We start from the raw sequence: 72,089 nt of genomic DNA, 5'->3' as shown, positions 1-72,089 counted from the left end.
GGGGGGTGAACCTATTACTAAGTAAGATCCCTGCCCCCAGACTGCCAATGTAATGTTCTTGGGTGGGTGGAGCTACTACGGGATTTGGTCTCACCCGCAGTAGAGCCTGTTGGGTTTGGTAGGTTATATGTGGGGGAGCCCTTATCCGTCCTGCTTTTCCTATCAGGTGTGGGATAGGTGGGTGGGATAATCTTGGCTGGGGGTGTGTTGGAGGGGGATAAAAATACCCTAGTGTGAGTGGTCTGATACCATCACCAACTAGATCAGAACCATCCCAGAGAAGAGTATCTGCTATGTTACATCTGTTAAAGTTCACAATTACACAATCTCCGGGAATGCATTTGACCCTCCTTCCCACCCAATCCACCCTTCGAGCAGCTATAATGTGTCCGCCCACATCCACACTCCCACTACTGAACTGTGAACACCAATTTCTAGTTCTGTTTAGCAGCTCGGACTCAGATTCACTCTGGTGTGGTTTAAGGCACGGGATCCTGGTCAAAATAACGACTAAACGGGCATCATCCGGTGGGAGATTCACTTCCCGGGTCTGTCTTTTTCGAGAGTCATTAAGTTGGTGCCCCTGGGCTGTTGGAGTCGCTGCCACACTTGGTGCCCCAACCCCCGCACCGTCAGCCTTTTGAGCCCCCCGCAGAGATGCAAACCTATCATCATGTGCTATGACCATGGGTGCACAGTTAGTGCTATGCGATTGCATATGCGAGCTAACTGGCTCATTAGTAGTCTCATTAGCTGTCGTAGAGACCCTCCCTTGTTGCTCAGGTGTTAAGTTGCTTTTAAGGTGTGACTCGCTGTGTGCATTGCGCTCATATAAATATTTATCAATCTTGTCGCATTTACTCATAATGTTATTCACACATGATTTCAGGGTGTCCACAATGTCTTTCGCTATGTTTACCAACAATGGTTCCAACCGCGATTCAAATAAGCCCTCGATCATTTCAACCAGGTTGGCGTGAACATCCTCGGAAATCAGTTTGTCCGCACTACCTGAGTCGCCCTTACGGATTGTCTTGCCTCGTTTGTGTTTGGCTTTAGGTGGTATGTTATTAGCCAGTTCAGGATATACAGTTTCACTACTTGATTGAGGAGGTGAGGTGGTAATCCTGGGTGCGGGAGGAATGGTAGGAGCCCTAACAACAACATTGGGTTCTAGTGGAATATGAGATGCGGACTCAGGGACAACTAGATGGATTAGGTCCCCGGGCTCTAGAGTGGGCTGGTCAAGTCCCAGTTTTTTTTCCGCATTTGCAATTTCGTCATTATGAGCCCCCACAGCGGATGTCAGGTAAGATATGATAGTCTCTGATTTCCTAGGAACCTTGGCCTTCTTACCTTCACCAACGTTCACAGTCAGCTTGCGTTTCCCCATTGCCAGGAGCAGGGTCTCTGGCCCTGCCCTGCCTCCTCCTGCCAATGACTGCCAAAGACTGTCCCGCCCTTGTCCCGGGCTTCTCCCGGTCGCTCTCGCGCGCGACTCACGGGGCGAGAGGGAGGTCAGCGTTTTTCTAGCGCCTCCGGGCGCTCCAGGCGCGTCACGGGCGCGCCGCCCCTGAGGCTGCTGGGGGCTGTAGTTCGGGGAGTCTCCCGGCGCTCCCCCTCTGCCAGACAAAGTTCCGCCGTTCACCTCACGGCACCGCCCGTTGGCGTCCCAGGCAAGTTTTTCCGCTCCTGGTGTTCCCCCCTGGGCTCACGGGAGGTCAGCGTTTTTCTAGCGCCTCCGGGCGCTCCAGGCGCGTCACGGGCGCGCTGCCCCTGAGGCTGCTGGGGGCTGTAGTTCGGGGAGTCTCCCTGCACTCCCCCTCTGCCAGACAAAGTTCCGCCGTTCACCTCACGGCACCGCCCGTTGGCGTCCCAGGCAAGTTTTTCCGCTCCTGGTGTTCCCCCCTGGGCTCACGGGAGGTCAGCGTTTTTCTAGCGCCTCCGGGCGCTCCAGGCGCGTCACGGGCATGCCACCCCTGAGGCTGCTGGGGGCTGTAGTTCGGGGAGTCTCCCGGCGCTCCCCCTCTGCCAGACAAAGTTCCGCCATTCACCTCACGGCACCGCCCGTTGGCATCCCAGGCGAGGTTTTCTGCTCCTGGGTCAATAGAAGTGTCTTGGATCGTGATGACATTGTCCTGGAAAAGCCTATACGGAGGATGATTCTCATGTGGAAGGTGAGCTTCGGGCGAGCATAAGCGAGGACTCTCAGAAAGTGAGCTTTTAATATGAACAGGGCTGGGAGAAGAGAGCTTACGTGGTCCTGGGTTTCCGCATCACACTGTGGTGATGAAGTAGGAGCAGAGCCAGTTTGAAGAGCAGGTTTAATGAAGAACTCACTGATCCGTGCTTGTGACAGTTGGCCACCTGGGTATTGGCCATTTATATCAAAAATATATCACATCATTTAAAAAATAAAATATGTAAAAATATATAGTTAAAAATATGTAGAAAATCAGTATCAAAAAAGTAAATATAACAACAATTACATTTAAAAGTTGTCATGTAAAAAACCTTGGAAATTCACTGAAAAAACCATAGGTTTCAGACATGTTATAGTTAGCTGGACATTTCTCTCATACAAAACCATTGAATACCTCCGTTATAGTTAGTTCTACATTGTAGTTAGTTCTACTAACTATACCTCGCGCGCCCTTCTTAAGAAAAGTAATTTAGACCCTGATGACTGGTCTAATTATCGCCACATATCTTTGTTGCCTGGATTGAGTATACTGGCAGAAAAACATGTCAATTCTGTACTGTCAGTTCATCTTGAGGAGAATAATTACCTCCACCGTACTCAGACCGGCTTCAGGCATCATCAGGGTAGGGAGACCGCTCTTCTTGCTGTGTTAGAAAAGTCAAGGAAGATCTTGGACAACGGAGGCTGCCCTGCAATTATTCTATTAGATATCAGCGCAGCCTTTGACACTGTGAATCACCACATTATGATCCAAAGACTTAGGGAGGTGGGTGTTGAAGGCATTGTCCTAGAATTGTTGCAGTCCTTTCTTTCAGATAGGTCCTTTGTGGTCTTTGAGGGTGGTGCTCTCTCCGATCAGAGGCCGTTGCAGTGTGGAGTCCCTCAGGAATCTTCATTGAGTCCCACCTTGTTTAACATCTATATGAGGCCATTGGCAGAGGTGGGACTTCCCTGGGGGATCCATACTGTCACATATGCTGATGACACCCAATTAGTGGTGTCTCTTAATCAGCCTCGCTGAGCCCGCCCCGATGACCCCGCCCCCGCTGTAGTTGCGTGCTTGTGATTTCTTTTGATCGCATTGTGGAGAAGTGTGGCTCAGGGGTTAGAGGCGGCAGACCCGGAAGCTGAGATCGGTCCTGGACCAGGGTTCAATTCCCAGCCTCCGCGGGTCTTGGGCTAAAAATTCCACGGACTCGATAATTCTCACTCCGGTGCCTTCTCGACTCACAGGTTCACACTCTGCGACTCTGGGAAATAGCTTGCTTAATCTCCACAACGGCCCCTTGCGGCGGGATGCCTGGCTTTCACCTTGTGGATACCCTGCTGGGGCTATCTCACAGGGGAATACCAGGACGGGTTCCCTAAGCAAGCGCCGGGAAACCCACTGCGGGTAGCTGTGCGCTATATAAGCTCAAATACATTTACATTTACATTTTTTCGTTCTTTGGTCTGCTACTGTACTGTTTTCATATTGTTTGTTTTGTTGGCTGTTTCTCACTGTGCAGTTTCCCTCTCTCTGCCCCCTGAGCCTCCCCGCTTCCCGCCGCCGTGCTTGCAGCCAAGCCCCCTTTTCCTTCTGTGCCCTCCCCGCTCCCGCCTCCCAGCTGCTCCTCCCTCCCTCCCACTTGGCCATAAATGGCGACCGCGCGGCGCAGGTGAGTGTGACCTGTTCTCAGGACACCCCCGTGCCGCAAGGCCACCAGCTGTAGCGTGTGCTTTCCTCCCCGCTGCTGCCCTCAGCCTCGCTGAGCCCGCCCCGACGACCCCGCCCCCCGCTGTAGTTGCGTGCTTCTGATTTCTTTTGATTGCATTTTTTGTTCTTTGGTCTGCTACTGTACTGTTCCCATATTGTTTGTTTTGTAGGCTGTTTCTCACTGTGCCGTTTCCCTCTCTCTGGCCCCTGTGCCTCCCGCCCCACTCCCTGCTTCCCGCTGCCGTGCTTGCAGCCATGCCCCCTTTTTCTTCTGTGCCCTCCCCGCTCGCGCCTCCCAGCTGCTCCTCCCTCCCTCCCACTTGGCCATAAATGGCGACCGCGCGGCGCAGGTGAGTGTGACCTGTTCTCAGGACACCCCCGCACCGCACGGCCACCAGCTGTAGCGTGTGCTTTCCTCCCTGCTGCTGCCCTCAGCCTCGCTGAGCCCACCCCGACGACCCCGCCCCCGCTGTATTTGCGTGCTTGTGATTTCTTTTGATTGCATTTTGTGTTCTTTGATCTGCTACTGTACTGTTCCCATATTGTTTGTTTTGTTGGCTGTTTCTCACTTTGCCGTTTCCCTCTCTCTGCCCCATTTGCCCCCCGCCCCGCTCCCCGCTTCCCGCCACCGTGCTTGCGGCCATGCCCCCTTTTCCTTCTGTGCCCTCCCCGCTCCCGCCTCCCAGATGCTCCTCCCTCCCTCCCACTTGGCCATGAATGGCGACCGCGCGGCGCAGGTGAGTGTGACCTGTTCTCAGGACACCCCCGCGCCGCAAGGCCACCAGCTGTAGCGTTTGCTTTCCTCCCCGCTGCTGCCCTCAGCCTCGCTGATCCCGCCCCGACGACCCCGCCCCCGCTGTAGTTGCGTGCTTCTGATTTCTTTTGATTGCATTTTTTGTTCTTTGGTCTGCTACTGTACTGTTCCCATATTGTTTGTTTTGTAGGCTGTTTCTCACTGTGCCGTTTCCCTCTCTCTGCCCCCTGTGCCCCCCGCCCCGCTCCCCGCTACCCGCCGCCATGCTTGCGGCCATGCCCCCTTTTCCTTCTGTACCCTCCCCGCTCCCGCCTGGACCGCGCCCAGCGCCCGAACCCCTGGCTCCTGCAGACACCAGCCCACCCGCCGGACCTACGACGCCACCGAACTCAACGCACTCAACACCGGCCGGATCCCTCGATGCTACCGAGCCACCCCGAGACGCACCCACGGACCCTTCAGCTGCCACTCCTGCAAGTTCACCTGCATCCGGACCTGCACTGCACCCACACCCACCAAGCCGAGAATCAGCAGCAACCACCTGAAGTGCATACTGCTCAACACCCGCTCCGTCCACAGACACTCCGTGGAGCTCTGAAACCTCCTCGACACAACATCACCAGACGTCCCCTTCCTCACGGAAACCTGGATGAACGCCTCCTCAGTGCCCGACATCGCCATCGCCATCCCAGACGGTTACAAGTTCAAGTTCAAGTTCAAGAATGTATATAGCGCACTACTCACCCAGAGGGTCTCAAGGCGCTTGGGACGGGGGTTCAATTATTTATTGAATAGCCAGGTTTTAAGTTCCTTTCTGAAGGAGATTTGGTTCTGTGTAAGGCGGAGGTGAGTGGGGAGTGAGTTCCAGGTCTTGGCCGCTAAGTAGGAGAAGGATCTACCTCCCATGGTGGATCTTTGTATACGTGGAACTGCGGCGAGGCCTTGATTGGAGGATCTTAGTTGGCGGGTGGGTGTGTAGAAGGATAGTCGAGTGTTGAGGCATTCGGGCCCTAGTTTGTAGAGGGCCTTGTGTGCATGGGTGAGGAGACGGAATGTTATTCTCTTGTTGAGGGGAAGCCAGTGGAGGTCTTTCAGGTGGCCGGTAATGTGATCTTGGTGAGGGATGTCCAAAATGAGTCTCGCTGATGCGTTTTGGATGCGTTGGAGTTTTTTCTGTAATTTGGCTGTAATTCTGGCGTAGAGGGTGTTTCCGTAGTCTAGTCGACTCGTAACCAGTGCGTGGGTGACAGTCTTTCTTGTCTCAGTGGGGATCCAATGGAAGATTTTTTGAGCATACGAAGTACGTTGAAGCAGGAGGAAGAGACGGCGTTGACTTGTCGGGTCATCAAGAGGGAGGAGTCTAGGATGAAGCCTAGGTTACGTGCGTGGTCTGTGGGTATGGGTGCTGAGCCCAGATCTGAAGGCCACCATGAGTCGGTACAGGCAGAGGGGGATGATCCTAGGATGAGCCCTTCCGTTTTATCTGAGTTAAGTTTTAGGCGGCTGTTTTTCATCCATATGGCTACTTCTTTCATGCCTTCGTGAAGATTGGTTTTGGCGGTGTTGGGGTCTTTGGTGAGGGAAAGGATCAGCTGGGTGTCGTCAGCGTAGGAGATGATGTTAAGGTTGTGTTGACACGCGATGGAAGCGAGTGGACTCATGTAAGCGTTGAAGAGGGTGGGACTGAGTGATGATCCTTGTGGTACACCGCAGATGACTTCGGTGGCCTCTGAATTGAATGTGGGAAGTCGGACTCTCTGAGTTCCCCCAGCTAAGATGAGATGATCCAGTCCAAGGCTTTTCCTTTTGTGCCGATGTTGCTGAGGCGTTGTATGAGGGTGCTGTGACAGAGAGTGTCGAAGGCGGCGGAGAGGTCGAGTAGAATGAGGGCCACTGTTTCTCCGTTGTCCAGTAGTGTTCGGATGTCGTCTGTTGCTGCGATGAGGGCGGTTTCGGTGCTGTGTTTGGCTCGAAAGCCGGACTGTGAGGGATCGAGGGAGTTGTTGGATTCGAGGAAGGTGGCGAGTTGGCTATTGACGGCTTTCTCAATGACTTTGGCCGGGAATGGGAGGAGGGATATGGGGCGGTAGTTTTTAAGTTCAGAGGGGTCTGCTGTGAGTTTCTTCAGGAGGGCGCTGACTTCGGCATGTTTCCAGCTCTCTGGGAAGGTAGCAGAGTTGAAGGAGCACTTGATGACATCACGGAGATGGGGTGCGATGATGGAGTCTGCTTTGTTGAAGATGTGGTGCGGACATGGGTCGGTTGGCGAGCCAGAGTGGATGGAATTCATTAGGCGGATGGTGTCTTCAGTGGTGATTGGGTTCCAGGCGCTGAGGTTGTTAGAGGGCGGTTTAGGTTCTGAGGGGGGTGGAAAGGATTGTTCGTTGGAACTGTTTTCGAAGCTGTTATGTATGTCGGCAATTTTGTTGTAGAAGAAGGAGGATAAAGAATCACAGAGGTCTTGGGAGGGAGTGATGTCGTTTGAGGCTGCAGTGGGGTTGGTGAATTCTTTGACGATGTTGAATAGTTCCTTGCTGTTATGGGCGCTGTTGTCAAGTCGATTCTTGAATGATGATTTCTTGGTGGATCGAATCAGCTGGTGGTGTTTGCGGGTGGCTGCCTTGAAAGTGTTCATGTTGTCGGTGGTTGGGTTTTTTCTCCATGTTTTCTCGAGAGTACGGCATAGCTTCTTGAATTTCTTAAGGTCATCGTTTAACCAGGGGGCCTTTTTGCTGTCTTGTTTGGTGTGATGGTTTTTCAAGGGTGCTAATTCATCAGCGCTGTGAGTGATCCATTGTTTGAATTTGATGGCAGCTTGGTTTGGGTCCGATGAGAGGGCGGGTGGGTTTTGGTTGAGCGATGTGAGGAGTTGGTCGGTGGTGATTTTGTTCCATTTTCTTCGGGGAATAGGTTTTGGGGGGTTGTTGGTAGAGGTGGTTTTGTAGCTGAAGTGAACACAACAGTGGTCTGTCCAATGAAGAGCTGTGGTGCGGTCGAAGGAACACAGGAACACCATCCGCATCACGACCAACACCGTAGACACCCTCACAACCGCCGAACACCTGCACTTCCAGATCCACACTGACCCCAAGACCACCCTCAGAGGCACCCTCATCTACAAACCCCCGGGACCACGCACACAATTCAGTGAAGACATCGCCGACTTCATCAGCCCGCACGCCCTCCCCTCCGCTGACTACATCCTCCATGGGGACCTCAACTTCCACCTGGAGAACAACAACGACCGCAACACCGCCACCCTGATTGACAACCTCGCCACCTTCGGTCTCAAGCAGCTGGTGACCACCCCCACCCACTATGCCGGACACACACTCGACCCCGTCTTCTCCTCCAGCAAGGACATCACCTTCAGCCACGCCACCGGACTCCACTGGACGGACCACAGCTGCGTCCACTTCAGCCACAGAAAGAACACGATCCATCACCACCAGCAACAGGTTGCATGCAGAAGCTGGAACAAGATCACAGCCGACCAGCTCGCCACTTCCCTGAGCCAGGACCCCCCCGCCAGCTCAGCGAACCCCAGCCAGGCCGCCAACAACCTCACGAAGTGGATATGCAACTGCGCAGACGACCTCGCCCCACTGAGGACCCCGCCCATCAGACCCGGCAGTAAGAAAGCACCATGGTTCACCGACAAACTCAAGAGCTCCAAGAGGAACTGCCGAGCCCTCGAGAGAGCCTGGCGCAGAGACCCAACACCAGACATCATGACCACCCTCAAGCTCGCCACTCAAAAACACCACCAACTGATCCACACCACCAAGAAAACCGCATTCAAGGAACGACTGGACAACAATGCCCACAACAGCAAGGACCTCTTCAACATCGTCAAAGAGCTCTCCAACCCCAGCGCCGGAAACAACGACATCACCCCTTCACAAGACCTCTGCAACTCCCTCGCCTCCTACTTCCACAACAAGATCGCGGACATACACAACAGCTTCAGCACACAGCCAACGCACCCCACGACAGCACCTGCACCCCCCACCACCACCCTCCGTACCTGTACCCCGATCAACACCAAGGAAACCCTACGCACGATGAACTCCATCCACTCCGGATCTCCAACCGACCCCTGCCCTCACCACATCTTCATCAAGGCCGACTCCGTCATCGCGCCCCACCTGCGGGACATCATCAACACCTCCTTCGACACCGCTACCTTCCCGGAGAGCTGGAAACATGCCGAACTCAGCGCTCTACTGAAGAAACCATCAGCGGACCCCACCGAACTCAAAAACTACCGCCCCATCTCGCTCCTCCCGTTTCCGGCCAAAGTCATCGAGAAGACCGTCAACAAGCAGCTGGCTGCCTTCCTCGAGACGAATGGATCCCTCGACTACTCGCAGTCTGGATATCCCAAAACGCATGTCCGCTAAGTTAGCGCTTGGCCGACTGCATTGGCTTCTTGTCACGGAAAGAGTCAGGTTTAAGGCAATGTGTATTGTTCACAAGTGTATCTCCGGCAAGGGTCCAGCTTTGCTTCAGTCCATGGTGCAATTATATGACACCAAGAGGACTTTGAGATCCAACAATAAACATCTGCTGGCAGTTCCGAGGATCAAACGGTCACGGACTGGAGGACGGCGGTTCTCCTATAACGTGGCCAAACTTTGGAATCAGCTCCCAGATTCCATTCGCCTTGAGTCTGACCATCTCAGATTCAGGAATCAGCCGAAGACTCTTCTCTTTGCTTGATCAGTGATGGATGATTGGTGTTACAGGAAGCGCTGGGATGCCCATGGGTAGCCATGCACTATATAAGTGCGTAATCATTCATCATGTCACATATAAAATCATTCATGACATGGTCAGTGACATCACTGATGACATCACTTATGACATCTCAAATGACATCACTGATGACATCATCCATGTGACAATCTGATACACCTCATCATACACTAGTATAACCTTTCAACACTGAGTAAAAAATATTGAGTACCATATTCTAAACCATTTACACACCAATACAAGTTTCTAAAAACCCACTCAGTGATTCCTAGATCTACACACACATCTAAACACTTACCTATATATTCACTCATATATGCTGACAAAGATCAATAGATCACTATCAAATACACTTATACACCTACATCAACATTACACACCAGCATACATCTTATTCACATATGCAGTCATCCTACACACTTATGCAAACAGTTGTTCATACTAACATTTACTCAGCTACACACGTATACAAACACCACTTCATTTATTCACATAGATAGTAACTCATACTTAGTGTGTTATAAAATTACTATTACAAGTAGACAGTTATACATACAGTCACTCATACAATCACTGAGTCTTACGTATAACTATTTATATACAGCAACTCACATACACTGCCTTTTATATTTCTACTTTGTTGGACATATATCATTCACTCACCCAAACAACTGTTTCCACATGCAGTCTTAACCTCATATACCTACTAAATCAACTATTTACACATCTTTGGACAGTCACACAACTCCCACCCAACCACACATACATTCAGTCTCCCATACAAATACTCATTTAACTAATCAATAACTAATACAGACTTTCACATAGCTACTAACTAACGTATGCAGTAGTTTACACAACAAGAGACAGAAGGATACAGATATTCACACAGATTAATCACTATCCCATATATTTAGTGAGACACTTTAAATTAGTTACTTAAACAGTCAATCACACTGCTAGTAAATCCTCCATCCAGACACTTATACTTCCACTCATTCTTCAATGCAGATTGCTATATATATAATACATATTTAAATATTGAACCAAACCACATTCACTGGATGATGTCATCAGTGATGCCATCAGTGATGTGATTTGAGATGTTATCAGAGATGTCATCAGTGATGTCACTGACCATGTTGTGAATGATGTAATATGTGACATCATCAGCAGTGGATTGCGGGCGCTTGAGTTATAGTTAGTACAACTAACTATAACTGTACGAGTGAAATGTCCACCTAACTATAACACCCCTGAAATCTATATGTTTTTCAGTGAATGTATATATATATATATATTACCTACTGGCGGTCGCCAGAAGGTAGTTATAGTTAGGACCTAAGGAAAACCACAACATTCTATTGGGAATAACTTTGGCACCGGTTGAGGAATTTGCATGTAATTTTCCAAAATTTAGGCCAGCTCCGCTCCGCTTCTTCCCCGGAAGTTTTGGGAGAAGTCGTCATGCGGGGGCCGAGAAAAAAGGGGGGTCCCAAAACGTGTTTTCCCCATGTTAATTTCCATTGGACGATTAGACACGGCTACAGCCCGAACGGCTGAACGGAATTACACCAAACTTGGCAAAATTGTAGGAACTGGTACGCAGAAGTGCCTTTTCTATATTTGGTTTTTACGAAAATTAACTTCAAAAACACATATATATCTATATGCGCGCTTCGAGTGCTTACAGGTACGCGTACCTGGGAGCGCACCCGGAGCGATATGGAAGTGCGCGAGCGGAAAGCTGATTGGCTCTCGGGTGTCTGTCAACATTCCAAACAGTCCGGAGAGTCCGCCATCTTATGTCTCGGTAGAATCGAGACACAAGAGGTGAAAAAAAGGGGGAAATGACTAAAACGGGGCAGGGTAGACACTCCCTGACCCCCTAGGCCTAGAAGGACCACGAAGGGCAAAAAAACGTTTTTTTTTTTTAAAAAATTTTCATGGGGTGAGCGCTGGGTGCGTTCCCATGTACGCTTCCAGGTACGCGTACCCTGAGCGTACCACAGGGAAAAACAGTGAAAGAAAATAGTGTAAAATAAGAATTTGGATTGCTTAGAGGTAGAGTAGCTCTAAAAAGAGCTGTTGTGTTATGTGGGTGATTTAAGTACCTACAAGTAGGTACCGATGCAAAGTCTAAAATTCAAGTGAAAGACTCTGTTCCCCTCATTTGCGAAATGTACACCGTCTCCTCTGTAGATATCTTGCATGTTGTAATGCAAGTTATTGTGGTATATGGAACTCATACCATAGTCTCTCAGGAAAGCAGAAACAGATCCTTTTGGGACCCCCTGAGAAGGTCTAGGGGGTGAGGGGCACTCTACCCTGCCCCCTTTTCACGTTCGGAACTATTATGTTTTACTCTCTTCTACTCATACAAAACCATTGAACTTCCCCCGTTATAGTTAGTTGTACTCACTCCCCTTGTCTTACCCTCAATCACTTTTATCCACCCTCTTTCACCCCTCTTTACTCATGCTCTCTGCCCATCTCTCACCCTTCCTCACCCCGTTCCCTTACTCCAGTTCCCTCACTACCCCTTATGCCCCATCCTTCTCTCCCCTTCCCTTTACTTTCATCCCCCACTCACCTTCTCTCAGTACCTATGCTTCAGTCCTTTTCCCCTCTATTTCTTTCCTTTGCTCACTCACTCATTCCCCTTGCCTCATTCACCTTACTCCACTTTACTCACTCCTTCTCTCACTCCCTCTGTCCTCTCACTTCTTCACTCCTCTTCCCTCACTCCCTCTCTGTTACCTTCACTCCCATTGTCTCTCACTCTCTCACGTCCCTTCACTCACTCTCACTCACCTTCCATCCCTCATTGTCGTGAATGCACCCTCACTCACTCCCCCTTCTCTCTGACTCACTCCCCTTTCCTTACTCCCCTTTCCTCATTTAGTTTTGCTAACTCACATTCCTTTAGTATCTTACTCACCTTAAATTCATTTCTCTTTCCCTCTCTTCCTCTCTGTCACTGAATCTATCCACCTCATTATCCTCTTAGTAATTTGATCACCCTCTATTTCTTTTTCCGTCTCTCCGTCCTTCACCATTCCTTTGTTTTCCTTTCTGTGTCCTTCACTCCGACTTTATCTCTTAGTACCCTATTTTGACTTTTAATCTCCTGCCTTGTCTCTTGTATTTTTAAATATATATTATAAAAATTATACGTAATTTATTTTTTCATCTTCCACAGATATTACATTTAGTAAAAATATGCAATTAAGTTTACATTACTTATAAGGTAAGTTTGACAAACAAAATGTAGTTTCTCATTACTCTTTTCCTTAACCTCACTACTCTTCTCTCACCCTCCCTCACCCACGTTCCCTCATTTATTCTCATTCCCCATGTTTACTCCCCTTTCCCTTTCTTCCGAGCCATCAGTTCAATACTCTGCTCCCCATAACAGAGTAGTTCATCGCAGTCCATGCATAACATTTTGATTTGTGCGAAGACCGGCTGCACGTTCGGGATCATTCTTCCACCTTGTCTTCCCGAAGCTGTAGTTCCACCAGTTGAAGTGCTGACCCCATCTCTCGGTGCATTGCGTGCCAGGTCCCTGACACTCTCCCTGGAAAAGTTCTTCGGGTATCTTCTCTGCACATGCCTAAATAAAGTGGCATTTCCAAAACTATATTTTTTATTAGGAGTGCCACGTGATGAAGTGGTGCCACAAATTCTGCAGCACACCTTTGCTGCATTCACTTTTTTTTTGTCCTTCGGGGAAGGTAAAAAACTTCCAAATGAAGTGTTCTTTCACTTTCCTAGTAGGAGGATCCTCAGGCAGAAATTCCTCAAAAGAATCAGAGGAACTGTTGTGCAAATCAGCCATCTCTCCAAAATTAGATGCAGAAGCAGGCAAGAGGTGTTCTCTTAGCAATTGCAAAGAGGTAGTGAGGGATATGGGTGGGGACTTTCAATATTTGTGGAAAAAAACTGTTATGAACCAATGAAAAGTGTTATTTTAAGGTCACATGACTTGACGCGCTTACGCTACGCGGTCCGGAGCGCTTCCGGGGGCGCATACGCAGCACGTACGTAGGCGCTTCCGGGGTCGCTTACGCGGTGCGTTCAAATGAAAATGTTTAAAGTTAAAATACGGTTATTTAAAATTAAAAATACTACTTTTATGAGTATGTAACTGAATGTCTTGCATTATTATTTACTCTAAATACATATATTTTTTTCGCTCGCGGAAATAGCGCTTACGCTACGTTTACAGGTGCGCGTAACCTGAGCGCTCCGGGGTTAAAAAAATAAATAAAAATACATTGAATAATTAAAGTTTGAAAAATATACATTATTTAAATATTTTTTAAAAAATTATAATAATTAATAGCTATAAAAATAGCTATTAAAAAAACTTAATAATTCACTTTAAAAACCATTGGTTACGAACTCGTTATAGTTAGGAATTAGCTTTTAAAAAAGCCTTTGAAATCCACTGAAAAAAACATAGGTTTAACACTCGTTATAGTTAGGAATTAGCTTTTAAAAAACCTTTGAAATTCACTGAAAAAAACATAGGTTTACCACTCGTTATAGTTAGGTATTAGCATTTAAAAAACCTTTGAAATTCACTGTTTTCACACCAGTTATAGTTAGCCGGGCAATTTACTCATACAAAACCATTGAAATTCCCACGTTATAGTTAGTTGTACTCACTATAACTGGCGCGCCCGCAATGCACTGCTAATGACGTCACATATTACATCACTCATGACATGGTCAGTGACATCACTCATGTCATCACTGATGACATCTCAAATGACATTACTGATGACAACACTGATGACATCATCCTTGTGAAAGAGTGGCAGACCATCTCTCAGTATAATATAAGTTTTGATACACACTGTGAAAAATAGAATCCAAAACTTTCAAAACAATGGAGAAACTAATTCCAGTTACAACAACCTATTCAGAAATTGCAAAATCTACATACACATTCACTCATTCACCAACATTTCTATATAGTTACTCATACACATACTCAATCATCATATGTACTCATTCACCTATACATTTTGTTACACACCATCACTAATCCTTAGAGTTACTCACACACATACTCACACATGCAAAAAAATTATAAAACAACCATTCACTTGCTTATACAGCTATACATACACCACTACTCTTACTTCTACAGAAACGTACACATACTTTTTTTCTAAAACAATCACTTATAGGAAAAAAACGTATTTATTCAGGAACTCTTACAATCTCTCACTCTCACACATACTTACCTGTATGCATCAATTCTCACATATACTAATTTAAAACATAAGTAGTTACTCATAAAGATATGATTGAGACAGTCATTCACTCACTAACACTACACACACTCATCCACCCATAAAGTCCTGCACACATGCTGTCCTCAAAACATATACAAACAGTAAGCCACTCATTCATTCATCTATGCTGGGCATTTTACTCATACAAAACCATTGAAATTCCCCCGTTATAGTTAGTTCAGCTAACTATAACTTGCGCGCCCGCAATGCACTGCTGATGACATTACATATTACATCACTCATGACATGGTCAGTGACATCACTCATGTCATCACTGATGACATCTCAAATGACATCACTAATGACATCATCCAGTGAATATGTGTCTTTCTGAAAAATAAATATTTTTTATATAAAGGTCGTAAAAGTGGGCTGAAAGATGCAGCACTGAGGTCTCTCCTGATAACAGGTGAGTAAATTGGAATTCCTAGTTCAGCTAATTTTAGAGGAATTTTGTACAGTTCCAAAATTCCACACTTAGAAGAATTTCCAAGTGAAACCAGTCAATGTTAGCCTATGGAAGGAAATTCAAGTTACTGTAAGTATGGTTAGAATTACTTTTCAGGATCAGTAGTGGGCTCAAAGATGCAGCACTGACGCCTCTTCTGATAACAGGTGAGTAAATCGGAATTCTTAGTTCCGCTGATTTTAGAGGAATATTGTCCTCAATAGTGAAGGAAGTGGGCGGGGCCTGAGGTGACATGTGTTCAAACACGCACTGTGGTGTGTTTTAGATTGGGGAATTATTCCTCTTCATTGCATTGCAGAGAGGTGTAATGAGCCACGCCCCCTTTTACACCTCCCTGCAACGCAGCCCCCTGGTGCGTTTGCAGAGGGGGAACTAATTCTCTTTGCATACTGGGGTCCCTGGGGACCAACTAGCCCACCAGGAACCTCCAGTATGTGCCAGGGGGCTGCGTTGGAGAGAGGTGAAAAAAGGGGCGTGACCTCAGTACACCTCTCTGCAACGCAGCCCCCTGGCGCGTTTGCAGAAGGGGAACTAATTCCCCTTGCATACTGGGGGTCAACTAGCCCACCAGGAACCTCCAGTATGCGCCAGGTGGCTGCATTGCAGAGAGGTGTAATGAGGCCCGCCCCTTTTTACATCTCTCTGCAAGGCTGCCCCCTGGCACGTTTTCAGAGGGGGAATTAATTCCCCTTGCATACTGTGGGTCCCTGGGGGCCAACTAGCCCAACAGGAATCTCCAGTATGCGCCAGGGGGCTGTGTTGCAGAGAGGTGTAATGAGGCCCACCCCTTTTTACACCTCTTTGCAAGGCAGCCCCCTGGCACGTTTGCAGATGGGGAACTAATTCCCCTTGCATACTGGTGGTCCCTGGGGGCCAACTAGCCCACCAGGAACCTCCATTATGAGCCAGGGGGCTGCATTGCAGCGAGGTGTAATGAGGCCCTGCCCCTTTCTACACTTCTTTGCAAGGCAGCCCCCTGGCGCGTTTGCAGATGGGGAACTAATTCTCCTTGCATACCGGTGGTCTCTGGGGGCCAACTAGCCCACCATGAACCTCCAGTATTCGCCAGCATGCTGCTTTGCAGAGAGGTATAATGAGGCTCCGCCCCTTTTTACACCTCTCAGCAACACAGTCCCCTAGCGCGTTTGCAGAGGGGAAACTAATTCCCCTTGCATATTGGGTTTCCCTGGGGCCAACTAGCCCACCAGGAACCTCCAGTATGCGCCAGGTAGAGAGGTGTATTGAGGCTACGCCCCTTTTCACAACACTCTGCAATGCAGCTCCGTGGCGCTTACTGGAGGTACCTGGTGGGCTAGTTGGGCCCCAGGGACCCCCAGCATTCAAGAGGAATGACTTCCCCTTCTGCAAACACGCCAGGGGTCGCGTTTGCAGAGTGGTGCAGGGAGGGGGCGGGCTTGAGGTGAGGATTGCACCACTCTGCAAACGCGTCCCCTGGTGCGTTTTCAGAGGGGGAACTAATTCCCCTTGCATACTGGGGGTCTCCAGGGGCCAACGAGCCCACCAGGAACCTCCAGTATGCGCCAGGGGGCTGCGTTGCAGAGAGGTGTAAAAAGGGATGTGGCCTCTTTACACCTTTCTGCAGCGCAGCCCCCTTGCGCATACTGGAGGTTACTGTTCCCCTAGGCCTTCTCAGGGGGTCCCACAAGGACCCCCAAGGCCAAAATGTGTGTTATTTTTTTTAATCCCGGGATACTCGTAGGGTACCCGTACCTTGCCGATACCCCCAAAAAATTAAGGCACCACTCTGCAAGCGCGCCCCCTGGTGCGTTTGCAGAGGGGGAAATAATTCCCCTTGAATACTGGGGCTCCCTGGGGGTCAAGTAGCCCACCAGGAACCTCCAGAATGTGCCAGGGGGCTGCCTTGCGGAGACGTGTAAAGAGGCCACGCCCCTTTTTACACCTCTCAAATCAAATCAAAAAGAACTTTATTCGGTTTTCGTGATGAAAGCCATAAAAGTACAAATATACACAATAAAAAATACCAAGAAAGTTATTGACATCATTAGATTCAAGAATATAAAAGATTAATATAAAAGATTAATCTCTCACAGAGAGCACTATACTGTCTCTAAAGTCCGTGTTTGATGCAGCTATTTATTTTTCATAAGTTCATGCGATGCCTGAGGCACAGTTTTAGGTAGTGTACGACAGATTTCGTTGCTAAGATGTTTTCCAGAAACTGCAGCGCCAGGTATGCTGGGCGGCATCTGCGGATCTTCATAACTTTTAAAATTGGTGTAATCCACCTTTTGCGAAGTGGCGTATAAAATCTACAAAAGAAAAGAACATGTATCGCGGACTGAAATGAAACAGAGTCACAGGGGCACAGTATCGTATTAGGTGTCCAAATGTTCTGTGACGGGAATGAAACCATGATGTGAAAGAGATTAAACCTGAAGCGGGTGAGAAGGAACTTTTCAAATTGCGTCAGGTCATACTGCAGATACGGTTGGATAGATGGAGTCAGTTGTATCATAAGGCAGTGTTGGACAGATGGCTTTCCTATTTCGGACATCAGTCGCAGTTGAGTTAAGTGGGACAGGCATAGCTTTTTTAAGTCTTTCTTTGATACGTCTGTTACTAACCTCGAAAGACCAATATCCGCAAAAATCGACTTTACGTATCTTAGCCACTTAATCTTGTTCATAGAATCTAGTTTCATGCAGTCGTCGATAATTGCTCTTGTCAGATGACATTCATCTGTGGCCCATATTCTGCGCCACAGCATAATGGGCTGAATCTTAATGAGGTCTGCAATATGATCCAATCCAAGTTCCAAGTGGCAACCGAAAGTAGTTGTGGATTTAGGAACTGCTATTAAGAATTTTAAAAAGAGGTTTTCAATTTTCTGTATTTGTTCAGCGTTGGCTGTTCCCCAAACTCCTGCACCAAAAATGGCAGTGCTGATGCATTTTGCGCTATAAATTTTTAGCATCTCTGTTATAGGTCTTTTTCCTAGGCGAAGGGAGAACGCTTTTAAAGCACCAATGGTTCTTGAGAGAGACAGCTTACGTGATGTAATTGCTTGTTTCCAGTTAAACTCTTCGTCAATAGTGATGCCGAGGTATGAGTAAGTTTTAGTTCTTTCAAGTGGGATTTTATCCACAAATATTGACTTTACTTTTTTCCTTTTAGTACCAGCGTGCATCACAAAAGTTTTTTTATATTGACTTTTAGATTGAGGCTTGCCATGAAAGTGCAGTAGTTGTTTAATGCTTTTTGTAACTGGATCGGAGTTCGTGCCAGGATCACAGCATCGTCAGCATATAACAATGCTGGGATCGGTCGCCGACCCACTTCTGGGAGATCTTGTACGCCTTGTAGCATGGCCGCTTCTAGTCCGTTTGTGTAGAGCGTAAATAGGAAGGGGGCCAGTACGCACCCTTGCCTGACCCCCTTCTGTACTGGAAAGCTGTCAGTGAGTTGGCCCTCCAGACCATATCGAACCTTTCCCGTGGCTCCAGAGTATAACTCACGCAGGAAGTCTATAATTGCAGGCTCGATCCCCATTTGTAGCATTATTGCCCAAAGTTTTGAATGTTCTACACAGTCAAACGCTGCCGTAAGGTCAACGTAGACCATGTGTAGAGTTGATTTTTTTGCTGAGATGTATTTTCCAGCCAGCAGTGTTAAATTTAAGACTTGGTCCACAGTGCTCAGGCCTGGCCTGAACCCAAATTGAAGATCTGATAGTGCCCCGTGTTCTGTGGACCACTCCTGGAGACGGTCTAGAAGTATCCTCCCTGCCATCTTCCCGACCGAATCCAGGAGGGAAATGGGACGGTAGCAGGTGGGGGAGTCTCTGTTGCCTTTCTTAAATATGGGGACCAGAATCGATGTAGACCAGGAGTTCGGGAGGGTGGTTTCCTTGGCTGCATTCAAGACCTTGGTTAGAAGAGGGGACCAGAGATCAGGGAGTGATTTGTAAAGGTCCATTGGGACAGAGTCCGGTCCTGGGGCTTTGCCATTTTTTGCAGTTTTTATCACCTTTGTTACCTCATTCATAGTGAATTGAATTTTTATCGGGTAGTTCACTGGAGGGAGGAGCTGGGGAGTAGAGACCAAGTCTCCAGTTTTGTCCTTGCTGAAGACCTCTGTGAAATGTCGCACCCAGTCTTCGGCGTTTATTGCAACATCCAGCGAAGGCCCGTCGTTTTTTCCATTTAAAAATGGCGATTTTACGATTTTCCAGAAGGCTACATTGTCCTTTTGTGTGCTGCTATTTAGGAGTTGGGACCAGAGATTACTTTGTATCTCTTTTTTCCTCTGCCTCAGTGAGAGCTTGTACATTTTCCTTAGTTGTCCAATCTCTTCTCTGTTTCGATCTTTTTTTGCTAAGGCTTTCTTTAATGCTGAATAAGTTTTTGTACACTGAGAGTCAAACCAACCTTTTCTTAGTGTATTACTTTGTTTCCTGGGTTTGGTTAATTCTGTACCTATGATTTTTACTATCTCATTGTAATTAGTCAGAATTTCCATTGGAGTGGCCAAGGGATTTAGACAAATATCAATATAGGTCATGCATTTTTTGATTATACTTGCGCAAGTTACGTCTTGATCAAGGTTACCCCATTTGAGGGTGAAGCCATTCAGTCTATTTAGTGTAAGGTTCTCTTGGTGTAAAAGGCCGTTGTAATCCTTTGCTTGTGTTTTGTGATGACCAGGCTCTAAGTAAGTTAGTCTAAGTGGATAATGGTCGCTAAGTACATTAGTATCCACTGCAAAGTGATTTATGCTTGTGGCGCTGTTAGTGGAGATTAAGATGTAATCAATTAATGTTTGGGCGCCTCTTCCATGGAACGTTGGTTTAAATTGGATAGTTGGCGTTGCTAACAAGTTTGCGAACCCTATGTCTGCCTCAGACATAATAGCCTGTATGATGTTTCCTTCCTCTGTATGGGAAAAATGCGTAACAGGGTTGTCTTGTTCATCTGTGATCCCACATGTTGGGGCGTCGCTTTTGCTGCAGATATTAAGATTGAAATCTCCTCCCCAATTTATGGGGTGGGTAACTTTAGCATGTTTGTTTTTTAGTTCATTTATTGTATCATTGATTTCGCTTAGAGCTTTGGTGAATTCCGACAAGGTCATATTATTATAAAAATTTATTATGGTATAGGTGACTTGGTGTGATACCTTTATGTCAATGATTTGGTAATTCTGAAGAAGTGCAATTGGCGTTATATTCTGACAGGGCCAAAGGTTGGAAATGTATGTGATTAGGCCCCCTTTACTTCTCCCAAATGATGATTTTGTTGCTTGAGAGAAGTAGGTTCTGAAACCCACCAGATGTATTGGGTCGTTCAGCCATGTCTCCTGAAGGCAGACTAAGTCATTTGTATGAACCAGATCTAGAAAGGTTTTTTCAAGATACTTGGTTGCCAGTCCCGCCACGTTCCAAAATAGTATTTTTCTCTCATTTTCAGCTGTGGAGTGAGCAGTTTGAGACGGGGGATCTGAATGTGCTGCTTCTATAGACAGAATTGGATTGTCTACGTTCGAAGTTGTCTCATCTACTGTGTCCGAGACGGGATTGCTTTCATTTTGAGATGTCGTTTCTAAGGTGAGATCATCTTTTCTATCTTTTTGTGAGCTGTGGGTCTTGTCAGTCGGCTTATTATTCAGTTTATTTGGTGAAGGTGAAATTTGTCGTCTGGGAGTGTGCGGAGAAGTTGATGTGACGTGTTGTGATAGTGGTCAGTCGACCATGTCTAAACCGCTGTAATGATTAAAAGTTGGAATTCCGGTCCAGGGTTCTCTGTACTGGTGTTGATACGTCCTCCTACCGTAGTTGTTCCAGTCACTTCGTTCTCTGTGGTCACATCCCCATTCTCCCTGCAGCTGGAACCTTTGGTGGTTACCCTGGCCTCTATCGCCCTGATTCCAGTTTCTTGGACCTTGGTCAGGTTGACTCCATGACCAGTTTGATGGCCAGCTGGGGTCCTCGAAACGATTGGTTTGTCGGGGATAGAAGAACGATAGCCGTTTGACATTTATCCCTTCGTTCTCTTCTGGGATGTCCCACCTCTCTACAATGCAGCCCCCTGGCGCTTTTGCAGAGGGGGAACTAATTCCCCTTGCATACTGGTGGTCCCTGGGGTCCATCTAGCCCACCAGGAACCTCCAGTATGTGCCAGGGGGCTGCGGTGCAGAGAGGTGTAATGAGGCCCGCCCCTTTTTACACTGCTTTACAAGGCAGCCCCCTGGCATGTTTGCAGAGGGGGAACTAATTCCCCTTGAATACTGGGGGTCCCTGGAGGCCAACTAGCCCACCAGGATACTACAGTATGTGCCAGAGGGCTGCGTTGCAGAGAGGTATAAAAAGCGGCATGGCCTCTTTACACGTCTCTGCAAGGCAGCCTCCTGGCGCGTTTGCAGTGGGGGAACTAATTCCCCTTGAATACTGGGGGTCCCTGGGGGCCAACTAGCCCACCAGGATCCTCCAGTATGCGTCAGGGGACTGCGTTGCATGGAGGTGTAAAAAGGGGCTTGGCCTATTTACACGTCTTCGTAAGGCAGCCACCTAGCGCATATTGGAGGTTCCTGGTGGGCTACTTGGCCCCCAGGGACCCCCAGTATTCAAGGGGGATTATTTCCCCCTCTGAAAACGCGCCAGGGGGTGCGTTTGCAGAGTGGTGCCTTCGTGGTTTTTTTTGGGATCGGCAGGGTACACGTACCCTACGCGTATACCGAGCAGGTCTAGGGGGTCAGGAACCTCCAGTATGTGCCAGGGGGCTGCCTTGCAGAGAGGTGTAAAAAAGGGGCATGGCCTCTTTACACGTCTCTGCAAGGCAGCCCCCTGGCGCGTTTGCAGAGGGGGAACTAATTCCCCTTGAATACTGGGGCTCCCTGGGGGCCAACTAGCCCACCAGGAACCTCCAGTATGCGCCAGGGGGCTGCGTTGCAGGGAGGTGTAAAAAGGGGCGTGGCCTCTTTACACCTCCCTGCAAGGAATTATTTCCCCCCTCTGCAGACGCGCCAGGGGGCGTGTTTGCTGAGTGATGCCTTAATTTTTTGGGGGGGAATCGGCAGGGTACACGTACTTTAAAGTTTTGCATGTCCTGGTAGTGAAAACTCCCAAAATACCTTTCCCTACTGTGAGGCATACCCCTCCCATAGGGTAACATTGGGGATCCTTATTATATTTAATAGGCTGTAATTTCCAATTGGGAGATGGTTGCTATATCATTTTTGGTGTCTTTGGAATTCTGGTAAAGAGCCCTATTTAATGATAAAGTTGAGCTTTTGATCACCATTTTAAAAATGCCACTTTCAGAAAGTTGCACAAAGAACAATTAATGGACAGAATGCAGAACAATGTCATACATTCACCCAGTACAGAGATCTGGGCCTAAATCCATAATTTTTTTGCTCACCATGCCATTCCAATTTGAACCCAGCCATATGCAAATCAGTCTTGACCCTGCACCAAATGGGAACCGTCCAGCCCGAACTGCCAGGTCAAGTCCTCTTTAGAAGGGAAAGTTGTAATTTTTCTGCCCTTAGCCCTTTTGTGCATATAGCCTTGCCTGGGTCATATCTCTGGGTGTAATTGACAGTCAGACTTTACAAATTCTTCCGAGGCAGTCACACAATTGAGGGGTTAGGTGTCCCTGAATGGGCCTTCAGCTGGTAGGATGGAGGGCGGAGCTGAGCACAACCACACTTACAACTGAATAGCCTGTGCTGTGCCTTCACGCAAAGGGCCTAATGACTCTGCATTGTCACTTAAGCCAGCTTGGATCTAGGGCAGGGGAGGGAGGAAATTCCATGCACTTCAAAGCCACTGTTTAGATGTTTCTTCTAACTTCCAGAACCAGGGCACATGTGTATAAATGTAGGACCTCAGACACCAACTCTTCAGTGCACTTCTGGACCTGTGGATACTCAGCCAGAAAGAATACTGCTCTGCTGCTGTAAGGACTGCGTTCTGCTGCTCTACAGGGCTTCTGACCTGCATGGTTCGCTACCCTGTGTTGTCCTGCTGCTCTGCTACCTCATGCACGGGGGCAAGGACTCGATCTTTAACCCGTTGGCTGCTTCCTCTTTTTTGAGGCAGTGCGGACGTTTTAAATAATGGGCGCGGTCGCGTCGACCATTGGCCGACAGCAGCACCAGTGAGGTAGTGCTGCCGTTGGCCAATGGCGGACAGCAGCTGCCAACGGGTGAACTATACCACTACCTCCAGAGTGACTCACAAGGGCTAGTCTGCAGGCCTCCTGTTAAGAGCCGCAGGGACACAAAAGGCGTCCTCTATCATGAATCCACACCTGGACCCAGCCTCAATGAGTTCTGACCCTCCAAGTGGTGCCCCTTCATTCCCAGACCCGGAGAAGTGGTGGGGAATTTGAAAATGTTGGGATAAAAGCTGCTCTGAGAACTAGACGTAGGCCAGAACTAACCTGTTCACCTATGCTGCTGAGGTTCATCGCTGGTCAGACTGACTTTGCGGCTTCTTCCGCTATGTTCTTCCCCGCAGCAGCAAATCTGTTTCAGTAGTCCTTCTTCAAAGGGGTATCTGACCTAGTGCAACTGTCTTCTGCTACAGCCGGCTGCCTCATCTTGCTGAAGATTTTTGACTTCCATTTCAGAGAATAAGTCAGAACATAGAAATCTTCACCACAGGTTCGACCAAAGGTTATCCGGCGATGATGTTGCCTCATCGGGCACCTCCTGCAGCCTAGCCCCAATAAAATTTACCTTCTTAGTACAATTTCTCAGGATTTTTTTAAGTCCGATGGTAAGTACTGACAAGTCCTTATACATTTCTTGTATCTGAACTGTGCTCAACGATATTTTTTGGCTTTGACCCGGTCTCCTACGACTAGATGTCTGCGTTTGGCACGTTGATCTTTTAGGTGATAGTTTTCACTAAAAACTTTGAAAATCGAAAACTTCGATTCTACTGACTGGATTTTTTTCATTTTGGTGTCAAATAATTTATTGACCTTTTTTTTTCAATTGGTTTTGGATTTTTCTTGTGTAGCATTTTCACTTTATTGCTGCTTGCATGCTGCATATATACTTTAAAATGGCACAGTGTCACCATATCACTTTGGGGACTTCAAAATGTCTAATGCAGGCAGGGCAAGCAGGTAAGGCCATGTGCAGGTTTAGTATTCATCAGGCAGGCGTGTTACAGAGATTGAGGAGCATGGCTGAGCCTGTGTCTGGTGGAGGCTTAGGTGGGCAAAGCAGAGGCTGCTGTAGGTGATTGCTGTGGCTGCCGGTGGTTGTTGAGTGTGAAAACTGAGGCAGACCAGTGGTGAAGATCGGTGAGAGAGAGCTATGGCTGATGGTGGTTATTATTTATTGAGGCTGTAGTGAGGAGAGTCTTGGGTGGTCAGTGCAGTGAAAGAAACTGTTGTAAATGGGTGCTGTGGTTGTTGGGGGCTGAATTTCACTATGGTTGTGTGTACAGAGCCTGTGGTGGGGAAAGTCCAAGGGGAATGGCCGAGGCTGCAGTGGGTAGGGGCTGTGGCAGACAGAATCTTTGGCTATTTGGTCCTTTTGGGTAAAAAACCTGTAGCTATCAGAGCCTTAGGTGATCAGAGAAGTAGCAGAGGCTGTGGTGGGTGACTCAATAATTCATTGTGACTTTTGTCTAAGGAGCCAGTGACTAATTGTGACTCTTGTGTACAGATGCTGTGGCTGCATGGATTAAAGAGTATTTCTCAACATTTATGTCCTGCTATCTCACTGTCTCTGATTTGAATAAAAGCATATACAATGAAATTGCTGCTCTTTGCTGGCCTATCATTGAATGCCACTATTGTCTTTTCTCTTCCCCTGTAGGACACATTACCTTCCAGCCATAGAGCTTCAATTGCTTGACAGAGTGATAGGGCTGGTCATCCCCTTGGCAAGCGTCTGGCTACCTATTGTCAACAGAGACCATGTAGCATCCCATGTACATCAGATTAAGATTTGCTAGAAAACAACGAGCAAGGCACCCCCCCTCGGACACATGCGAGGACACTGCTGATTCACATAGTTAATACTTATTTTGTTTGTACCACCCCTTGGCTCTGAGAACACATGATATTGTGGAACGACAGGCCGGACTCTGCTGCAGCCATGGTCCACAGTACAATAAAGTAAACCTAACTGCACAGACAGGTCTGTTGTGGTGCCGATTGGGATTTTAAAGTGGAAGCTCTGTATTTGAGCAGCAGGTACAGGCAGCAGAGAGAGTGCACCCGCTGGCAGCGTGCTCGCTGCTGCAATGCAGCTCTTTGTTTACCGGGCCTCATACGTTTGGGCAGGCTCTATAAATGAATATCTAATGCATTTTAGTGCAGCGACCTGGAATCTAGCACTATATTGCATTAGTCTAGAGCATGAGGCTTGGTAGTTGGCTGAGCTGATTATAACATTCCACTTAGGGGCGTGGTGTATTACTTCTGTGGTGCAGGGCAGCACAGCAAGTCAGCTGGCTGCGCTGCCTGCATCACAGGGAAAGGGTAGAATGTGCTGTATTTATCCAATGTAAAAACAACAATAGATGGACAGAATGCAGAACAATGTCTTACATTCACCCCAGTACAGTGATCTGGGCCTAAATCCATCTTTTTTTGCACTCCACACCACCCCAGTTCAGACATGGCCAAATGCAAATCAGCCTTGACCCTGTGCCTCATGGGAACAGTCCAGCCCGAACTGCCAAGCCATGTCTTTCCTGGACCGGAATCAAGCATCCTAGGAATGGTTTCTGTCTATCAGCTGCCTTCAGACAGGATAGCTTGACTCCAGTGGTGTGGAGAGCATGGGACTCGCGTCTGAGCATACCCATCCCACTCAGGGTGACAAATGCAAAAACAACAGTTGATGGACAGAATGCAGAACAATGTCATACATTCACCCCAGTACAGAGATCTGGGCCTAAACCCATCGTTTCTATGCACTCCCATGCAAGGCTATATGCACAAAAGAGCTAAGGGCAGAACAATTTCAACTTTCCCTTCTAGAGAGGACTTGACCTGGCAGTTCGGGCTGGACGGTTCCCATTTGGTGCAGGGTCAAGACTGATTTGCATATGGCTGGGTTCAAATTGGAATGGAATGGTGAGCAAAAACATGATGGATTTAGGCCCAGATCTCTGTACTGGGGTAAATGTATGACATTGTTCTGCATTCTGTCCATCAACTGTAGTTTTTTTATTTATCCAATGTGGCACATTCCATTCCTTTCCCTTTGCACTGGTGCCACTTTGGCAGCCTAGCGCCAATGAAGGCACCCTTGCACCATTGTGCAATTCTGGCAGTGTTGTAAGCAGGATTTTTTGTGTGTGTTATGGAGCACTTCATGCACAAAAACAATCCTGAGAGGGGTTTTCCTCTATGTGTGCTGCTGAATGCAACATACATAGACATAGTAAAAATGAGGAGAAAAAAACATATTTCTCTTCATTGCGATTCTTTCGGGTAGGTGTATCTTTTTGGCATATACCCAGATTTACCTGATCTAGTAAATATGGGAATGCATCAAAATCCATGAATGTTGTGTGGGAACACCCATGCAAAATCGATGTAAACACCTCCCTGGCACAGAGTAAAGCAACTCAACAATTTGCGCTGCGTTACATTACTAAAGATTTATGAAATCATGCAGGGCTATGCAAGGTGGCCTTGTGTGACTTCATGAATCTGAATTTACATTTGCATCGCTCTTGCACCTTGTTCTGCTTTGCTAGAGCGACTCAAAGGGGTTCTGTTAGAATCGGGGGTCTCTGGTTGGCACAGGTATGCACTTGTGACAAACAGCGACCCTCTCCTCTAGTCAGGGTAAAAGAACTACTCCTTTAGAAATAACCCTTGCTCACGCTCTAGTTAGTGTGGCGCGAGCAGACAAGGCTAATCTTCAGGGCGATAGTCAGTTAAGCAGTTATGATCACATAGAGGAAACCCACTGACCCACCACAAACGGACACCAGTCATAGGTTTGTATCAAAAATACATAAAATTACACTTTATGTAAAAATATATGCAGAAATATAACAAGACCATATAACGTTTAGCGAAAGAAGGCCACCAGATTTACATAGGCGATTGTTCTTAAGTGTTCTTGGTTAGCAAGGTACGATGACAGGGAAAACAAACGTTGCGGACCCTGGATCCCATGCGATCTCGGGATAGAGTCCCAATGTACTTTGTGATGAGTGTCCGAGGCGTTGCAGGCGCGGCTACTGGTGAGGGCGGACCCTGGACGAGGGCAATGGTTCTCCAAAGAATCTATCTGGCTCGGAGCCCCCTCGAGGTACAAGGTGGGTGAGCGGGACGGCGTGGAGGGTTGTGGCGATCCGGGATCTGACGCAGCTCACAGGGCGAGGCGCCGTTCAGGCCTGCGGGGCGTACTACTTCTTAGCACACCAGGTCGTTCCTGTGGATCTGTGTGGGGTGTCGCGTTCTCAGGAAGACGGGTGCAGCACTGGGCCTTCGGGACCACAGTACGGAAGGTCTTCTTGAGGTGCGGCACGGCCTTGGTATGCAGGAGGGCAAAGCGAGACAGTCGGGTACGTTACGACGTACGGACCATCCGAGCCTATCAGATGCGCTCCGTGCAGATTCCGGCGGGAGAAGATGAGAGGCTCACAGCGTGCTCCATAGCAGGCGAGGTGACAGGAGAGCGGGCGGCCCAGCACTGAAGCGGAGAGCGACTCAAGCTTGAGTGGGGCTCTCTGCAGCGGGGCGACCAGGCTCTGAGCTGTCACGACCTTGGAGGGCGAAGGCACCCGAGTCACAACTCCGGCGAGGGAATAAGAACTAAAGGCCCAACAGCAAACGGGCACAGGCAGAATAGAACCCAATGGTCCTGGGGTTCCGTTCAGGGGGCAAGCTCGTGATCAAGCCATTGGAGATAGTTTCAGGCACAAGTCTTCAAAGTCCTTTCTGGTCTTTTCCTCTCCGTCCTCAGCAAGGCCCCACTGCAGGTTTCCTTCTCCTCAGCTTCTCTTGGTCCTTCTAGTGAGGCAGAGGTTCGTCGTGGTCAAACCTGGATCTAATTTCTTAGGAGCAGGGCTCCTACTTTTATACTCGGTTTCTTTTGTCTTGGCAGGCCATGGGGCCCGAGCCTGGTTCAACCCGGTTTTGGAGTACTCTGTTGACAGGACGCTGCCGTCTTCTTCCAGGGTGCAGGGCAGGGACATCAGACGCTCCACAGGAGGTGGAGCCAGCATTGTGGTGGTGGAGCACAGCCCTATTCAGAGTCAAGGACTACTCCGCCCACCCATCCTGGTGTAAGCACCCTATTCACCACCTGGTAACCCCGACTGTCCCCGGGAATTCCCCAGCCCTGTCACTCACACAAACCCAGACAACAGATACACATCTTGGCAGAGGCGGGCTGAAATAGTCATTTGCAAACACAGGATATTAAAATAAACCTTGCTAAAGGAAGTATTTTATTATTCTGAGTTCAGGCATACCAAACTCGACATACCACCGTGTTCCCTGAGCCGGCCGGGACTATAGCGTGTAATAGTTCCAGCCGCTCACCTTGGCCTAAGAGAACAGGTAGCCCTTCAATAGTGAAGAATGAAAAAGGGCGGTAATTCACTACTAGGACATGCCACACACATCAGGGCTTGTCCTACCTTATGCTTACAATGCACCCTGCCCTTGGGCCTACCATAGGGGTGACTGATATGAAGGTTAGGCAAGGTTTACAATACACCCTGCCCTTTGGCCTACCATTTGGGTGACTGATATGAAGGTTAGGAAAGGTTTAGGGACTGGCAAGTGTGTGCACTTGCGCAGTTAGAGTGACAGTACCAGACTGTACGCAGGGTCTGCAATGGCTGACCCGAGACATCTTTTACGAGGCCGCTTCGGTGGGTGGAGCAACCAGCGCTGCAGGCCCACTAGCGGCATTTGTATCTACAAGCCCCGGCACTCCTGGTGCACGTTCCTGGGGACTGACAGTAAACCAAATAAGCCAATCATGGAAATCAATTACGGATACACTTTATATAGGGAGAACTTGCACTGCGGCACGGGTTGGCCGTGGCGCAGTGCCCTGAGCATCGAACACCAGCAAAAACTTCTGAGGCACATCAGCAAAAAGTGGAAGGGAGACTCATGCCAAGGTGCCAGTTCTAACATGCGTCCCTTCTAGCTGAAATGTGAGGAGAACTACCCTTCCCCAGGGAGTTCCTCATCACTAAGGCAGAAATACCTGGACAGACCATCAGCATTGGCGTGGTCTATGCCAGGGCGGTGTTCCACTGTAAAGTCCATACCCTGTAGGGAGATGGACCACCTCAACAGTTTCAGGATCTCACCCCTCATCTGCATCAACCATCTGAGGGGCCTGTGGTCCGTCTGAACTCGAAAGTAAGACCCAAACAAGTAGGGTCTTAGCTTCTTCAAGGCTCAGACCACAGCAAAAGCTTCTCTCTCAATCGCACTCCACCTTTGCTCCCTTGGAAGTAACCTCCGACTGATGAAGGCTACAGGCTAGTCCCAGCCCTCCTCTGTCATCTGTGAAAGAACAGCCCCTACCCCATGCTCTGAAGCGTCTGTCTGTACTAGGAACACTTTGGAGAAATCAGGAGCCAGGAGCACGGGCACCGTGCACATGGCCGCTTTCAGGGTGTTGAATGCTTCCTGACAGGCGTCAGTCCTGATCACTTTCCGGGGCTGCTTCTTCAAAGTCAGCTCTGTCAAGGGGGCAACGATGCTGCCATACCCCTTGACAAACCTCCTGTAGTACCCGGTGAGTCCGAGGAAGGCCCTCACCTCCGTTTGGGTCTTGGGGGGTTCCCAATTCAGGATGGTCTCAATCTTGAATTGAAGGGGCGCCACCTGGCCGCTCCCAACTTGGTGTACCAAGTACACCACGGAACCCTGCCCGATCTGAAATTTGCTTGCCTTGATCGTGAGGCCTGCCTGGCGCAGTGCCGACAACACTTCCCATAGGTGTCACAAGTGTTCTTCCCATGTACCGCTGAACACTGCGATGTCGTCCAGGTAGGCGGCACTGAACGCGTCCAGTCCAACCAACACCCGGTTGACCAACCTCTGGAAGGTGGCAGGGGCGTTCTTCATCCCATATGGCATAACCCGGAACAGGAAATGCCCATCTGGGGTTGAGAACGCTGACCTCTATTTGGCCCCGTCAGTTAAGGCGATCTGCCAGTACCCAGACGTTAAGTCAAATGTGCTGAGAAACCGAGCAGCCCCAACCGATCGATGAGCTCATCAGCTCTGGGGATGGGGTGCGCGCCGGTCTTTGTGACCGAATTGAGTCCTCGATAGTCCACACAGAACCGGAGTTCGGGTGTGGCTCCCGGCGTTGCAGCCTTCGGGACCAAGACCACTGGGCTGGCCCAAGGACTGCTGGAGGACTCACTCACCCCGAGAGCAAACATCTTCGAGACTTCTTCCTTGATGCAGGCTCTTACCCTGTCAGTCACGCGGTAAGCCTTGTGCTTCACCGGAAACTGTCTCCCATTCCCAATCATGGACGCACCAATATGTGACACTGGGGACCAGGGAGAACAAATCAGGGAACTGCCCCAGCAGCTGGCGGCAGTCACTCTGTTGCTCAGGGGTCAGGGAGGGTGAGAGGTTAACTCCATCCACTGAACCATCTTTCTCAGAGGCTACCAAGAGGTCCGGAAGAGGTTTGGTCTCCTCCTCCATTCCGTCATCGGTTGCCAAGAGCATGCCCACTTCGGACCACTCCAAGTGGGGCTTAAGGCGGTTAACATGTAGGACCCTTAAAGGTTTCCTGGGAGCTTGCAAGTTCACCAAGTAGGTGACAGGACTCTTACGCTCCAAAACCTCAAATGGACCTGTCCACTTATCTTGAAGTGCAAAAGGCTCCACTGGGGCCAAGACCCACACCTTTTGTCCAGGTTGAAGCTCTACCGGAGTGGCATTCTGGTCATACCACCGCTTCATCTCTTCCTGGCTGGCTTCCAGATTTGCCTCAGCAAGTTGTCTGAATCGCCTGGTCTGGTTTCGGAAGGCCAGCATGTAACTGTTTACATTCTGGGGAGGTTTCCTGGGAGATTGCTCCCAGCCTTCCCTAACCAGACACAGAGGTCCTCGGACCGGGTGACCGTACAAAACCTCAAAGGGACTGAACCCGAGCGGCATCTGTGGCACCTCTCGGTACACAAAGAGTAGGCCTGGTAAGAGGACGTCCCACTTACGCCTCATTGGTCCTTCTAGGCCCATGATCATGCCCTTCAGGGTTCGGTTGAATCTCTCAACCAACCCGTTTCCTTGCGGGTGGTAAGGGGTGGTGAACTTGTAGGTTACTCCACACTCTTGCCAAAGGCACTTCATATATTGCAATATGAAATTGGTGTCTCGGTCAGACACCACCTCTAGAGGGAATCCCACTCGGGAGAAAATTCCCATCAGTGCTCGTCCCACCACGTGGGCTGTCACTGTCCTCAGAGGGATGGCTTCCGGGTACCGAGTGGCATGGTCCACCAAGATCAGGATGGACCTGTTACCCATGTCTGTCTTGGGGTCCAGAGGCCCCACAATGTCAATTCCCACTCGCTGGAATGGGGTACTGATGACGGTGAATGACTGGAGGGGAGCCTTGTTCTTCCCTCCACACTTGCCACTTGCCTGGCAAGTTTGGCAAGTCCTACAGTGCGCATCTGAACTTCTGTGCATTTGGGGCCAATAGAAGTGGGTGACAAGCCTGTCATAGGTCTTGTCCATCCCCAAATGTCCTGCTAACGGTACATCATGAGCCAGCCCCAGTAGGAAGGCTCTGAACTTCTGGGGTACCACCAGCACACCGGTTGACCCAGGTTCAGCATCCTTAGGCTCTGAATACAGGAGATCGTTCTTCCAGTAGACTAAGTGTTTTCCGGACTGAACACCATTGGCCTGGTCTGCAGCCGGCTGCCGCTTACCCACGAGAGAAGGGCACTCTCTCTGCTCCTTGCAGAATTCCTCCCTGGAGGGACCTCCTTCTTGCTGCCAATGGGTCAGCTCAGGCAGGTCTCCCAGTTCGTCAATCTGTTCCCCGGTAGGTTCCAGGGCATCCCCCTCGAGGTCTGCTTCCTCCTGGGCCGTGGTAACAGTGGGGGCCGGCTGTCCACGCCCCCTGCACCTTCTCTCTAAGGCCGGTTCCTGGGCCTCTCCCTCAGGCTCCAGGACTCCTTCAACACCCCTACTGGCTGCCATGGACCTGGTAGTCACGCATGCCCATTCGGGTAGACCTACCATCCGCAGATGAGTCGTTTTCTCCACCTTTCCCCAAGGGGAGTTCTCCAAATCGTTCCCTAGCAGACAATCTACAGGCATGGAGGTCCTCACAACGACTTGCAGAGTACCAGAGACCCGTCTACTCAAAGGCAACCTGAGCCATCGGACACTGGCTCTCAGAATTGTCAGCATTGACAAACCTACAGTAGGCGTGCGGTACCACCTGCTCCTGAGACACCAAGTGCTGCCAGTCGGCAGACACACTGGCTCCTGTGTCTTGAAGAACAGCCACCTTCTTACCGTTGATGGTCACTTCCTGCCGATATTTTTTAGTGTTAATGGGGAGGTAGTTCTCGGGGACCATCTCACTGTCTCCTAGCGAGACTAGGGTCATCTGTACCGGATTCCCACCCTCTGGGACTGTTACTTCTCCCCCAAAATTAACGCTAGCTTTTTGCCGGGGTGGAGCACCAGTGGGTGCGGGTTTTCCATATAAGCGACACTTAGGATCAGTGGCAATGGGACCCTGGTTGCTGCACCTAAAACAGGCGATGGGCCCTCTTTGAACAGGTTTACCTGTCGGGCCCCGTTTTGCTTCGGGGGTAGAGGAGGCTGAGAACCTTTCCCTTGGTTCCCTTGGGAATTACTTTGGGGGCCTTTATGGAACCCTTTCTGTTTTCCCCTGTCCCCCCCACTCTTCTGCTGGGGACCCTGCCCACCTTTGGCTGAGTCTCCCACTGGACCCTTGTGGACCCTGGTGCTGAGCCAGCGGACCGCTTCCTCAGCAAGCTTCCTCGGGTTGGACAGCTTGCTATCGATCAGGTGTTGGTGTAGCTCAGGAAAACAATTAGCAGACAAGTGCTCCCATGCTACTAAATCAAGCAGCCCTGAAAATCATCCACTTTGCTACCCTTCACCCAACCATCCAGCGCTCTGCAGAAAAAGGTCACATACTCCACATACGTACTCCCAGGAATCTTAGTACAACCCCTAAACCTCTGTCGGTACATCTCCGGGGTTAGCCCAAACCTGGTCATTAAGGCATCTTTCATGTGGGGGTAGAAATTATATACTTCAGAAGGGAGGTCTAGCAGGGTGTTCCGCCCCTCGGTCAGGGACCGCCCCCACAACCCCGCTCCCCAATCCTTCTCAGGGATCCGGTGGGAGGACATGGCTACCTCGTAGGCCCGAAACCACTGCCCTATGTCATGCCCTTTACAGTACTCCTTCACCACATCTTTCGGTACGTAGACCCTTGACTTTACCTGCACTGGAGTTGTGCTGCCACCAGTAACTGAGTCCAAAGTTTTTGCTTTCAGCTCCAATTCTTTGAGTCGTATCTCATGCTCTAGCTGGAGTCTCTTCTACTCCATTGCCATCTGTCCGGTTAATCTTGCCATCTCAACTTCATGCGCTGTGGTCGCAGCCCTGTCCGCCAGCTCCTCTGGTGATAGGCCTCCGTGCACCTCGACAAGGCTATCTGGTGGATCCACCACCAGCTGATTCTCTGGCTCTCTCGATTATTTCCAGGCTCTCAGTGCCTTGATGATTTGGGCTTTGTTTTTGCAACCGGTATGGGCGACTCTGAACTTCAGGCAGAAAATTTTCAGCTGCCCCACTTTGTAATTTTCAAACCTTTCCCAGTCGACGTCATCTAGTCTAGAGATGACAGAGGGTGCTCTTACGGGGAGTGAACCAGGCATGGTTTGACGATATGAGATCTTTCGGCGAGATAATAAATCTGTGGCTTAGTTATAGGTCTGCTCTCACTACGTGGCGATCAGTAATTTACTGTACATAAATCATAAATGCAAATTCGAAATCCTCACCGCTGCATCCAATGTTAGAATCGGGGGTCTCTGATTGGCACAGGTATGCACTTGTGACAAACAGGAACCCTCACCTCTAGTCAGGGTAAGAGAACTACTCCTTTAGAAATAACCCTTGCTCACCCTCTAGGTAGTGTGGCGCGAGCAGACAAGGCTAATCTTTAGGGCGATAGTCAGTTAAGCAGTTATGATCACATACAGGAAACCCACTGACCCACCACAAACGGACACCAGTCGTAGGATTGTATCAAAAATACGTAGACTTTATGTAAAAATATATGCAGAATTATCACAAGACCATATAACATTTAGTGAATGAAGGCCACCAGATTTACATAGGCGATTGTTCTTAAGTGTTCTTGGTTAGCAAGGTACGATGACAGGGAAAACAAACGTTGCGGACCCTGGATCCGATGCGAACTCCGGATATAGTCCCAATGTAACTTGCGATGAGTGTCCGAGGCGTTGCAGGTGCGGCTACTGGTGAGGGCAGACCCTGGACGAGGCCAACGGTTCTCCAAAGAATCTATCCGGCTCGGAGCTCCCTCGAGGTGCGAGGCGGGTGAGTGGGACGGCATGGAGGGTTGTGGCGATCCGGGATCTGATGCAGCTCATGGGGCGAGGTGCATTTCAGGCATGTGGGGCGTACTACTTCTTAGCACACCAGGTCGTACCTGTGGATCTGTGTGGGGCATCGCCTTCTCGGGCAGACGGGTGCAGCACCGGGCCTTCGGTACCACAGTACGGAAGGTCTTCTTGAGGTGCCGCACGGCCTTGGTATGCAGGAGGGCAAAGCGAGACAGTCGGGTATGTTACGACGTACGGACCGTCCGAGGCTATCAGATGTGCTCCGTGCAGATTCCGGCGGGAGAAGATGAGAGGCGCACAGCGTGCTCCGTAGCAGGCGAGGTGACAGTAGAGCGAGCGGCCCGGCACTGAAGCGGAGAGAGACTCAAGCTTGAGCGGGGCTCTCAGCGGCGGGGCAACCAGACTCTGAGCTGTCACGACCTTGGAGGGCGAAGGCACCCGAGTCAGAACTCCGGCGAGGAAATAAGAACTAAAGGCCCAACAGCAAACGGGCACAGGCAGAATAGAACCCAATGGTCCTGGGGTTCCGTTCAGGGGGCAAGCTCGTGATCAAGCCCTTAGGTATAGTTTCAGGCACAAGTCTTCAAAGTCCTTTCTGGTCTTTTCCTCTCCGTCCTCAGCAAGGCCCTACTGCAGGTTTCCTTCTCCTCAGCTTCTCTTGGTCCTTCTAGTCAGGCAGAGGTTCGTTGTGGTCAAAACTGGATCTAATTTCTTAGGAGCAGGGCTCCTACTTTTATATTCGGTTACTTTTGTCTTGGCAGGCCAGGGGGCCTGAGCCTGGTTCAACCCGGTTTTGGAGTACTCTGTTGACAGGACGCTGCTGTCTTCTTTCAGGGTGCAGGGCAGGGACATCAGACACTCCGCAGGAGGTGGAGCCAGCATTGTGGTGGTGGAGCACAACCCTATTCAGAGTCAAGGACTACTCCGCCCACCCATCCTGGTGCAAGTACCCTATTTACCACCTGGTAACCCCGACTGTCCCCGGGAATTCCCCAGCCCTGTCACTCACACAAACCCAGACAACAGATGCACATCCTGGCAGAAGCGGGCTGAAATAGTCAGGCGAGCAAATGCTAACTTTCTAAAAGTAGGAGTTGCAAACACAGGATATTAAAATAAACCTTGCTAAAGGAAGTATTTTATTATTCTGAGTTCAGGCATACCAAACTCGACATGCCACCGTGTTCCCTGAGCCGGCCGGGACTATAGCGTGTAATAGTTCTAGCTGCTCACCTTGGCCTAAGAGAACAGGCAGCCCTTCAATAGTGAAGAACGAAAAAGGGAGGTAATTCACTACTTGGAGATGCCACACACATCAGGGCTTGTCCTACCTTACGCTTACAATGCACCCTGCCCTTGGGCCTACCATAGGGGAGACTGATATGAAGGTTAGGGAAGGTTTAGGGACTGGCAAGTGTGTGCACTTGTGCAGTCAGCTTGACAGTACCAGTCTGTACGCAGGGTCTGCAATGGCGGACCTGAGACATCTTTTACGAGGCAGCTTTGGTGGGTGGCGCAACCAGCGCTGCAGGCCCACTAGCGGCATTTGTATCTACAAGCCCCGGCACTCCTGGTGCACGTTACTGGGGACTGACAGTAAACCAAATAGGCCAATCGTGGAAATCAATTACGGATACACTTTATATAGGGAGCACTTGCACTGCGGCACGGGTTGGCCGTGGCACAGTGCCCTGAGCATCGAACACCAGCAAAAACATCTGAGGCACATCAGCAAAAAGTGGAAGGGAGACTCACGCCAAGGTGCCAGGTCTAACAGGTTCATAAATATGCCCCTTAGTGCGTTTGGAGACACACTGAATGTATGTGTTCAGATTGCACATGCAGATACATCAAAAGGTGTGTTTTGGGGACCAGGGGGACAAGGAACCCCATAGGGTATTCTGGGGTTCTAAATCCCCCTCCTCTAAATATTGTCTGTTTAAGATAACTCAGTGGGAGATTGAGTTTATTGAGTGTGAATATTTTTCATACTGCATATGAATACTAATCTTTTTAGCAACTGCTGGAGTAAGCTTTGACTGTTTGCAAATATAAATTTTGAGAGACAGGTTTAAAAAACTTAACAACTCTGGTATCCAAATGTAGTGAAATGATCTTAACCATTGAAACACCTTTGTTAAATATCGCTGTCTACATGCATATTGCCCATTAACTGCTTACAGGCACAGGACCTGATTCACTGGAAATGTTTTAGCCCTGGAACTAGATTTTTTGACATTCAATCTCAACATACCATTTCACCTAAATATGAGGGAAATACACATTGTATTCTAAAGGTGGGCAGTGCCCACAACTAAGTGACATTTCTCTAGGAGATGAACCCTTAATAGGGTTGCTTGTATTCTGGTTCAGGGAGGACCTGGCTTTGAAGTTTGGGCTGGACTTGAGGAACAGGGTCAAGATGACCCTTATGAATACTCCTGAGGCGTGAGCCGGGAGAGGTGTCAGTAACGTACCTATTGTCCTGCTCTTTTTAAAAATTAAATCGATGATTTTGCACATAGTCTGATAAAAAGCTGCTTTTGCACAATTGTGGGCCAAGATTCAACTGCTATCCCTTTTTAATGATTTTTAGCTTCACCAGCTTTTAACTTCTAAGAGGGACAGATACTGATAGTCTTCGTGGCTCGGGGGGTAATTTGTATGCTCTCCCGCGGAGGTCCGCCATTTTGACGACCGACCAGGGTAGCGCTCTAGTCTTTCTCCACTAGGAGAGAATAAATCTCGGGCTGGCGCGAACACGCAGCCTTGAATACTCCTGAGGCGTGAGAGGGGAGAGGTGTCAGTAACGTACCTTCTGCCCTTCTCTTTTTCAAAATAAAATCGAAGATTTTGCACATAGTCTGATAAAAAGCTGCTTTTGCACAATTGTGGGTCAAGATTGAACTGCTATCTCTTTTTAATGTTTTTTAGCTTCACCAGCTTTTTAACTTCTTAGAGGGACAGCTACTGATAGTCTTGGTGGCTCCGGGGGGTAATTTGTATGCTCTCCCGCGGAGGTCCACCATTTTGACGACCGACCAGGGTAGCGCTCTAGTCTTTCTCCACTAGGAGAGAATAAATCTTGGGCTGGCGCGAACGTGCAGCCTTGAATACTCCTGAGGCGTGAGCCGGGAGAGGTGTCAGTAACGTACCTATTGTCCTGCTCTTTTTTCAAAATAAAATCGATGATTTTGAACATAGTCTGATAAAAAAGCTGCTTTTGCACAATTGTGGGTCAACATTGAACTGCTATCTCTTTTTAATGTTTTTTAGCTTCACCAGCTTTTTAACTTCTTAGAGGGACAGCTACTGATAGTCTTGGTGGCTCGGGGGGTAATTTTGTATGCTCTCCCGCGGAGGTCCACCATTTTGTGACCGATCAGGGTAGTGCTCTAGTCTTTCTCCATTAGGAGAGAATAAATCTTGGGCTGGCGCAAACGCGCAGCGGATGTGCGCAGCGGGCGCCCCTCAGACGCACCGAAGGCGTGCCAAAGTCAAGCCCCTCTGCGCCCGTCCACGCACAATCTGCGTTCGGTGCCGGGACACCTGGTGGTTTATTGACCGGTAAGGCCCCTGTTATCGCCTATGACAGGGACACCCTGATTGGGTTCAGGAAAACTGACGGGGACGCAGATTGTATCCGATACGATCCTTACAGTTGGCCTGCCATTATGACTGAGTCCTGCCCGGCCTGTAATACAGCTTTCACCAAAATCTTAATGACTCCTATTCAGGATAGAGGGAGGGCGAAACAGGGGTCATTAGGAAAGGATGCATTAACCTGCAAATGTCTATCTATAAATGCCAGGTCGCTGGTGAAACATAGCCTGGACTGTGCTGACCTGTTAATCGAGAAAGAAATTAAAATCGCATTCATCACGGAAACATGGATGGATGCAGCCTCGGGTCCCGATATAATCAAGCTACTCCCGTAGATTACCTATGTTATAGGCAGGACAGGCAAGGGAATGTAGGAGGTGGCCTGGCGGTTAAATACCACAACTCCCGAACGGCCATATTCCAGCATATATTCACATAGGGACCTGTGAAGCTCTTTCTTTTAATTTTTCTCTCTCCAATCACCATTCATTTAAAGGATGCCTGATGTATAGACCCCCAGGGGCAAAAAATGCTTTTTTAACATCGGTGGGAACTATTTTAGAGGTAGGTCTGTGTGAGGAGGCCTTTACCATGATAGGGGATTTTAATTTCCATTTGGAAAATGTAAATGACCCCGAGACCACTGCTTTGTTAGACCTGATGGCGGGAGCTGATCTAAAGCAACTGGTGATGGGACCCACTCAGAGCGCAGGACACTTGTTGGATGGTATATTCTCTAACCATCCATCACTTGCTTTCACAGGGACATGGGCAGTTACATGGTCCGACCACATGGCTGTGAGGTTTGAAATCACACTCAAGAAAGTTCCTAATGTAGAACAGGGCTGCATTGGAGTAAAAGGTGGGAGAGCTTGGAATAGTTGGTAGGGTTGAGCTTGGAGACACTCCTGCTGGCTTCCATAGACGAGCTCCCATCAGAAATGGAAGTAGCCGCCTTGGTCTATACGGAATTGATAGAACAAGCATGTGCCACGTTAGTGCCATTAAATTGGGGTCGCTCCCATAGAGCTGCCCCCTCGGCTCCTTGGTATATGGATGTCCTCAGAAGGATTAAATTAGGCTGTAAAAGATTGGATCTGATTCCTTATAGCAGAGGCTATAAGGAATTAGATAAGCTGAATTTAAGTCAGAGCCTGCTTGAATACAAGAAAATTATATTCAGGGCGAAACAAGAGTATTTTACAAGCCAGATTAAATCGGCAAGTAATTATTCAAAGGAACTATTTAGAACAGTTTCATTCCTCACTTCCCAGAAAGTTCCAGGGCCTCAACCTAGTCCAGAGTTGTGCGAGGCCCTGGCCAAGTTTTTCCTGACCAAAGTAAATACTATTTTTAAACTCTTCTTGGACGCAGATAGGAGCGACCCATTTAGCCTCAGCCAGAATGTGGTAGTGGGAGAGTTCCAGGGACCCAAGTTACAGCAATTTACACTGCATGAGCATGGAGGAGATAAACAAATTGCTTCTTGGAGTAAATTCAGGTTCCCCCTATGACCCGTGTCCGGTAACGGTAGCCAAAATGGCATCTGCACCTATTGCCGCAGCATTAACAACAATTTTCAATAACATGCTTGCGTCTGGACAATTTCCTTCGTGCTGGAAACAAGCTTCCGTCCTTCCGCTGCTGAAAAAAGCTAATTTGGATAGAACGGACCCCAATAATTATCGTCGAATCTCGAGGCTTCCACTACCAGCCAAATTAATTGAAAAAATTATGAACCATCAACTCAGTGCGTTTTTAGGGGCCGCGGGGGCCTTAGACTCCTCCCAACATGGGTTCAGAGCTGGACACAATACTGAGTCCGCTCTGATCAAAGCTACGGTGGAAATTAGAGAAGTACTAGACCTCGGAGGCAGAGCAGCTCTGATCCTATTGGACTTATCCGCTGCCTTCGATACAGGACATCATGGGATTCTGATGGACCGGCTGAAGAAATGTGGGGTACGTGGGAAAGCATGGGACATCTTGAAAGCTTTCTTAACCAATAGAGAGCAGTGTGTAGCAATGTGTGATTATGTATCTTAACCATTTGTGTTGCCCTGCGGTGTTACGCAGGGCTCTTCCCTAAGCCCCACACTGTTTAATATTTATGTTACCTTGCTGGCTCGTTTTGTCAGGTCATTTAGTTTTGATTTAACATCCTATGCAGATGACACACAAATTGTGGTGTCACTGCTACCTGGCAAGGAAGAAGGAGTAGCCATGCAATTTCCGGACTGTATGTTGGCAGTAGGGAGATGGATGACTGACAATTGCCTTAAATTAAATACAGCAAAAACGTAAGTCATGTTATTTGGCGCAAAGGAGAACTTCTGGAGTCCTTGCTGGTGTCCGGAAGAGATGGGCTCCCCACCCCTACCGGTGGCCAAGGTGAAGAACCTAGGTGTCTTCATTGACAACCAACTTACCTTTAGGCCCCATGTCAACGCTGTAGCTTCATCAGTATACTTTATACTCACAATGATTCGTAAGATCCTCCCTTTCCTCCCGGAGTGAAGTAGAAAAATAGTCATTACTGCATTAGTGCTATCCCGCCTAGACTATTGCAATAGCCTGCTTATGAATGCCCAACAGGGGTTGCCTAATAAAATGCAGGTGTTGCAAAATTTGCGGCAGAAAGACTTCTGTCGGGCATACCAAAGTATGCCTCCATCTCGTCACAAATCACAAAATTACACTGGCTGCCAGTGCGTAAGCGGATCTCTTTCAAGGCCTTGTGCTTAGTCTTTAAGGCCCTGCAGGGCCTGGGGCCTGCTTGCCTGAAGGAGTATTTTAAGTGGTACACTCCTCCCAGACATTTAAGATCTTCTGGGCTGCGACTGGTTAAACTCCCCCCGTATAAAGAAAGCCCGGTGGGGAGGCACGAGCTTTGTGTTGGGGGCAACAAAAGCCTGGAATGCCCTTCCCCTCGCCTTCAGGAATATGAGACTTGATGGCCTTCAGGAGAGGCATTAAAACTTGGCTGTTCACACAATAATTTCTATCTCGACCAAACCTTTAGAAGTATTCATCTAGTGCCAGGACACCCTCGGGTAACAGCGTGCTGTATAAATGCCAAAAATAAATAAATAAATAAATAAGACTGGTTTGCATATGGCTGGGTCCAAACTGAGCTGACAGGTGGGCGGAAAACAATGGATTGGAATGCAGCCCAGGTGATTGCCAGTGGCTGAAATTATTTCAAGCATATCATCCATCACCTTGTTTTTGCAGGTAATATCCTCAGTGTGGTGGTATACCCAGATGTGGGTTCCATGCTCACTGTGCCACAAGAATCAAGCTACACCTGCCTGATGAGTTTTTCTTTTTAGGTCTTAACCGTTCCTGGTTGCTAGTATTCCTGTTCTGGTAGGACCTGGCTTTGTAGCTCAGGCTGGACTGTTCCTATTGGAGCGGGGTCAAGACTGATTTACATATGGCTGTGTCCAAACTAAAGTGGCGTGCTGGGCGAAAAACAATGGATTGGGATGCGGCCCGAGAGATTGCCAGTATGTGAGATCAGTTCAAGCATTCCATTTACCACCTTGTAGCTTTTACCTGTGAAGGGCAGACCCTTAGCCTTGCCTTGTCACTCACTACCATCAATGTTGTGGTCCAGTGGGCTAGCTGAAAACGTGTAATCAATTAAATTTATGAAAGTAGTGAGCCTGCTCCCATTGGAGTCACCCAAGGTTGTCTTTAGCTTTAACATATTGTATCTCAGGATCTGTCTTTGTGGTCAGGATTTGGCTGTTGCAGGGGCATTTGTAGGCATGGGGTATCCAATATACCTTTCTAACCCTTATGGTTGATCAAATTTAACCCTAAACAGAAACCTTCCGAGCTGGAGTAGTATCACCTGCTCATAAGATTTCTCTTTTAGAGTTAGGACTGATTAACCATAAGAGAGAGAAATATGGTTCAATCTAGTTCCGAAACCAGTGGCGCTAGTGCTGACTCCAACCAGGGGTGGGCAGATTTGTCTCTTTGTCGTCCTTGGGTGGAAGACTAGGATCTTCTTGGCATGGAATGGATTGATGATGACTCAGGAACAACCTTCTCATTGTGTGAATGTGATGAAACAGCTTCTCAAACAAATGTCCTTAGATCTGTCTTGTAAGCTGGGCTTCTATTATCTTGTGACTCCTAGACACACTTCATCCATCGAGATTTATCCTTGTGGGTTCTTCAGTTCAGCCAAGCCTCGTGCATGGACTCTGAGGGATCAGACTGCTCTTCCTGGTAAAGACAAGAATCTTAGGGCCTATTAGAATGGCAGTCTGAAAACCACCCGACCGCCATGGAAGCGGAAAACAACCGCCCGCCGGAACTGTGAAAAAAACGGCGGTCAAATTAGGATCATCTCCGCGGAAAAACACAAACCCGCCACAAGCATAGCAGAGACACCGCACAGGAAATTAGAATATCCCCGACGGTCACGCTGTTTCCGACTGCCGCGGTCTCACACTGGAATGAGTGGGAGAGCCGGCGGCAGAGCTGCAGCATAGCCACCGCTGTGGACGATCTGTTAAAAATATTGTGAGTGAAGCAAAAAACACACAACAAGCCCAAACAGTGCACACAGCAAACAAGACATATTCCCCCAAACACAAAAACACATCCCAATGATACAAACACATGGCAAATTAAAAGTAAAATTCCCAGGACAACATACCTGACAGCAATACCCCATTTGGACACACCCACATAGCTGAGTATAAAACCAGCCCCTTCCCTGACCACAATCCTTTGCAACTTTCTAAAACTGAAGGCCACCAACCCTCACAACAAAGGATAGGCAAAGCTACACACCAGCAATACTCTCGCCACATACAGCACCACCACCACTGCCACACCTGCACCACCAACGCCCAGCACATCACACACCATACACATCACCACCACACCACCACTCACACCCCTGCACCCACAAACACTTTGCACACCACACAGCATGGCAACACATAAAATGCCTAAATTCACAGAGAGTGAGTAGACAGTCATGGTAAATGAGATAGTCAGAGTAGAACCACAACTGTTTTGTAGCCTGGTCCCACAGACACCATTAGCCACAAGGACACAAATATGAGTCAGGATAGTCCAAAGGGTCAATGCAGTAGGGACAACCCCGTGATCCAAAAAGGAATCATGAAGCGGTGGCATTATCTGTAGAGGGTTTTCAAAGAGAAGAGAAGCAAGAACCATGAGTTGGGTGACAGGACTGGCGGTGGCCCTCTCATTTCACCAAAAACATTCACACCATGGGAGGCGAAGGTGCTTGCCATTCTACATCCAGAGAGTCTCACAGGAGTAGTCAGGGGAGTGGAAGCTGGTAAGTACAAACAAATGACTACCACCACGCTGATATGTACAGTCTTGCTCATCTACAAAGCTATACCATCTAGGACGAACAACATTAATCTGCACCACACACTCACAAAAACATGTGTTACAGACCCAACATTCACCCACTCCCATTCACCCTAAACGTAGCCACCAACATTAACATGGGGGCATGTGTACAGGCAGCCAGCACTACAACTTCTACCAGGCACCCTTGTCCCACAGTGTGGTCCATGGAGCCCACCCCCACCCCACCCTGAAGCAGTTGTAAGCCATTGCAATACACTCAACAAAATCATGGGTACTTAGCCATCTTGCCATGGAATGCTGTTTATGGGTGGGAGGCCTGCACTACTACTCCCACCATGCCCCCTGTCACACACCTCAGCAGGAAGGAGCACCACCCCCACCCTGAAGCAGTTGGAAGCCATTGCAGTACAACCAACAAAATTACAGGTAGGTAGCCATCTTGACATGGAGTGCTGTTTGCGGGTTAGATATCTGTACTACCACTTCCACCACGCCCCCTGTCCCACACCTGAAGCAGTCGAAAGGTAGTGTATGCATCACCATCACCTGACTGGGTGTGAGTGTTTGATTTGTTCAGATGCTCCGTCCATCACCACCCCCTTTTTTAACGCTTTGTTCGCCATAAGTTGGCAGGGTATGCTCAGACATGAGTCCCTTGCTCACTTTCCCACTGGATTCAAGCTAGCCGGGATGAAGACGGCTGAAATGCCAGAAACCGGTCCTCGGAAGCTTGTTTCCGGTCCAGGGAAGGCATGGCTTGGCAGTTCGGGCTGGACTGTTCCCATGAGGCACAGGGTCAGACTGATTTGCATATGGCCATGTCTGAACTGGGGTGGCAGAGTGGGCTAAAGAACGGTGATGGATTAAACCCAGATCTGTTTACTGGGTGTGAGTGTTTGATTGGTTCAGATGCTCCGTCCATCACCACCCCCTTTTGTAGCGCTTTGTTCGCCATAAGTTGGCAGGGTATGCTCAGACGTGAGTCCCTTGCTCATTTTGCCACTGTATTCAAGCTAGCTGGGCTGAAACGTCTGAAATGCCAGAAACCGGTCCTCGGAAGCTTGTTTCCGGTCCAGGGAAGGCATGGCTTGGCAGTTCGGGCTGGACTGTTCCCATGAGGCACAGGGTCAGACTGATTTGCATATGGCCATGTCTGAACTGGGGTGGCAGAGTGGGCTAAAGAACGGCGATGGATTAAACCCAGATCTGTTGACTGGGTGTGAGTGTTTGAATGGTTCAGATGCTCGTCCATCACCACCCCCTTTTGTACCGCTTTGTTCACCATAAGTTGGCAGGGTATGCTCAGACGTGAGTCCCTTGCTCACTTTGTCACTGGATTCAAGCTAGCTGGGCTGAAGACGGCTGAAATGCCAGAAAACGGTCCTTGGAAGCTTGTTTCCGGTCCAGGGAAGGCATGGCTTGGCAATTCGGGCTGGACTGTTCCCATGAGGCTCAGGGTCTGACTGATTTGCATATGGCCATGTTTGAACTGGGGTGGCGGAGTGGGCTAAAGAACGGTGATGGATTAAACCCAGATCTGTTGACTGGGTGTGAGTGTTTGATTGGTTCAGATGCTCCGTTAATCACGATCCCCTTTTGTACCGCTTTGTTCGCCATAAGTTGGCAGGGTATGCTCAGACGTGGGTCCCTTGCTCACTTTGCCACTGAATTCAAGCTAGCCGGGCTGAAGACGGCTGAAATGCCAGAAACCAGTCCTCGGAAGCTTGTTTCCGGTCCAGGGAAGGCATGGCTTGGCAGTTCGGGCTGTACTGTTCCCATGAGGCACAGGGTCAGACTGATTTGCATATGGCCATGTCTGAACTTGGGCGGCAGAGTGGGCTAAAGAACGGTGATGGATTAAACCCAGATCTGTTGACTGGGTGTGAGTATTTGATTGGTTCAGATGCTCCGTCCATCACCAACCCCTTTTGTACCGCTTTGTTTGCCATAAGTTGGCAGGGTATGCTCAGACGTGAGTCCCTTGCTCATTTTGCCACTGGATTCAAGCTAGCCGGGCTGAAACGGCTGAAATCCCAGAAACCGGTCCTCGGAAGCTTGTTTCCGGTCCAGGGAAGGAATGGCTTGGCAGTTCGGGCTGGACTGTTCCCATGAGGCACAGGGTCAGACGGATTTGCATATGGCCATGTCTGAACTGGAGTGGCAGAGTGAGCTAAAGAACGGCGATGGATTAAACCCAGATCTGTTGACTGCGTGTGAGTGTTTGATTGGTTCAGATGCTCCGTCCATCACCACCCCCTTTTGGACCACTTTGTTCGCCATAAGTTGGCAGGGTATGCTGAGACGTGAGTACCTTGCTCACTTTGTCACTGGATTCAAGCTAGCTGGACTGAAGATGGCTGAAATGCCAGAAACCGGTCCTCGGAAGCTTGTTTCCGGTCCAGGGAAGGAATGGCTTTGCAATTCGGGCTGGACTGTTCCCATTGGGCACAGGGTCTGACTGATTTGCATATGGCCATGTCTGAACTGGGGTGGCAGAGTGGGCTAAAGAACAGCGATGGATTAAACCCAGATCTGTTGACTAGGTGTGAGTGTTTGATTGGTTCAGATGCTCCGTCCATCACCACCCCCTTTTGTACCGCTTTGTTCGCCATAAGTTGGTAGGGTTTGCTCAGACGTGGGTCCCTTGCTCACTTTGCCACTGGATTCAAGCTAGCCCGGCTGAAGATGGCTGAAATGCCAGAAACCAGTCCTCGAAAGCTTGTTTCCGGTCCTGGGAAGGCATGGCTTGGCAGTTCAGGCTGGACTGTTCCCATGAGGCACAGGATCAGACTGATTTGCATATGGCCATTTCTGAACTGCAGTGGCAGAGTGGGCTAAAGAACGGTGATGGTTTAAACGCAGATCTGTTGACTGGGTGTGAGTGTTTGATTGGTTCAGATGGTCCGTCCATCACCACCCCTTTTTGTACCGCTTTGTTCACCATCACCTAACAGGTAGGTAGCCAGCTTCCCTAGGATGGCTGTCTGTGGATGGGAGGCCCACACTTCTACTCCCACCATGCCCCCTGTCCCACACCTGAGCAGGAAGCAGCACCACCCCCACCCTGAAGCAATTGTGAGCAATTGTATGGCTCACCCTCACCTAATAGGTAGTTAGCAATCTTCCCTGGGAGGGCTGTTTGGGGTGGGAGACCTGCACCACTACCAACACCATGCCCCCTGGCCCACTGCCCAGCAGGATGGAGTACTACCCCCACCCCACCCAGAAGCAGTTGTAAGCCATTGCAGTACACCCAACAAAATCACATGTAGGTAGGTATCTTGCCATGGAGTGCTGTTTGGGGGTGGGGTGTCTGTACTACAACTATCACCATGCGCCCTGTCCCACACCTGAGCAGGAAGGAGCACCACCCCCACCTTGAAACAGTTGGAAGCCATTGCAGTACACCCAACAAACTCACAGGTAGGTGGCCATCTTGCCACGGAGTGCTGTTTGTGGGTGGGTGGCCTGCACTACTACTCCCACCATACCCCCGTCCCACACCTGAGCAGGAAGGAGCACCACCCCCCACCCTGGAGCAGTTGGAAGCCATTTTATGAATCACCCTCACCTAACAGGTAGGTAGCCATCTTCCCTGGGAGGGCTGTATGGGGGTGGGAGGCCTGTACCACTACTACCACCATTCCCCGTAGCCCACAGCCCAGCAGGATGGATCACTACCCCACCCCACCCAGAAGCAGTTGTAAGACATTGCAGTGCACCCAACAAACTCACAAGGAGGTAGCCGTCTTGCCATTGAGTGCTGTTACAGGGTGGGATGCCTTGACCACTATGACCACCATGCCCCCTGGCCCACAGCTCAGCAGGATGAAGCAATACCCCCACCCCACCCAGATGCACGTGGCAGCCTATTACACAACCCACATCAAACTTACAGGTGGGTAGCCTTTTTCCCTGGGAGGGCTGTTTGTGAGTGGGAGGCCTCACAGCCCAGCAGAATGTTATGTTATGTTAAATTGAGTTTATAAAGCACACAGCTACTGAAAGTGTCCCGGCGCTAGCTCCTCAAAGAAAGAAGTGTCCGATTGTCTGAAATAAAACAGCAGAGTCTTGAGTTTCTTTTTAAAAATCAATGGATCTTGAATGGACCGCAAGGATAAGGGCAGCAAATTCCAGGCCATACCAGCCTTGCGCACAATGGAATTGCCGCCAAGACGCTGACGTTTGAACTTCGGGGTCTGCATCAACCATTGGCCCGGGTACATAGAAAGCAAATCTCTTTTGAAGATATAAAGGGGCCGTGCCATACAAAGCTCGGTGGGCAATAGTCAGCATCTTAAATGATTCAACTGGCAGCAAGTGAAGGGTGCGCAAATGAGACCGTACACTATCTCTGGGAGAAATCCCCAAAAGGAGTTCTGCACCACCAGCATTTTTTTGATCAGGGACATCCAACCAGGAGGGCATTGGCGTAGACCAAGCAGGACCAAATTAGCGCACGGACCACTGTTTTTCTGGATGTGCTCGGCAAAAGGGGGAAAAACATCCTCAAGCTCTTAAGAATGCCGAAACACGTGCCGGCCAGTTTCTTAACCTGTGACACAAGGTCGCAGGTTAAGAAACAGCGCACAATAACACTGAGATGCAAGTGGCACAGAATGGCCCACCTCCAAGCAACTAACAGGTAGGTAGACACTAACTGATGTCTCATGACACCACTGAGTAGAATGGAAGCCTTCAACACGCACACCCAGATATGTCACAATAAAAAGCTAAATGTGAGCATGTAACAGGTAAGTAGCCAGTATGTGCACCCACACATTTGTCACAAAAGAAGTTGTGCCATACGATAAACACCAGACCTCTCACTGCACAAATATGCACACCTAGCCCATTGCCACGCTGAGTAGGCACACAGCAAGGCAAAGGAAACAGTCACAGCTACTAAAGTGTCACACGCCAATGCAGATGTAGAATAAAGTCTGGGCACAAACATGCACATCACCTCTAGACATGTGTATTGCCTTGGGTCCAGAGCTACAAGGTCTATTGAAAAGATAAGAAAGCATGTGTGGCGCTACAAATCAAGATATGCACTTTACATGACAAAGGTAAACGTCTGCCAGGTCAGACAAATCAACCAAGAGTCCCAAGTCAGAAACATGTTGTGCCAGTCCCTAGATGGCAACAGGTCCGTGTAATCATAAATTAGGCATGGGTTGCATGGTATGTATTGACACCTTACACCATGGACAAGTAATGCATTTACCACTGCATCATGTAACGAGGCACAGAAGTGCACATTGGTAAATATGTGATGATCAGTCAATTGTGGACTCTAGGATGTTGACTCCCAGGATCCTCTGGGCGATGAGCTCGAACCTGGCCCATCTGGTGTGCCGGGGAGTAGCAGGTCCCAAGACCCCATTGTCCCATCCACCACATTTGCTGCAATAACAACTTCACTACAGACCCCTGCAGTTTTGGTGTTGTGGATTGGCAGCAGCGCAAGCATACAATACGCCACTAACCTTTGCTCAAGATGTCCGGCAGAAACGATGTCTGAAGAGAAGTGCCCCAGTCCCTTCCAGCTACGAATCCCACAGCGAAAGTATCACTCACTGTGTGAACGCGTACCCAGTCGGGAAAGGGTAAGTGGATAAAACAAAAAACAGGCAGTGATGATTCTCTGGGGGTCCTTCTGGGTCTGGTTAATATGTTGCGTAGGATAGGAAAGAGCGTCCCACCTGAGTTGAGGAAGAGCAAAGAATATGGTTACAACCACCCCTGTAAAGATTATCAAAGATATTCCGAAACCCCTATTCCACCACTCACCAGAATCTCACACCACCCAGGCCGGTAAGTAACGGGCAAAGGAACCCTTGCAGGCCAGACAGCACTATAATTGAACACAGTCTTAAGAAGCTGGAGAATGGCTAAATCCACTCGTCACAAGAGTTCCTGGCCGTTGAGTACAGCGGTAAGAAAACAAAAAGCTTTTATGGCTGTTAGTATCACAAGCCAAACACTACCACTGTTCGAGTAATGGATCAAAAAAGGAAGTGGAAGTAAATGAGTCACTGTCTCTTTTAGGTTCGCAATCCAGTCAGGGATCACAAAGAAAAACAACGTATCCCAGAACGCATCTCTTGTTAGTTGCGTACGGAGTATCTGCAAACACGTCTTTAACAGCAGACGTGTTCACACACAGGTACTTTCATTTACGAGACAAAGTCCAAGGAATGTCAATAGCAAGTATACCAATAAATCACAGTCCCTATCTAACTATGGTACGAACAAAGAACACACGACTTTCGCAACTGAGGCGAGCCCGCTCTCCAATTGCCACAGTACTTATCATAAGTCGTCAGGATTCAGGAGACAAGATTCAGAACGAGTTCCACTCTTCAGCAAACTTCTTTCTTCCAGCTGAAATCCGGCGGGGATCACCGTCCGCCATTCCAACAACCTCCGGATTGATTGACAAGCACCTTCCTAGTGGGAGGGAGGTGCTTATATGAGATACGCCCTGTGACTCCGCTAGACAGTCCCTTAGCATGCTGGTTAATGTAGTTCTTTCTGCCTGCCCTGCATATATTCCCAGGCACACACAATCGACGAGGCTCTCTAAGATGACACGGTTCTCGCCTCCTTGACCATGAAATCGCTACAGAACCCCCTCTCGAGGACTGCCGACTCGGCGGTCGACCTGGTTTACCCGGGTGCAGGGCATGGAATCGCTCAACCAACTCGGGACAGTTCAGATTACCCACAGGTTCCCATGTCCTCTTCTCAGGGCCATACCCTTTCCACTCCACCAAATACTGAATCCCACCCCTGACCATCCTGGAATCAAGAATGGATTGCACCTAATACTCCACCTGTCCATCCACCTCAACAGGAAGGGGTTTCTCAGGGAGTCTCATACTGGGAGGACAAGGGACTAGGAGGGAAACATGGAATACAGGATGAATCCGCCACCTCTCAGGGAGCGAGAGTCTGACAGCAACAGGGTTAATAACCTCCACTATACTGTAAGGACCCACATATTTGGGCTTAAGTTTGGAAACCCCTTTGATGTGGAGATTCTTAGTGGAGAGCCAAACCTTGTCCCCACCCCGTAGATCGGCTCTACCGCCCTCCTCTTGTCAGCAAAGCGTTTCTGCGTGGACTGAGCATCTGCCAGACTACGTCTTGCATCTATCAACACTGCTCTAAGATGCGCATGATGTTCATGGATACTAGGCACAGGGGAGCGAACAGGCCAGTCGAATGGAAGGATATTCGGGTGATGACCATGGAGACAAAAAAAAGGAGAACAACCCAGTGTTGGGTGTACAGCATTGTTATAGGCAAACTCTGCCATCCAGAGCAACATAGTTCAGTCCATATTGTTTTGCAGTGTGAAACATCGGAGATATTGTTCCAGCGTCTGGTTCAGACGTTCTGTTTTTCCATCCGTCTGGGGGTGGTAACTGGAGGAAAGTCGGGCATCGATGTTCAAAGTGGTGCATAGAGCCTTCCAAAACCGAGACGTGAACTGAGTTCCCCTGTCGGTTATCAATACACAAGGGAGACCGTGAGCCCGTACAATATGTTGGAGAAACACCTTTGCTAGTTCCGCAGACGTAGGTAATTCAGCCAATGGTACGAAATGGCTCATCTTCGTCAGATGATCCACCACAACCAATATCACTGTCATCCCGTCACAGGGTGGCATCACAACAATGAAGTCCATGGAGAGAGTATGCCATGGTTGGGGAGGTATGGGCAAAGGCCTAAGAAGTCCCACAGGTCGAGTATGAACGGCCTTTCCTTGTGCACATATTGCACAATTCCTGATGTAATATTGAACGTCCTCCCATAATTGGGGCCAGCAGAAGGAACGTTCCACACTCGCAATGGTTTTATACATCCCCATATGTCCTCCCAATACAGAGTCATGGGACCAAGCCAACACTTACTGTCGCAGGGCTTCCGCAGGAATAAACAAAGCTGTACCATGATAGGCGAGGTAGTCCTTTTCTGTACGATGTTCCGGATTTTCCTGGATCCAATCCTGCAAGTTCATATCCGCAAGGGCAACCTTCACTTCCTCTAAAAAGTGGTGTGAAGAAAGCAGGGCTACTGATGCGGTGGACATCTCCACTTCCTTGAGAATCAAGGGGGTTTCCATCTCCTCGGCTCCTTCCTGTTCTCCACCTCCGAGACGTGAAAGTGCATCCGCCTTTCCATTTTGTGGTCCAGGTTTATACTTGATGATAAAATCAAAGTCAGAAAAGAACTGGGACCACCGTAACTGTCTTGGAGTAAGGGCCTTGGCGGTCTTCAAGAATAGCAGATTCCTGTGATCCGTATAGATCTCCAATGTATGCACCGCACCAAGGAGATAATGACGCCATTCCTCACAAGCTCTTTTTATAGCTAAAAGCTCCTTATCCGTGATAGTATAGTTAATCTCACAGGGCGTGAGCTTTTTGGAGAAGAAGGCAAGAGGATGCATTTGGCCGGTAACTGGATGTCTTTGGGATAACACACCTCCCATCGCATATTGAGAGGCATCAGTCTCCAGAATATAAGGTAGTTGCGGATCAGGATGACGAAGGATGGGAGCCTGGGTGAACTGCTTTTTTAGAAACTGAAAAGACCCAGCAGCATCCGAAATCCATACAAAAGGAGTATTTTTTCTCAACAGACTTGAAATCGGCTGTATAATTTTGGAGAAATCCGTTATAAACCTCTGATAATAGTTTGCAAAACCGAGAAAGCCTTGCACTGCCTTAACGGTCCGCGGGGTGCTCCAATTGATTATTGCTTCCACTTTACTCATATCCATTTGAAAGCCCTGTGCGTTAATCACATACCCAAGGAAGGAAACTTCCTGTACGTGGAACAGACATTTCTCAAGCTTTGCATACAGCAAATTCTGTTGTAGTTTGCCAAGCACGGATTTCACATGAGTGACATGTTCCGAGATGGTAGAGGAGTACACCAAAGTATCGTCGATATAGAAGATGCAATAGGTTTCCAGACATCCGCGTAATACTTCATTCATGAAAAATTGAAAAACGGCATGGGCGTTGCATAGCCCAAAGGGCATCACCCTGTATTCAAATAAACCAAACTTTGTTCGAAACGCTGTTTTCCACTCATCCCCTTTTTGGACACGAACCAGATGATGTGCCCCACGAAGATCGAGTTTGGTGAAATACCGGGCACCTTTTAGTTGGTCCATAAGTACTGGTATCAAGGGGAGAGGATATCGATTTTTGATGGTGACATGATTAATAGCTCGATAATCGATACAGGGTCTTAATTCAGCGCAATCCTTCTTGGGGATAAAAAACATAGGGGATGAAGCAGGTGATGTTGAGTGTCTGATAAATCCCGACGCTAGGTTCTCCTCTATGTAAGTTTTTAGATATAGTGTTTCTTTCTCGGTCATGGCATAGACCCGACTGCATGGAATGCCTGCTCCTGGTATTAGTTCAATTCGGCAGTCGTACACCCTGTGTGGTGGCAGATGGGTAGCCTGTTTCTTATCGAACACAGGAAGGTATGCCTGATATTCCGCAGGAAGTACGGTGGCACAACAATATCGTTCTTGGGAACATGCGGTTGCCAAACACACAGATGGTGATATTTCCGGAATATGGGTGGTAGAGGAATCCTGAGTACAATGTTCCTGACAATAATCGGATGACAGTGTAATGGTGCGTCCAGCCCAACTGACTTTAGGATCATGAAGAGTCAACCATGGCATTCCTAAAATGAGACAAAATTGTGGAGCGTCTATAAGATCAAACTGGATATGTTCCTGATGATTTGGGCTGGTCTGCATTAACATAGGACAAGTGTGGTAAGCTACTGGACTAGATGACAATATGGTTCCGTCAACGGCTTTCACCAATTCAGGTTTTTCTTTCTTTTCGCAGGCAATACCGATCTTCATGGCAAATTCTTGATCGATATAATTTCTGGTGGCTCCAGAATCTACCAGAGCATCAATGTTCAATGCGTTTTGAGGCGTGACCCATAAGGTGACTCGAAGATTCATGTGCGCCACAGCCGGATGTAAAGTATTAGCAAGTGAAGGGGAGATCGTTAATGGCATACAACCCAAGGCAGAGACCTCCTCCTGATTTGGGTTCTTCAGTTTTCCGTCGGCTTTTCAGACTGTACTAGGGCTTGAGCCCGTGGAACGAAGGGTCTTCCTGATACTGCATTTCTTGCTCTACATTCTTTAATAAAATGTCCTCCTTTTCCACAATGCAAACATTGTTTTAGACGGCGTCTTTTCTCTTTCTCCTCCTGTGACAGGGGACCACGAATGCCACCTATCTGCATGGGTTCGGGACTTTCCGCTGCTTTGGCACGTTCTTCCGTTGGGCCTTTAAAGCGGGGATAGAATGGACGATTGTCCCCTCTCGTTCTGTCCCCTTTTCTCTCAAGGAGCCGATGATCCAACTGAACCGTTAGGTCTATAAGGTCTTCGCAAGTGTCGGGAAGCTGTACCACTTGTGCCAGAACATCTTTAAGTTCCCCTCTAAGTCCTTGATAAAACAATGAGATCCGCTTAGCAGGAGGCCAGTCGGTTTCAACCACCAGCCTATTGAACAATGTAATGTAGGATAACAAGTCCTGAGAACCTTGACGTAATGTGAGAAGTTCCCTGTCAAGGGTCAACATATGGGACTTTCTATCAAAAAGCTTACGTAATTCCAGACAAAAAGCAGGAAAGCTGTGCAACACTGGGTCGTTTTTCTCCAACAACGGTATGGTCCAACTTGCAGCTTTGCCACCCATATAGGACATCATAAATGCAGTCTTAGCAGGGTCATCTTGAAAAACCCCAGGTTTATAAAGAAAATGTAACCTACACTGATTCAGAAAGGTCTCAAACTTCCTGGGCTCCCCATAGAAGCGTTCCGGTGGGGCTAACGGAATACCCACGTTTTGCACAACATGAACTGTATGGACTGGATCTGTCTGGGGTGTCGTAGAAGGGGGGGTGACTAAAGGAGGAACAAAAAACCCACCCCCTTCTGCTCCCAAAGGTGTAGGTGTCGTAGTAACAGGAGGAGGCAATGTAGCGGGTTTTAGGTAAGGACTCCCCCCTGTCCCTTTCCGTGACAGTCCTGCTACCTCTCTCCACAATGTGCCTACTTCCTTATATAGTGTCTGATTTTCTGTTCTAGACGTATTCACTTCCTGCTGTAAGGCAGCTAGGCCTTCCACCACAGAAGCCAATACAGCCTCGATATTCATCGTCTGGGCCGGCGTATATACTTGGGCTTGTCAATCTGTCGTGGATTGGCAGCAGCGGAAGCATACAATACGATCCTATCCTTAGCATGTGCCAACAGGTCAACAGGACTGTATCGACCTGTTGGGGGATCATCCATATACTAAGGAAAATCATGCACTATCTCTCCCTACAGGCAAGAAAGCAATTGGCTGTTGCCCTTTTGGGCTCTCATCTGGACTATTGCAATGCGCTGTATGCTGGACTGAATAAAAGTCAGCTGCAGTGCTTGCAGGTGGTCCAGAACGCAGCAGCCAGATTTGTTCTTGATCTACCCCGACGTGCCTCTGCCACCGCTGCCCGGAAGCAGCTTCACTGGCTTCCCGTTGTGGACCGTATCCTTTTTAAGTCCATGTATATGGTCTATAAGGCTTTAGCTAAAACCATCCCCACTGGCATTGGATCTATTTTGTCCCACTATAATCCTGGCAAGAACCTTCGTTCCTCAAACAGACTTCTTCTTTTTGTCCCTCGTGTCCGGAAGACCAGATGGGGGGTAAGGCTTTTTCCAATCTGGCCCCTAAAAGGTGGAATGCCCTCCCTCTTAAAGTAAGGTCTCTCCCCACTCTACAAGCTTTTAGATCTGCCCTAAAGACCCACCTCTTTGTACGCGCGTACCTGTAGTGGTGCTTTGCAATTTTCTGACCTTTTTTGATAGGCACCTTGACACCTTCGGGTTTAGTTTGCTCGATACAAATTGTATAATAAATAAATACGCCACTAACCTTTGCTCAAGATGTCCGGCAGAAACGATGTCTGAAGAGAAGTTCCCCAGTCCCTTCCAGCTACGAATCCCACAGCGAAAGTATCACTCACTGTGTGAACGCGTACCCAGTCGGGAAAGGGTAAGTGGATAAAACAAAAAACAGGCAGTGATGATTCTCTGGGGGTCCTTCTGGGTCTGGTCAATATGTTGCGTAGGATAGGAAAGAGCGTCCCACCTGAGTTGAGGAAGAGCAAAGAATATAGTTACAACCACCCCTGTAAAGATTATCAAAGATATTCCGAAACCCCTATTCCACCACTCACCAGAATCACACTCCTCCCAGGCCGGTAAGTAACGGGCAAAGGAACCCTTGCAGGCCAGACAGCACTATAATTGAACACAGTCTTAAGAAGCTGGAGAATGGCTAAATCCAGTCGTCACAAGAGTTCCTGGCCGTTGAGTACAGCGGTAAGAAAACAAAAAGCTTTTATGGCTGTTAGTATCTCAAGCCAAACACTACCACTGTTTGAGTAATGGATCAAAAAAGGAAGTGGAAGTAAATGAGTCACTGTCTCTTTTAGGTTTGCAATCCAGTTAGGGATCACAAAGAAAAACAACGTATCCCAGAACGCATCTCTTGTTAGTTGCGTACGGAGTATCTGCAAACACGTCTTTAACAGCAGACGTGTTCACACACAGGTACTTTCATTTACGAGACAAAGTCCAAGGAATGTCAATAGCAAGTGTACCAATAAATCACAGTCCCTATCTAACTATGGTACGAACAAAGAACACACGACTTTCGCAACTGAGGCGAGCCCGCTCTCCAATTGCCACAGTACTTATCATAAGTCGTCAGGATTCAGGAGACAAGATTCAGAACGAGTTCCACTCTTCGGCAAACTTCTTTCTTCCAGCTGTAATCCGGCGGGGATCACCATCCGCCATTCCAACAACTTCCGGTTTGATTGACAAGCACCTTCCTAGTGGGAGGGAGGTGCTTATATGAGATACGCCCTGTGACTCCGCTAGACAGTCCCTTAGCATGCTGGTTAATGTAGTTCTTTCTGCCTGCCCTGCATATACTCCCAGGCACACACAATCGACGGGGCTCTCTAAGATGACACGGTTCTCGCCTCCTTGACCATGAAATCGCTACATATGGCCTGTGCATCCACCACCACCGCCACCAGTGCTGCCTGCCCTTTCCCTGAGGATGACCAGCCCACACCACCGACTGAGGGTGGCAGGGAGAGGATGTGGGTGCACACAGTGGTGAGGCAACAGGTCAGTGGCCGCAGGGCTGGTGGGAGGGGCAGGGTCACCCACAGACACAAGGAGGCTGGGGCTGAATCCCTGGACAACATCACCAGAGTCCTTGGCGCTTATGAACAGGCCCAGAGACAAATGGGCCGGTCGGACGATCTGTTACACGAGCTCATCCTGCTGATAAGGTCCATCGACATCCGCATGTGACAAATGGTGGACCTCATGGCCCTGCAAGTGGCGTTACTGAGGGACAGCCCTGTGCCACAATGAACACCTCCACCTCCCTCTGCTGGGCCGCAGGATGGCAGTTCACCTACCTGCCCTGTGGCCATAGAGAGGGGTGAGTCATTAGACGCCACTGGCACTGCAGCAGTGCCCACACCATCCAAGAGACCGATGGGCCGTCCTAAGAAGACCCTGGGAGTATCTGGAGGCAAAACACCTGCAAAACGCCAGTCACGGAGCCAGCACTGTTGGCAACCCTCTTCACCAATGCATTGACTATTTGGACTGTCCTTCCCCACACTGCCTTGGCAATGGCATATGTTTGTTGGACTGGGTCACCACATCAATGAGGTGACTTCTCTATTATCTCATTTTGCATGACTGGCAACTCACTGCTCCACCACCACCTCAATGGAAATGTAAACCCCCCTCACATGTCAACATTGAAAAATAAAAAACCTTACACACATGTTGTGTAAGCTCCGTTTTTATTGCAGGATGTACAGTCTTCGATATGTCCATAAAGTATCAGGAGTATTTACTGTATGGAGGCAAGGATACGTTGTAGGCACCTAGGGAAACACAACAGAACAACACTCACTGGTGTGGGTGTTGCATCACAGATATCAAAAAAGACCTACCATCTACATGAGCCAACATGCACTTGTCACACTGTCAGAAGGCTCTGGAATCCACTGAAGTCGACGTTGGTCCCAATGCCCCACCACCTCAGGAGTCACCAGTAGGAAACTAGTGATAACCCCTAAAACAGCAGGGAAAGGGGAAGTGGAAGAGAAAGAGAGAAAACAGTCGCAGTTTGGTGGGTTGTGCTTCTCCGGTATAGACTTCTAACTGGTGGATACGCCAACCCCTGAAAAGAACAACTTAATGCATTCACAAGCTCTCTAAAACATATTATATGTATTGACAGTTTAATTATACGAAGTCTCTTACCCAAGGAAACCTGGACTATGCTTCTCTCTTGTAGGTAGCTGTTGTATGTTCGTCACAGCTCCTGCACATATAACACAATTAGTGCGCTGTTCTTTTCTGTATTTTAATTGAATAACCTTTGGATAATTTTAAGGGAGTTACCTGGGTTTTATTTAAGTCCTTCATTATATTTCTTCTGGAAGTCTTGTGTACTGTAATCTATGAATGAACCTAACCCTCACTATTGGTAAGCTAAATTCTAACCCTAATTGCTACGCTGTTCTCTAATGAGTTAACTAACCTTACTCTATATCTTTCGAGTCACAAACTCGAACTCAAATGAAGAGGCACGAAATGATGCTTAATTCAACAAAGTCTCTCACAAAAGTCACTTGCCAGTATCCCACGTTGCGCATGCGAATGTTGCTCAGCCAAGAATCAAGAAGCGCTGACAGGAATTTTCAGGAAAAGGACTTCACTCGAGAGCCGCGCTGTGTCTCCGGTGAAGAAGTCAGTTGAAGTGCGCAGTTCCCTGACCGAACGTGCGCTTCATTACCACAGCTGCTCCCGAGCCCAAGAAGACTAGAACTGTCACTCGGCATAGTTTGTGGGCTTCCTCTGCAGCCATGTTGAAGTACACTCTCTCCAAGGTTCTGAAAGCAGTGCTGCATGAATAGGGTAGTCACTCTGTGCTGTCTCCTCCAATGCGGATATTTAGAGGCTTTCTTTATAGGTCGCTGAGTTTTCGCTTGAACTGCCCTAACGCTAGCTATCGTGCCTGGAGTCTTGACAGTACCCCCCTTCAAGGAAGATCCCCCCAAAGTGGTTTTTTGGGGGAAAGTCCTATGAAAAGCTTCAACTAATCGTGGGGCATGCACATTGACAGATGGTTCCCATGACCGCTCCTCTGGCCCGTAACCCTTCCATTCTATTAAATAAAATAGTTTATTCTTAGTGATTTTTGAATCTAAGATCCTGCTGACCTCATATTCTTCACTGGACTCAACCATGATGGATGGTGGTGTGTTTTTTAATCTGGCACGGTCTGGATTCCTCTTTAATAGGGAAATGTGGAAGGTGGGATGAATTTTCAATAACTTGGGTAGTTGTAGCTTAACCACTACTGGATTTATGATTTTTACGATTTTGAATGGTCCTATGAATCTAGGCTGAAACTTCCGATTACCCTTTAATCTTAAATGTTTTGTGGATAGCCATACCTGTTCACCTACTTCAAACTTGGGACCCTGTCTTCTCTTTTTATCTGCCTGTTTCTTATAGGATTGTTTTGCCTTTTTTAAATTCCTCAACACTCTTTTGTAAGAGCCCTTTAGCTCTTTCATCACACTAGTAATGGCTGGGACATCTCCATTCTGTTTCCCTAGAGTGATTGTCGGATGTCTGCCTGTATTCAGATAAAATGGAGTAAACCCTGTGGAGTCATGGATTGCATTATTATATGCGAATTCTGCGGTCCACAGTAATTCAGACCATTCAACATCCTGTTCCAACAGATAGAGGCGCAAATATTGCTCCAAATCTTGGTTTAACCTCTCAGTCTGACCATCTGTTTCAGGATGACAACTGGTTGAATAACGTGTATCAATGCCTAAATTATGCATAAAGGCCTTCCAAAATCTAGACTTGAACTGCAAACCTCTGTCTGATATAATTACCTGAGGAACTCCGTGTGCCCGAATTATGTGTTGGTTAAATGTCTGCACTAATTGAAAAGCTGTGGGTACTGCCTTAAAGGGAATGAAGTGTCCCATCTTGGTAAACGAGTCCACCACAACCAAAATCACTGTGTAACCTTGACTAGAGGGCAGATCTACTATCAGATCTAGTGTCACTGTGTGCCATGGGTATGGTGCATTTGGTAAAGGTTGCAGTAGACCCTGTGGGGCCTGTCGACTTGGTTTCCCCTTTATGCAAATTTCACAGGTCGAAACATATTGTCTTACTTGAGCTGCCAAGCCTGGCCACCAAAAGTGCCGCCTGACCAATTCCTCTGTCTTCTTTGCTCCTTTATGACCAGCCAGCCGATCGTCGTGGCAAAATTTCATGGCCTCTTCTTGAAGTTTCCTAGTGGGAAGATATAATTTGCCTTCATGATAAGGAAGTCCATTGACGAGAGTTCTTTTCACATCTGACTCTACCCATCTGCGGAGATCATCCTCTGAGCAAGCCTGCTGAATCTGTTGATCGAATTCTTTCAGGTGCATGGCTCCAATGATTTGCTTCAGCGGAACTATTGGTTCCTCTACTGGGGTTCTTTCTTCAGCACTAGGGTTCATTCGTGAAAGGGCATCGGCCTTCCCATTTTTTACACCAGGTTTGTAGGTGATCACAAAGTCGAACTCTGAGAAGTACAGGGACAATCTCAATTGGCGTGGCGAAAGAGTTTTTGCAGACTTAAGAAATTGAAGATTACGATGGTCTGTAAATACCGTGACGGTGTGCTTGGCCCCCAGTAGATAATGACGCCAGTCTTGGAATGCCTCTTTGACTGCCAACAACTCCTTGTCTGCGATGGAATAATTACGCCCTGTGTCAGACAGCTTCCTGGATCGGTAAGCAACCGGATGTAGTTGCCCCGTAGTTTTGTTTCTCTGCGATAATATTCCTCCAGTCGCAAAGTCTGACGCATCTGTCTCTACAAAAAATGCTTGTTCCCGGTCTGGGTGCATCAAAATGGGAGCGCTAATGAATGGAGTCTTCAAGTCTTGAAAGGCTTGTTCCGCCATTGCAGTCCATTCAAATTTCTGCCCCTTCCTTAGCAGATGGGTGATGGGAGTGACCTTAGACGAGAAATTAGGAATGAACGTCCGGTAAAAATTGGCAAGGCCAATAAAACTTTGGATTTCCTTCACATTCCTCGGCGATGACCATTCCTGAATTGTTCGAACCTTTGAATCGTCCATCTCGACTCCAGCTGCGGACAACATGAATCCCAAAAACTCCACCTTCTCTGCATGAAATGAACACTTTTCCAGCTTCACATACAAATGGTTATCCAAAAGCTTTTGAAGAATGGCTCGCACGTACCTGACGTGATCCTCCATATTGTTGGAAAAAATCAATATATCATCAATATATACTACGGCCACTCGATCCAGGAACTTCCGTAGGACGTCGTTTACGAAGTTTTGAAAAGCTGCTGGGGCATTGCTCAACCCATATGGCATTACTTGATATTCGAATAATCCATACTTGGTCCGGAAGGCTGTTTTCCATTCATCACCCTCGGCAACCCTCACCAAATGGTAAGCTCCACGTAGGTCAAGCTTGGTGTAAATTTTGGCTCCCTTGACTTGATCCAAAAGCTGGGTGATGAGAGGTAATGGATACCGGTTTTTCACGGTGACTTGGTTCAAGGCTCTATAGTCAATACACGTGCGGCGAGTCCCATCCTTTTTTGGCCGAAAGAAAAGAGGGGAGGAAACAGGAGATTGAGATGGCCTTATGAATCCCATTTTAGTATATTCTTCAAAATATTCCTTGAGATAAATGTTTTCCTTTTCTGTGAGCGCATAAACTCGGCTACAGGGTAAGTTGGCACCAGTTCTAACTCAATTTTACAATCGTAACTCCTGTGTGGTGGCAGTTTCTCTGCATTCCTTTTGTCGAACACACTTTCTAAATCTTGATATTCCTTGGGTATTTCTTCAGTACTGACTGTGCAAATGTGAACCGATAGTTGAGCCAACTCGGTGGTTGGCGATCCTTCGCTTTTCTCCATGGTTTTAGCAAGACAATTGTTCTGACAATATTCCGAGTTCATCTTGACCGTTCTTCTCTCCCAATCAATAGTCGGGTTATGCACAGTCAACCATGGCAGACCCAGGATCAGTTGAAACTGGGGTGCATCGATAAGGTTAAATCTGATAAATTCTCGATGACCCTGTAACCCTTCCAATTCCAAGGTTTCTGTTTCCTCCACAATAGGACCTGAGGTTAAATTGGTGCCGTCGACCGCTTTTACCACTTCAAGGTTCTTCTTCTTGACCGCCTTAATGCCCATTTCTTGTGCATATCTCTGATCGCAGAAGTTTCCGGTAGCCCCCGAATCAATCATAATCGAAACTTCTTTCAACTTCTGAAGTCCGAATTTGACTGTAAAAGACACTGTGAGATGAGGGGCCGCTGACTGTAAGGTGTTAATCAATTGCTGATGTTCGTGAGTTGACTGTTCGGAACATCCCACCAGGGCAACTCCCTTTACTGATGGGATCTGTCTTTTAACCCTTGGTTATTTTTGGGTTTCTTTGGGCATTCTCTCACGAAATGCCCTGAAGTTCCACAATACAGACATAACTGATTTGCTCGTCTCTTGTCTTTTTCCTCCTGAGAGAGGGGTCCTCTAATGGAACCTATTTGCATTGGTTCTTCTCCGGTACCCGCATCGGGTTTTGAGTGTTCTGATTTAATACGGTCTAGGCGTGGCACAAATGACTTGTAGTCTCGCTTCTTTTCTGACCTTCTTTCAAACAATCGATGTTCAATTTGAAGAACTAAATCTATCAGTTCTGATATTTCTTGGGGGCGTTTAGGAATCTGAGCTAAGGCATCTTTTATTTCGTCCTTAAGACCTCGATAGAATAACGCCGAACGTTTGCTGTCAGGCCAATCTGTTTCGACGATTAATTTGTTAAACTGGGCTATGTACGCTACCAATTCACGATTGCCTTGCTTGAGATCTAGGAGTTCATTGTCTGTAGCTTGATTAGCAGTTCTTCTATCGAATATTCTTAAGAATTCCTTTTTGAAGCGGTCGAAATCATACAATGCTGCGTCATTACGAGCAGCCAGCGGCATGGACCAGGCAGTGGCGTCTCCGCTCAAATAAGACAACATGAATGCAACCTTGGCTTGGTCCTCTTTGAAAACTACTGATCTGCACAGGAAATGCAAGGAACATTGAGTGAGGAAAATCTGAGCCTTATGGGGATCCCCACTAAAGCGTTCAGGGTTAGCTAAAGGAACAATTGGAGCCACCGAATGTATTACTTGAGTGGCAACTTCCGAACCTGAGTTTTGAGAGGAATTAAAACTAGGTAAAGGAGTTGTCCCCGCTATGAGTTCCTCCAATTTCTGCTGAACATGACGAGTTTCTTGTTGGGACCTTTTTACCTCATCCCTAAGGACCCTATTCTCTTCTGCTGAGCGTGTAAGCTGAGTCTGTAACCCTTCTAAGATTCCGGCCAAAGACTTTAAATCACATCCCTCAGCCATGTCGACTCGAGTGGAAAGGTTCGCACTTCAATCTGTCAGAAGGCTCTGGAATCCACTGAAGTCGACGTTGGTCCCAATGCCCCACCACCTCAGGAGTCACCAGTAGGAAACTAGTGATAACCCCTAAAACAGCAGGGAAAGGGGAAGTGGAAGAGAAAGAGAGAAAACAGTCGCAGGTTGGTGGGTTGTGCTTCTCCGGTATAGACTTCTAACTGGTGGATACGCCAACCCCTGAAAAGAACGACTTAATGCATTCACAAGCTCTCTAAAACATATTATATGTATTGACAGTTTAATTATACGAAGTCTCTTACCCCAAGGAAACCTGGACTATGCTTCTCTCTTGTAGGTAGCTGTTGTATGTTCGTCACAGCTCCTGCACATATGACACAATTAGTGCGCTGTTCTTTTCTGTATTTTAATTGAATAACCTTTGGATAATTTTAAGGGAGTTACCTGGGTTTTATTTAAGTCCCTCGTTATATTTCTTCTGGAAGTCTTGTGTACTGTAATCTATGAATGAACCTAACCCTCACTATTGGTAAGCTAAATTCTAACCCTAATTGCTACGCTGTTCTCCAATGAGCTAACTAACCTTACTCTATATCTTTCGAGTCACAAACTCGAACTCAAATGAAGAGGCATGAAATGTTGCTTAATTCAACAAAGTCTCTCTCAAAAGTCACTTGCCAGTATCCCACGTTGCGCATGCGAATGTTGCTCAGCCAAGAATCAAGAAGCGCTGACAGGAATTTTCAGGAAAAGGACTTCACTCGAGACTCGCGCTGTGTCTCCGGTGAAGAAGTCAGTTGAAGTGCGCAGTTTCCTGACCGAACGTGCGCTTCATTACCACAGCTGCTCGCGAGCCCAAGAAGACTAGAACTGTCACTCGGCATAGTTTGTGGGCTTCCTCTGCGGCCATGTTGAAGTACACGCTCTCCAAGGTTCTGAAAGCAGTGCTGCATGAATAGGGTAGTCACTCTGTGCTGTCTCCTCCAATGCGGATATTTAGAGGCTTTCTTTATAGGTCGCTGAGTTTTCGCTTGAACTGCCCTAACGCTAGATATCATGCCTGGAGTCTTGGCACACACTGGGAAAAAACAGACATGTCCTGTAGATGTCCAAAATGACCTGTCCTGAAGACGTTGACAACCACTGCTGAGTCTACAACTGGCTGCTGCTACAAGTCTCACATACCACTTCACGACAGCAGCAATATCATCAAACAATGAGTATGTTGTACATTGTCACCCACCTTTAAGTGAAGTAGCAGGTGATGAGCTGTTTGCGCAGGTCAACACCTTCCTCCTATCCACTGTCATCACTGGATAAGGCTTGGTTTGCAGGCCGGGGCCTTGGGTCCTCATCTTCATCCAGGAGCAGGGGAATCTCCTTGCGACTGGCTAGGTTGTGGAGGATGCAGCATGTCACTACAATCTGACACACCTTCCCGGGTGAGTATGCCAGTGTACCTCCGGTCTTGTCCAGGCAGCGGAAGCGTGACTTCAGCAGACCAAAAGTACGCTCCACCACACGATGTGTCCTACCATGGGCATCATTGTAGTGAACTTCAGCCGGGGTCCTGGGATTCGGCAGTGGGCTCAGCAACCAGGAACCATTGGATATGCAGAGTCACCTATGCATGACAAACATAAAAAGACATCACAATGTCGCTGATGCAGAGGGCAGTAGGTCACACACCCAGAATGCTTTACGACTAGGCACACTCACCCACAACCTATGCATGCTCGGGAAACAGATTAGCCATCAGCTGGGGCTGAGCCCGGAAATCTTGCACACTTGTGGGAGACGATCATATCTGCCTGGCATACCACTTGCAAATTTATGGATTGGTAATGATTGCTATTCCTGTAAATGTGCTCACTTGCCTGTGATGGCACAAGACCGACATGGGTGCAATCAATGGCACCAACAACATGGGGGATGTACCCAAGGGTATAGAAGTCTCCCTTCACAGCTGCCAATTCAGCACCCCTGGGGAAATGGATATATCTGCCTTGTAAATCATCAGGGCGGACAGTACATCACTCACCACCATGCTGAACATCGGTTGCGACATCCCACCAGCGCTGGCCACTGTCTTCTGGAACGATCCAGTTGCAAAAAGATGTAGAGCTGCCATCACCTTACAAGTTAGGATGAAAGCTGTTGGATATGTCCGGCGGGGCTGCAGTTGGGGCTCCAACATATCACTGTCAAGTGTCACAGCAGATTTGGCCTCCTCCTAGTTAAGATCAGAGGGGTAGCCTTTAGCATACACAGACAGGAGCTCCTGGAGCCCTAGTTTGGTTGGATGCAGGCCCTCTGGTATATTTTTAAGTTTGCATAAGGACCTCAATTCCTTGAAAGACAAGAGTAAGTAATGTGTGAGGTGTGAGGTCGAGCTCCTCAACCAAGTCCTACATATTATTATCTTCACTAATAGCTGGGGGCTGTTGAGACATTCTAACCTGACAGTTCTGCCCTCTACCCTTGACTACAGTGACTTTTATTTCTTTAAAATTCTATTGGGACTTAAGCAAGGCCCTGATAAGACTTTTAGTATTTTAGAGAAACCAATTTAGGAAAATCAGAATTCTAAAGACAATTTAGGAGTTCTGTTGTGTGATCAGAATGGTAACCAATTAGTCCAATAAATGCAAGTTTGTATCCCACCACTGCCACCAATGTGAGAAAGTGGCTTTGTATATACTGGACCAAAGTAAGGTACAGTGTGCACAGAGTTCACAATCCCCAAAGGTTTGTCAGATGCTAAAGTTAGATATAACCTTACTCTCTAAAGTGGTAGCTTAGTTGAGCAGTAAGGCAGTATCAGAGGACAGTGTAAAGCATTTGTTGTACACACTCAGTCAATGGTCTCACACACTAAAGAACTGAACTCTAGGCCAATTGTTTTGTATCAAAATATATAGTTGTTTTATTTTTAGAACCAACAAGGTACCACAATATACTTTCTCAGAATGAGTTACTTTTGTTAAATACTTTCAAATAGGCAATAGACTTGTTGATTACAATAGTTACAGTTGTTGCAATAGGCAACACAATTTCAAACACAATGCAACATTGAGCTCAATTGGAATTTCTAATTAAATGCAATTAGTTACTTTGTAGATTACTTTTCTAACCACAGGACTGGATCCTAGATTCAGTGTTGGGACATTTCCTGTAAACTTTTAAGTAAAACCGTTTTGGTTACAGTAGTGATTTTTAAGGAATATAATAGTATTTTAAAAGTTGACAGAATTTTTTTCACATAGAATCGCTAATGTTATCCTATAGGAGGAAATTCACTTAGCAGCTAAGTAGTGTTATGATTACTTTTTCTTACTCAGCGTTGAATCCTGGATCCAGCACTAGTGCATCTCATGTAAACAGTTGAAAGAATGCGTTTAAGTCATACAGGCGATTTTTAAGGAATGTTTGTAGTTTGTGAAAATCGACACTTCAAAACTTTTCTGGTGAAAAAACAGACAATGGATTCCTATGGAAGGAAATTCAAGTTACTGGTAAGTACAGTTCGGTTTGGATTACTTTTCAGGGCCAGTCCTGGGCTAAAAGATGAAGCATTGGGTTCTCTCCTGATAACAGGTGAGTAAATCGGAATTCATTGTTCAGCTGATTTTAGGTGAATATTTTAAAGTTTCAAAAATCCACACTTCCAAGTGAAACCAGTCAATGTTAGCTTATTGAAGAAAAGTGAGTTATTGGCTTTTGGGTAAGTACTCGACTGGCAGAGTTAAGGTACTGGGCATAGACTCAGGTGTCTCCCCGGGTCAGGTAAGTACAGTTGGTACACCCTCAGCAGCACAGGGGTAGCCAGATGCAGAGGTAGTTAGGCCCAATGTTATCGAATGAGAGGTAGGGGGCCTTTGGTTAGTGGCTGCTGGCAAGCAGGCCTCACGGCTGTGGGAGCTGGGCTCCTGGTCACTTGCTTAGGGCAAATGGAGAAGTAGGTTAGGACAAAGGTTGCACTGCCAGGGGCACTCGGGTGGCTGGGTGCAGGGTGCTTTTGAGCCGTCTGGCGCTAAATGGTATTCAATAAAGATCTTGGAAAGTGAACAAAGGCTGCTGGCTCGGGGACAGAGATTCTTGTCGTCGGGAAATCTTACCCTCTGCTGGTCGAGGTTGTAGGGGTCCCTTGCTGTCTGTCTGGGTCATCGAGGAGGGTCCTTGGGCACTGGATTCAAGGTCAGAATCACTGGTTGGACGTCCTCAGGGTATTTATCCACTCAGGCATAGGCCAGGCTTGGCGTGTGCAGAGTGTGCTGGATTTGCGGTTCCTGGCTGGCACAAGGGGTATTGCGGTTTGAGCAAAACCATTGCTCATGGGAGTCCCAGTCTGTAGGAAGTTCAAGGCAGGTAGGTCCTCTGGGGTTTTAAAGGCTGCTGTCCACAGGAGCAGGTTCAAGGATCAACAGGCCTGTAATGCTGGAGCCAAGTCGGTTGGTGTCCTCCTTTTGTTAGCAGCTGCATGGTGGGTCTTCCTCTTCTTGAACTTCTTCCTTGTTTTCGAATCGGGATCTGAAGAAGGAAGGGTCAGGGTGCCCCTAAATGCTAAATTTAGGGGCATTACAGGTAGGGCAAGGGTCGGGACCAATAGGTCCCTGTCCTGGGGTGAGTACACCCCCTACCCTGCTCCTGACCTGGGGGAGGGGGGCAAGAGCCTATCTCTGATTGGGCAGGGCTCCACATCTTCAAGATGGCCAAAGCCCGGAGTTGTGCTTCACATCGCCTCTCCCACCTGAGGGGTGGAGTTGGCACAGGCTGGCACACCCCCTTTCCTCACTGAGGGTTTCCCGCCAGTCTTTTCACCATAGAGGGGTCAGAACTGGTGGGGGTAGTTGCTGAGTACAGCAAGTGGCGTGGAGAAGCTCACATGGGCGGCATGCCTTTGAAGCTTTCCCTGCCCATCCTGCCCATCCTGGGGATGAGGTTCCGTGACGAATTGAACCCGTGTTTTCAACATTGTCGTAAACTTATAATTTTGGTATCAGTGAACCGCAAATGATCCATTTAGCATATCCTGGTGTTTTCGCTATGTTACGAGCAAGAGCACTCCTGTTATGAACACATTTCTGATCTACCCATGGCATCCATCTTAGATCACGGTAGCCATTTTGTATTTCTTGCCCTCACATAGTCAATGGACACACAGTGACCTCTTTCACTTAAGGACACGTAAGCTTTAGCCGGCGATTCACCTTGCTAGTGACACGTGCACCTTAGGACAGAAAACGCCATGGCTGCATGACTCGGCAAAAGCTGCCTCCCCAGCCTGAGGCCAGTCCTGCTATACTGGTTCTCGTGTTCGTTGGCCTGATCATGATTAGGCGGCCGAAGCTGGTAGCCTTGCCCATTTACGACCCACAAACATCTCTTATCCTGCTTTTCTATCTTCTGCACCTGGCTCTGCTCCTTTCCTTCTGGGCCTTTATGAGGGGGAGGTAACGAAATTTACGATGAGGCGGTCCGGCTCTTGAATGAAAAGTTGACATGGGATTATGATGGAACAGTGGGGACCCATCGTTCGTAATGTTTTGACATCAGATATTGTTGACGATTCTTGTGTAACGCCAAATATTTATTGTCTAGGACACAAAGGTTTAGAAATGTACTAGCATGTAAAGAATTTGCCCCAAGCCTAAAAATTAGTATTTAAGGAGCAACCCTCTTTGTACAAATCGAACAGGCTCCTAGATACTGCCCGTGTGTAGTTTCTGTGACTTCTGTGTCCCTGCAGTAATAAACCTTTGGTCTTTGACGCCACATTCGAGAAGCCCGTGTTTCTGTTTATTTGTGCACCGAGACAGGTAGAACTCCGGGGTCTTCGGGTGTTATCCCTGACACCTCTGGACGGAACCAAAAAGTCCAGAACTCCAATTGGCGCCCAACATGGGGCGACGTCATTCGGTACCGGTCCAAAAGCCTGAAGAGTTCGAGAAGCTTCGTGTGAAGATTCCTGAGGGAGGCGCCCCACTTCATCGATCCCGGCATATCGCAAAAGTGGCCCGACGTTCTCTTCACGAGGGTTCCCGTTCGGACGGCTGCAGTGGTCCGTTGCCTTGACCGTCGCCCTGTCTTGGACCCAAGGTGCAGACCTTAGTACGGCGAGACAAGACGGGTTTCTCCTTGGTGGCGTCTTCAGTGCCTCAGTTAAGTATTAAGTGGTTGCTAGTTGGTTACTTCGTAAGGGTTGCTCCTGTTTGGATAATCCTTTTAGTTCTTGGTTTGGTTTGGTTTCGTAAGATTATCACTGGTTGTTCTAGTTACGATAATCATTTGGTTTAGTTTGGGTATCGATACATTTGTTCGCTTTGGTAGGCCTAAGTTCTTGGTTCGAGTGCGCACCTTTTGTGTTTGTGTTTGTTCTGTGTTCCGGATTATAAAATGGTAAGTCGGAAAAATTGTATGTTGTCGTGTTTTGGTTGCAACAGTGGTTCCCGATTGGAGGACTCATGTCTGGTTCCTCCGATTGGAACTCCTCTTTATGATCTGTACTGTAAGTTTGGTGTGGGTCCTATATCTTATAATGAGGTATGGATCCGATATACAGAGAAAGGCGGTGTCCTTAGTTGGCCATTGCATGGGAGTTTTGAACCCGAAATTCTCGATAATTTAGAAAGAAAATTATTTAAGAAGAAAGCCCGGCCGGCAATGTTTGATTCTTTCCGTTATTGGCGAAAAGAATCCAAACAGAGAGAAACTAAAAAGTTGAAGAAAGAACAGAAAGAGCAAGAGTTGACTTTAGAACAGTCTGCTAAGCAGCTGCAACTCAACGAATCTGAGAAGGCGATGGAGGTGGCCAATAGAGAGCATAATCTAGCGATAGACAAGTGCTATCCTGCCTTGCCATCGAGTACGGCTAAGATAGTAGAGGACCCCGAAAAGGATCCCCTGTTGTCTTACTTGTTGAGGTCACCCCCACCGTATGCACAGGGTGCTACGGCTCCACCTTTACCGAATGTTCAATTACCGGTTGCTGGACAACCTGGTGTTCCTGCTCCTCCTGTACCTCCTGTGGTCAATATTAATGTTCCTCCGGCACCCCCTCTTCCAGGGTTGCCGGCTCCTTTGCCTATGCCTGTACCGCTCATGCCTGTTGTTTCACAAGCTGTCTTGCCTGCTACTCCTACTGTTCCTGTTGTATCTGTTCCGGCTGCTACTCTACTTGCGGCTTCTGCTAGCATTATGACTCCGCTTTCTGTTCGTCGGAGAACCACCGACTCTGTCTCTAATATTCTATCTCCCTTCTATAAAACTTTAATTAAGACTCCTGCCTCTGACTCCGTTCAGAGACGCAGTCAGCTTCCCAGTACTGAAGAACGGGGAATATTAGATTCCACAGCTCTTAGATGGATTTCGAAAAGTGGAAGATATAGTGTAAGAGATGTATTAGATACATTTATGCAATCGAATGAACCAACACAGCGATATGTGTTTGATGAAATGTGCTCCCTTCTGAGTTAGGAATTGGAAGAGGATGACTCTGAATCAATTCTAGACGAATTAATTTGTGTTCAGAAAGAATTTGCTGCAGGTATGATAGTTGGTCAGAGTATAAAGGAAGCGATGGAATTGATTTTGAGTTATAGGAACGATCCATCCCTTCGTTCACCAAGAGAGTTAGAGAAACGTAGCACGAAACAAGGTCGCCAATATCCTATGAGGGAGGTTCCTCCAATTTGGCGCGAAGCTGTACAAGCTGATGCGCATCGTGGTATTGCAGCCGCTCCGGCCCAATTCCAGAGAGTGTGGATACACATTCCGTGGAAGCGAGCCGAAGTGTTAGCAGTGAAACAGGCCTTGCCAGATCCACGTAAGAATCCAGCCGGCTACTACAAAGAGTTAGCGCAGACAGTTGAAGCTTGCGTAATGAACTTAGCGGACATTGACATGTTATTTGGCAATGTAGTTCCTCAACCAATTTGGGCTAAAATTCGTAAAGAAAATCATCCAGTTGCCCTAGGTGGTGATTGGGCAGCTATAATAGCGGCAGATGGTCAACAAATAGGTGGTTCTAAACCCGAACCTCTAATTGCTGATTTGCCCGGTAGAATAATCGATTTAATGAAGACTCTGATGCCAGCATTGCGCGTTAACTGGGACAAGTTGTCCGCATGCAGGCAGAAAAAGGACGAAAGTGTCTCCGACTTTTTCACAAGATTTGAAGAAACTTTCGTAGATCACAGTGGTCAGGATATGAGCACGGAAGGAGGACAGAGACTATTTGTTGATAAATTTGTGCACAATCTATTACCAGAGCTTAGTAATAAATTGAAAGATTCTGAAAGTGCGTGGGCTGTCTCTACGACTGCGCAAATACTTGCAACTGCCCAGTAATATGAAAATAGGGATAAAGAGGAGAAGGAAAAGTCAGATAAGAAAACGAAAGATTTAAAAACTAAAGTTCTTTTGCAGCAAGCATATCCGCCTCGCACGAATCAGACTAACACACAGCAAGGATCATATCAAAGGACAGATTATGGTTCTCAGAGACCGCAATACCAATGGAATCAGTGTGCTTACTGCAAGAAGGAAGGTCATTATAAGAATGAGTGTCCAGTATTAACACAAATTAATGCTGCAGCAGCTCAGAGAGGTCGTGGTGGTTCTATGCAAAATTCTAGAAGTAGAGGACGAGGTGCTGTGCCTCCACA

This window comes from Lissotriton vulgaris, chromosome 4_1 (assembly GCF_964263255.1).
Source record: "Lissotriton vulgaris chromosome 4_1, aLisVul1.2, whole genome shotgun sequence".
Classification (NCBI taxonomy): Eukaryota; Metazoa; Chordata; class Amphibia; order Caudata; family Salamandridae; genus Lissotriton; species Lissotriton vulgaris.
This window is presented reverse-complemented; position numbering follows the sequence as displayed.